At 36.2% G+C, this 72,089-nt stretch overlaps 2 protein-coding genes and 1 long non-coding RNA gene across 8 annotated transcripts; 1 reads left to right on the top strand and 2 right to left on the bottom strand.

The window, feature by feature from the left end:
- Positions 1 to 18,073: 18,073 nt before the first annotated feature.
- Positions 18,074 to 22,119, bottom strand: LOC121241090 (UBP1-associated protein 2B-like). Of its 3 annotated transcripts, XR_005935656.1 has the most exons (3): positions 20,522 to 22,119; positions 19,634 to 19,710; positions 18,074 to 18,387 (listed from the first exon to the last, which is right to left on the bottom strand). XR_005935656.1 is itself a non-coding variant. In XM_041138700.1 (2 exons), the coding sequence occupies exon 1, from the start codon at positions 21,974 to 21,976 to the stop codon at positions 20,522 to 20,524; it is 1,455 nt and encodes a 484-aa protein (XP_040994634.1). In that variant the 5' UTR covers positions 21,977 to 22,119; the 3' UTR covers positions 18,074 to 18,387; positions 20,511 to 20,521. The 3 variants fall into 3 exon arrangements, 2 of the variants coding, with proteins under 2 accessions (XP_040994634.1, XP_040994632.1); XM_041138700.1 differs by lacking the exon at positions 19,634 to 19,710 and having other exon boundaries at positions 20,511 to 22,119; XM_041138698.1 differs by lacking the exon at positions 19,634 to 19,710.
- LOC121241091 lies at positions 18,692 to 54,696 on the top strand. The gene is made up of 2 exons (XR_005935657.1): positions 18,692 to 18,752; positions 54,423 to 54,696. It is a non-coding gene; the product is annotated as an uncharacterized LOC121241091 (long non-coding RNA).
- Positions 53,925 to 58,190, bottom strand: LOC121241088 (UBP1-associated protein 2B-like). Of its 4 annotated transcripts, none has more exons than XM_041138697.1 (3): positions 56,605 to 58,190; positions 55,183 to 55,220; positions 53,925 to 54,188 (listed from the first exon to the last, which is right to left on the bottom strand). In XM_041138697.1, exon 1 carries the CDS (start codon positions 58,101 to 58,103, stop codon positions 56,616 to 56,618), a length of 1,488 nt encoding a protein of 495 aa, XP_040994631.1. In that variant the 5' UTR covers positions 58,104 to 58,190; the 3' UTR covers positions 53,925 to 54,188; positions 55,183 to 55,220; positions 56,605 to 56,615. The 4 variants fall into 4 exon arrangements, with proteins under 4 accessions (XP_040994631.1, XP_040994630.1, XP_040994629.1 ...); XM_041138696.1 differs by having other exon boundaries at positions 56,616 to 58,190; XM_041138695.1 differs by lacking the exon at positions 55,183 to 55,220.
- Positions 58,191 to 72,089: the final 13,899 nt, after the last annotated feature.

Here is a 72,089-nt window from a genome sequence, read left to right as displayed (position 1 = left end):
TAACTTACAACTCGATAGATTATTTATGAATTATTGATAAATGCCTCATTCATGTTTCAATTATCACTTTAAGCATAAAATATCATGTTATATGATACATTGAGTGTATATTTACATGAAAAGTGATATTTCTATCATTTTAGCATAATACACTTATAAATGTCATTTTTACTTGAAAAGCTTGCTCTATATGCATGTGTCATAAAACACATTTTTCAAGCATATGTCATAAAACACATTTTTCAAGCATAACATGAAAAATGAATTTTTTTCACAATCCCAAAGGCTAGGATGGAATTATCCTAGTGAAACTCCTCTGTCCACTCTGGAGTAAGTAAAAATAGAGTGGTAACCCTTGGGTTGACAAAAAACGATCAACGGGTTCCGAATGGGTTCTTTTTAAAGAACACCAGAGCGAAGTCATATGTTATGACACATAATCTGGTGAGTGCATATGTTATGATGTTATGATGATGTTATTTTATATTATCAATGCATTGCGAATGATGTTTATAAACAATGACGTAGTGCCAACATGAGTTGTGCTACGGTCACCGGCAGGTGCTCATGGTGCATATGGAGAACCATGTTTCTACTAAACGTATGTTAATGATGGCTTTAATAAACAATGAAATGTTATGATTTTTGAAAGAAATGAAGTATGAAATGTTCTCTTTTGAAATGTCATGCTTTTGAAATGAGAAAATGAAAATGTTCTCTGAAAGTGAAAGTACATCAAGGTTTTTCTAAAAATGTTGAGGAATCTGGATGGGAGACATATACACATTTTTTTGCATTTCATGCAATTCATATTTATCATTCTTCATACTGTGCAAGTTGGTTGTTTAACTAACTGAGATTTTGAGTAAACCTCACCCTTGTAGGACCACTATCATTCCTTCTGAAATGATAAAAGTTATAACAGGACCGGTAGAGGATGAACATGATGGATCGCTGAATGCAGATGGTTGAAGAGGAGCCGGACCTTAAACGAAGACTAAAAATAATTTTCATGCTCATAAGCATTGACCCTTCATACTTCAAAGCGTATGAAATAATTGATCTAACCAAGGAACTTGGATTAAGTATTTTGTATTAAGGAAATGTTATCCTTAAGTTTGAACTTATGATGGTTACTAATGCTATAGGGATGTTTTTAGCCCATTCTAGCATGAGTTATAACTAATCACACTTATTTCCCTGCGATTATTGCATACTACTAGTTACACTTATAGGATGCATTGCATATTAACTGTCATGTATGGGGGTATTTAACCTTGTGTTACATGTCCCGACACTCTAACTCTTTGTTCCATCCCAAGTGGAGGTTGGAGAAGTCACACCTATGTCACATAAAGTGAAGAATAGTGAGGGGCAAGGACTACCTACTGCTGCTGTGTGGTATGGAGGGTGATGATCTGGATTTTCCCTCTCACATCAAGGCACTATTGGGTGCAGCCCAGGGCAGTGGATGGCCTTCCACGTGGGCGAGCAAACTTCTTCAAGAATTTTTGCCAATATAGCCAAATTCATGCGTCTTAATCAAGTGGGCTTCAATTTGGAGTTTAGAGAGGGTTGGTTAGGATTTGGGACGCAATCAATCTCAAATCCAATTTTTCTTGGCCTAATCAAAATTTCAAGATTTAAAGGGTTGGATAATGATGTCATAATATGAATTTAAGGAATTAATAGGATGTGAAAGTGATTTAATCAAGTGATTAAACACAATGCTAGAAATTAGATCAAATAGGGTTTGAAGACGAACTTTAAGATTTGGGGAAATCATTTAGGGTTTCAGTTTCAACCAAGCTTTTGGGATTTCAATTGGATTCTAACCATTTAGGATTTCACTAGAGTTGAAACCCTCTTTGGTTTGGCACAATCGGTTGATCAGATGGAAAACAGGGTTTTGCTTTGGCATGATCTCACACCTTGATTCTATCACAATTCATCTCATTGTTCCTCTTTGTACCAAGTTTCCAATACTATTCACCAAGTGTGGCTAAGATCCTGCCAAGTGTCTAAATAAAACTTCTCTAACCTAATTTCGACATTCCACACTGAGATCTTGAAAACACTACACTAGATGCTACTATAAATGTTACTATTCACTCCGGGAAAGTAAAACATAAACGTTTTACTGTAAAATCTTAAATATTCATATAAACCTAACTATGCAATTCATTTATTGAAATTCAATCTCGAAGTGCCTCGAAATAAGCAAAACACATTTTCGAACAAACGTTTTGTCTGAAAACTAAAAGTGAGATCATTGAGCCATAAAATCCTAAATAAACAACGAAGTTAATGGTGTAGACCATAACTCAATTTGACACTTCTAACTACATCAAATAAATAAAATCGTAATTCTAGCACCATAGTGAATGATAACTCTAGCTATGCTGACAAACTAAAACCTATGCGATTGATCGAATCGTGAAAACTTACAGTGCTTTCACGAGGTCCCTAAAGCCTATAAAAATTCCACCATTGAATTTCTAGAGGGCTGTTACAACATGACCCATCTAATCAGGTGTAGTACCTCAACTGCACGGGATCTCCTCTACTCGGGATTGAACTGCAAGGGCTCTCCTTTGCTTGAGCTCATCTGCACAAGATCTCCTCTACTCGAGACTCATCTACGTAGGCATCACTTGCTCGAGTCAATTTCTCAGATGCACGAGACCCATCTAATTAGGTGTAGTACCTCGGTTGCACGGGACTCATCGAGCCACACATTACACAGTCACCCACATGGCCAAAGTTATACTGCGTTGCACGAGTTTGAGAGAGAGAGAGAGAGGAAAAAGAAGGTGAAGAAATTGCAATTAACTGCAGCCAATTTTCGATCAAGCAAAAATTGACTATAATAACTAAAAACTCCCCTGTTTGTCTCTCCCAAAATTTGTGAGTGATAAAAGGGAAATAATGATGTGTTAAGTACTCTTATTACACTTGATTAAATATGTTTTATTTGCAAAAAAGAGTATTTAATAAATAATGCATAACAGTTGGACTACTAACATGTAAAGACTAATTACACAGTAAAAATAGACTTGGGCTCAGTTTTACTTAACTTAGACTTACAAGGGCTTAATTCTCATATGTGTATTGTATGTTGAGGCCCACGTCTGCAATAAGGCTTACTTGAGTCATAACATAGCAATGGAAGATTGAGGCCCACACCTGCTAACAGGAGAAGAAGGGAAGATTCTAGATGGAAGGTTACGAAAAGCAAAAGAGAAAAAAAGAAAGAGAAAGAGAAAGAGAAAGGAAAAAGAAAACGGTTACGGGAGCAACGGAGAAGGGAGAAGGGAGAATCAGTGGCACAAAGAGAGAAATAGGAGCTGGAAATGGGTATAAAGAAGAGGAGAAATGCCAGAGAGAGGTTGTCAGTTAGCATACAATTTATTTCCCTGATTTTATATTCCAGAAGTTTTCGAAAGTTTCTAGGGTTTTTCATTTTGTTGAGATTTGATGTTGATGATGGTAAACTTAGGCTAAATCTGTAGGCTGGGTTGCAGTAAAACTTTCATTTGCTCCTTATGTTGGCTAATTTCTATGGACCTTGATTTATATACTTCACTATATCTGAAATCACGTTTCTGTGAATGGGTTTATGTTGGATTCTCTCGTTTTTATTCCTGTTTTGTTGTTGACACTAGGCACAACAGAACCTTGATCAATTGAGGTGTCTCTCAGCCAAGTCATAAAGTAAAAACTGGTTGATGATTAGTGATAAGTTCTTTTAAAGCCTTGGTACATGATCTCTGAGTTTATGCTCTTCAAATTGCATTTTGTTAATACCTTGATTGGATTAATAAGTCCATTTAATTCTCTGTATACAATTGGGTGAAGTTAAAATTTCAGTTGTTTGTCATAAGTCGATTAGTTTATTTTCTTGAGATTTGAATTACTCTGGTTTAGTCCATTTCCTTTCCAAAATTTTCAGAACCAAGGCACTCTAAAAATCAACCATACATATCAATGGCAACAGATCCTTCTTTGTGAATATAACATTTCTAGGTTTATTTTCATAAAAAACTCTTTTCTCACTTGATAAATCATCCAAACTCTTTTCAAATCTGAACCCTTGCAATTTCATACAATCAATTGGCTAGAAATCCTCATGTCCCTGTGGAGATGACCTTGGGTGCTGCCTCATATTACAACTAGTCCACTTCTGCACTTGGGAGTAATAGTTTGGAAGCCATTAGTGTAAATTTATTTCTACTGACAAAACTGATTCCTGTGATGTGGACCACCAGCCATGTAGCCTAGCACGGGCGCGAGCCAGACGTCCCAATATAACTTCATTGGGACAAATTGTTTGACACTAATGCACATGTGGACACGGTCACCTCACTTGACGGGCAACTTCCCAACAGTTAACAACTAGTGTTTTAAGCATGTGTCACAGATGTGGAACGTGCACCATGCATGAACCATGCATGGTACACATAGTGGAGAACAAGGAACAACCCTATCCCTAGCACACGTTGCATAGCACATGCAACATGCTCCACCAACTTGCTCGCCCAAGTTTGCTCAATTGATTTCAGTCAAGTAATAATCAACTATAACAACCTTTACTCTCTGAACAAGTTTCCTAGCATCGCAAGCACCCAAATCTTCTTCATCATTGAAACATGACAAGCCGCAGTCCTTAATAGTGGCACATCTCCAACATTCACTGTGCTCCAGCAGAGCAATTCAGCATGGACAAGTGCCTCATACCAACAAAGCCGAGTCCCTAGACTCGGCGCAACACAAAGGTCGAACACAAATCCCTAGATTTGTCGACTCCCTCGCCAGCAAAGCCGAGTCCTTAAACGCATTGCGACACAACAATCAAACACAAGTCCCTAGATTTGTCGACCCTTTGTGCAAGCAAAGCCAAGTTTTTGGACTCGCCGCGATACATTGGTTAGGGCCAGGGCCTTCTGATCACGGCCCCATCGACAACCAGTCGGACATAAGTCCCCTGACTTGCCGACTTTCGTGCTACAAGCCGAGTCTTTGGACTTGCTACGATGCATTGGCTAGGGCCAGGGCCTTCCGAGCTATCCCAATCGACAACCAGTCGAACACAAGTCCCTTGGCTTTTTGAATTTCATGATACAAGCCGAGCCTCTAAACTTGCCACGATGCATTGGTTAGGCTAGAGCCCCAGGGCTCACCCACACGACTAGTCGGACACAAGTCCTTAGAATTGCCGACATTCGTGCCATCAAGCCAAGTTTCACACTCGAGCCATAACTGTTTCCAACGAGTTACCTCCCGGAAGGAGCCTTCGGAGTTAACAGGCCTCCGAGCTCCACAACCGCTTTGCATGGGTTACCTTCGAGAACGAGTCGACGGGCTTAGTAACCGCCTAAGGTGGACCTAGGCGACAAACCCTTTGACCGTTTTGCGTAACTCGTGGGTTACTTCACACAAACTCCAACACTAACGTTAAATCGAAAACAAAACATTAAGCGAACATACACTTCTCAATAACGAGAAACATCCGAGCTACACGCTTGCATCACACGTGGTCGAGTCCACCTCCCACCACGTCTGAGCTTCGCGCTCACATCATTTAGTCGAGTACACCTCCCGCCACATTCGAACTCCACGCTCGCATCTCACGTTGTCGAGTCCACCTCCCGCCACATCTGAGCTTCGCACTCGCATCATACACGGTCGAGTATACCTCCTGTCACATCTGAGCTTCGCACTCGCATCTCAAGCTATTGAGTCCACCTCCAACCACGCCCGATCTTCGTGCTCATATCATATGCAGTCGAGTATATCTCCTGCCACATCTGAGCTCCGCGCTCACATCATATGCAATCGAATATACCTCCTGCCACATCCGAGCTCCATGCTCGCATCACACACGATCAAGTCCACCTCCCGCCACGTCCAAGCTCCACACTCACATCATACGTGGTCGAGTATACCTCCCGCCACATCTGCACTTGCACCGTAGGCAGCCACACACACCTTCCGCTTAAATTCACCACCGTAGGTATTTATTGCTTAACACAAGCAGAATGCAGAACAAAGAACCTGTTTATGAAATTTGTTTTCTTATTGACGACCTCTGTTGCCTATTTTATCTTAAGGATTCTCAAGGTCTTTGTTGGAACAAGTCGCCCTTAAGAATCGCGGGCATCTGTGGAGGATAAAATACCTGGGCTTGTTGAAAGCTAGACCCAGCCCACCAAGCCACACTAGAGGACAAAATGGAAAGGAAGGAAGTAGGAAGCAAGAAGTGACCCTAGGTGTAGGAGGTGTAAGAGGGTGTCAGAAGGAAGTGAGAACATGAAGGGATACTCAGACACGCCAAGGGTCAAACCTCACCTCTACTGACAGACACGCAAAAGGACAAGTCACATCATGACAGGCAGGCATGCGCAAGGGGGGGTGAGATAAAAGCAAAGAACCAGATGACCAAGGAAGATCTCTTCTTCATTTTCTTCAACCTCTCAAGGAAGACATCGTCTCTAGCAAAAAGATCTCCAGCTTTCTTTGTACAGTGAGAAATGAGAGGTCGTGAGAGACTGTAAATAAGTATATTATAGTAGGTTTTCCCTCCCCAAACACCCGTGGACATAGGCAACATGCCGAATCACGTAAATCTATGTCCCTTTCTCTTATTTTCTCTCCACTTGTTTTCCATTCACGGCCATGTACGTATGTATCAACACCGTACAGCCACACCAGAATACTACCTGGGCTCCAAACAACACCAATCAAGGCCAAGTCAACCAATGGGCCAAGAATGACTCTTTCTCTCCTTCCGGCCTATTATTCGATTCCTGTATCAACAAAAGTATATTCTCTAAGTCAATGAGGTGCATCTTCTATGCAACGCAAAGCATCTTTAGCTAGCAGGTTTGCTGGGGTTGCTGGGCAGCTTCTATTAGATGACCATAACTACTCCGATTGATCTTGTTGGTCCTCATGGTCCAAACAACTTGTTGAGCAATATCCCCTCCAACAAATTCTTGGAGCCCCAACTCTCAGCCTCAGGCATAAATATGGGTGAAAAAAAAAATTGATTTGATCCAGTACTGATTCCATTTTTCTTAAAACTGGTCAAAATCGATCCAGTTTCGGTTTTCCTTTTTCTGGCACCAAACCAAACCGAACGAGATCAGTTCATATGTATATATTTTTTATATTTTTTATATTATATAAAATATTTGTTATATGATTGTTTATACTATATATAATTTTTATGTATAATACATATATTTTTTATATATAATACATATAATTATATTTAAAATAATTTTACATTATATGCTAAATTGCTAATTAATATAACATTAAATTTTAAAACCCTATTATTCATGTATAATAATAATCTAATAATATAAAATTAATATAACATTTAATATAATATAAAATTAATTTTATAAATCTTAATATAACGCTTAATATAAAATTATCATTAAAAGTTTTAATTTAATAACATAAAATCAATATAACATAAAATTTTAATCTTAAACATGGACATTGGATCATATGTTATTAATATGAACTATATACATGTAATATCCCGCTCCTTCCTTTTTACGTATGCTTCTTCTTTCTGACGTACATTCCTTCTTTTTGACGTAAGCAAATTCCAATGATGGGATTAAGCAACAGTCTGTCCGCCCCTTCTCTCTCTAAAGACTACAAGCCTTGTCATGCGTGCCAAACCTCGATGGCGTATTCCTAAAGATATTATGTGACTTCTAAGGCACGCTCAGTATTTTAAATGTACTAAAAATATTTATAAGGAGTTTTTCCAGTGTTATTGAGCTAAGTTTGATTTTAAATATGACAATTATAATATTCTTGAAGACCTCCAAAAATATTATATATTATAATCGTCGGAAATAATTTTAATATTATTATTAAAATGATTTCAGTTATTTAAAATATTATGGGATTTAAATTATGTTGAAAGTTTTAATTAATTAAATGGTTTTATCCTTTTAAATATATTCAATAAGACTTCATCATTTATTAATGATGAAGAATATTATTTTATAAACTAAAGATAGTTTAAATAATATTTTACATTAATTCCTCTAAGTGCTTTTAATTAATTTAATGTTTACATATTTTTAAATCAGTGTTTTAATCTCTCATCGTTAAATCATTTTGAGGATCCCAAGATGAAGGGACTGGGTTAAATACCCAAACCCCTCTTCCTTCTCCCTCACTTTTCCCCCAACTCTCTCTCTTTCCTCCCTCACTCAGCTCGCTTACGCAGTACGTTGTTCCTCTCCAAACCGTGTCTTCCACTGCCCAGCCCTGCGCTGCCGTGTGCCGGTGAGTCTCACCTCCACCACCATCGACCTCCTCTCACGCCGGCGACCCCCCACCGGCAAATCCAACTCCCATCTTGAGGCCACCTTCCCTGTCGCACGCACGAAGAGACCCACGCACAGCCTCACTGTTCGCAACACCTAGCGCCATCATATGCGGCCACCACACTGCCACCGTCAGCCTCCCCTCTCACCGATGAACTCCTTCCATGGAACCCCAAGCCACAAGAAGCCCCTCTCCCCCTCCGTCGCACGCACGCACGAAACCTATTTATGGGTTTCGCACAGCTTTAAGACCATCGACTGCCCTAGCGCCGCCGTGTGCCAGTTCTAGCTCCACCAAGTGCCTCCCTGGCCACCATGGCTCCTCCCCGAGCTCCTCCAAGCCAGCCAAACTCTCCAACCCTCTCTCTTTCCCACGGCTTCTCTCCACTTCACGGCTTCGATCCGCTGCCATAAGCCACCGTAAGCCACCCCAGCACCACCATGAGTTCCACCGCACCTCCCTCAGCTCTTCCATGGCCAGCCATGACCAGCCAAGCCTTCCCCTTCCAATTCCATGCTTTGAGACACACGGGTTTCCAAGGGAAACCCACGGCTCCGCCGTGTTCCGCCCCTCACCGCCACCTTAAGGCCACCATGAGACCACCCTCAGCCTCTCTTAGCCTCCCTTGGTCTAACCCTAAGCTCGAACCACCACTTTATGTGGTGGGTAGCCACTGCACATGATGAACAGCCACTACGGGTGGCTGACCGCCACTGTACACGGCTAGATCTGCCGTGTTACGCTCCTTGCCACAATCACAAGGCCACCACGAGCCCTTCCAAGACCACACTTAGCTATCCAAACGCCCAAACAGTCACTGTACGTGGGTTAGCCGCCACGTACGACCCTTCCAGCATCATCAACCGTGAAGATCAACGTGCAACGCACGGGTTATCCCATCGATGGTATAACCCTCTATCCCTCATTACTTATGTTAGATGTTGATTAGTTGATTAGGTTGTGGACTGTGCTGTTGGTAATTGTAGATTTCATTGTATTGAGATGTGTTGTGTAGTGAAGTGTTGGGCATATCTGTGTAGTGCGCTATGAAGTGTGGAGCGTAGTTGGAAATTGTGTTGTGCAGTGTCGTGGACTGTGCAGTGTAGTGTGGTTGTGGAGTATGTGTTGTATTGGTAATGAAGCATGTGGAATGGGAACAGTATACGCTGTGTACTCTGTGTGTGTGGCGTAGTGTAGGATAAGGAAAGTATATGTAAAAATATACCCTCCTGGCATAATGTGGAATGAGAGTAATACACGCTAAGTGTACTCTGTTTGTGGCGTAGTGTGGGATAAGGAGAGTATATGTAGAATAGCCCTAGCATATTGTGGAATTGGAAGAGTACACACGGAGTGTACTCCATGTGGTGGAGTGATGCACATATGGCGGGTATGCCATAATGGTGATGTGGCGCAGTGCGTGTGAAGGGAGTACACATGGAGTGTACTCCATGTGGTGGAGTGATGCACCATACGGCGAGTATGCCATAATGGTGATGTGGCGTAGTGTGTGTGAAGGGAGTACACACGAAGTGTACTCCATGTGGTGGAGTGATACACCGTATGGCTGGTATGTCATAGTGGTGATGTGGTGTAGTGTGTATGAAGGGACTACACGTGAAGTGTACTCCATTTAGTGGAGCAATGCACCATATGGCGGGTATGCCATAGTGGTGATGTGGGGTAGTATGTGTGAAGGGAGTAAATGTAGAGTGTACTCCACGAGGCAGCGAAACTCCGTATGGCTTGTCGTAGAGATAAGGATGGTTGTGTGATTGATGGGCGTGGAACGTGATGAGCAGTATCGGGAACAGTGGAACAGTGTCCCGAAGTAGTTATAGCATAGCCTGTAGTCAGAGGTGACAAGTGTCACCGTGTAGCCTGTAGTATGCGTGAAGTAGTAGAACAAGTGTAAGAGTATGCATCAGAAGCATGACTGGACAACGTCACGAAGTGACGTGGTTACTGACAGTCATGCTTATGATGGGTGAGGAGTTAGTGTAGAAATGATGTAGCAGGATTGTGACGAGATGTCACAATGTAATAGGAGTACGTGAGGAACCGTACTCGTGATGAGTTAAGGGTTGATGTAAGAATGACGTAGCGGGATGTTAGGTTACATGACAAGGTCATGGTGTAGCTTGGGTTTAATCTCGAGCTATATGACGTAGCATAAGGCGTAGTGGTGAATGGGGTCTTGTCAAGTTAAGTGTTGGGATGAATTGTCAAAAGGGACGGGTAGCATAAAGAGTCATGCTAGCCAAGCTAAGAGAAGGTTGGTATCGGAGTATGGTGCTTGTTTACACAAGCAAGTGATCAACGTGTCATATGTTGATCTTAAGTGATAAAGGGGTAAGATACATGTGTAATCTGGTGAGACACATGTGCCGGACGGATTCACCATGTGTAATGGATAATCTGTCCTTAACAGAGTTACACGGTGCTTAAGCCTTAGAGTTGGCTTAGAGCCGTGTGGCTTATATGGATGGAAATGAAGATTTAGTGTGGACGAAGGTGCATGGAGGTAGTAATGGATATATTATCTAGGACTGGGATGCGTGATTCCATCGGTCGGAATCATGCGTCGAATGTAGTTAATAAGAATTGTAAGATGAATGTCTTAGTGTCTTAATCATAAGGTGAATTATGGGTTCACTTTAGTGGATGAGCACTCGAGACAAGACCTTGAGTTGGAATATGTGGTGACCGTAAGTGGTCCCCGAAGGGTTTAACATAGTAAAGGGCACGTAAGAGCACGAGATAGAAGAAGAGTGTTCCAAGTGATGTGTAGTTCTATTTCTAGTTTAAGTTGCTTATGCATTAGATAGAGAATGACATTAAAGTTATGTATATGCATGTAGGTTGCCATCTGACCTGCACATGAATGGACTCCATGATATGCAAGTAGCATGGAGTCTAGGTAAGTGTTACGTTCATACTTTTTTAGAGTCTTCTAAAATATAAAGAAACGAAAATGAAACGTTTTCCCTCACGATGCTTTACGAAAAGATACGAAAGACGTTTTACGAAAGAAAATGCTAAGTGTTCAAAGGTATACATATGTACGGCCCTCCTTGGCAACCACTTTTTACCCAACGAAAGTATGAATTGTACGCATGTGAATGGATAACTATACAATGTATCTATTGTATATATTTTCTAAGAAAATCCATGAACTGCACCAAAGACATGAAAACGGACGCTTTTATGGATCCTACAAACCAACGCTTTCATGTGTGCCATGAGGTGATGCTCGTGGATGCCATGAAAGACGACATTTAAGGTGACGTTTATAGATGCCATGAAAGCTGACGTTTAAGCTCATGTATGTTTTAAAATGAAGTTTTCCATGGACGAACTGTTGAATGAAGCATAGAACTGAAACGAACTGAAAAATGAAAGACGATTTTCAGGCTTTCGCCCCAAACGATGTTTTTCTCATGAAATGATATTTTCTCGTGAAAATGAATGTTTTCTCATGAAATGACTGTTAAATGAAAGAAAAGAAAAGAACGAAAGCTCCAGTTCTTTAAAGCTGACATGAATGAATGAATGAAAAGTAAAGAAAGACATGAAAGCATGAAATATATGAAGGCACATAACGGCCACATGAATGAATCCAAAGGGTACCAATGAATGGGCAGATTGCAATGCCGGGTAAATAGTACTGGAAGTGCACCTAGTGCTACCCCTAACTAAAAAGGGATTCCCAATCCGTGGCCACGGGCGGAGTCCTGGTCCAAAGGGAGACTGCTAACCCCAATACGCGGGGCGTAACAGTGTGTACTGGCCTATGAAGTGATAAGAAATAATGTGAATTGATGAATGCACGAACGCACGAACACACAAACTTTTAAGAAATGAAGGCATTGACGGGGGACACGTTTTACAAAAAGAAAGTCCCTTTTCAAAAGAAAAACCCGTCCAATAATGTTTTCAAATGAACGCACATATGCACGCACGCATGTACGTATAGTATATATGAATGATGAATGCATGGATGAAAACCTATGTTGTTATATTTTAACTGTATGAAGTAATGCTTACGAGTCATTGACTCATTTTAGTTTTTATGCATGTCCCTCCCCCCTCATAGGAACTGAATGATCAGGACGGACACAACCCATGGGGAAGAGCACAGAACTCTAGGCATGAGTTTTAATCGTACGAGAGACCCTTTTATTGTAAGATTAATGTTTTTCGCTGTAAACCTATTTTATTCTAAAAGTACATATTATGTCATAAACGTAAAGTCTTGCACCCTGGATATGCAAGTAAAAAGGTTTTAAATCAAACGATAATTCCCGTCGTTATTTATAAAAATATTTTATAAAAAGTCCCACCACAAGGACGGGCATTACAAGACATATTAAGGATAAATACATTTTATAGCATAATAAATTATAATATTTTTTTTTTTTTATAAATACATTTCTGTACATTTGATCAAATACACTCATATAAAAAATGTATGTACCATCATATTATCACTAACATACATAGTCAAATACACTATATGATACTATTATTTATATATATATATATACACACACACTAATAGTAATAGCAATCCACTATATATGAAATAACTATAGAAATCAATATAATATTAGTAGTTATACTAATATTGTATCACTTAATATACTATAATATATTAATATATTATCACTATATTATTATATACTATAACATATATAGTATAGTATATATAATATACTGGAAAAACTAGACCGAACCGAACTGAAATCGATAAAACTATAAGTATCGGTTTAAGAGTGTAATCGGTGCTGTATCGGTTCTTCAAATCTCAAAACCAGTGAATACCGATTCGGTTATAAAATAAGTCCAAAACCGAATCAAACCAGATCGATTACACCCCTAGACATAAAAATAATTGTGCCAAGCGCTGCCTTTGCTTCTGCCACCACTGCTATGCAATATGCAAGTACCTTCCTCATTGTAGCTATGACTTCCCCTTTCCAGTCCCTATCCTCCTCTTCTTTGGTCTGTTGCCACATCCCAATTGGCTTTATAATAAATCTACGTTAGGTGCCATCCACTTCTGTCCATCATCCAGGTTTTGTCTGTGATCATCTGACCTTTGTCCATTGGCATCTTGGAATTCTCCAAGTGAACCTTCTGCGTTCTTTCTCAGTAGTACATTTGGTTCCATGAGCTCGCCACCAAACACCACATGAGAGTTTCTTCGCAGCCGTATCTTCCTTGCCTCCATTACCATTGTTTCATATTTTTCTACATCCAGCTCTGGCTGCAGCATTTCCAATACCAGGTTGATATTTTCACACCGACTATTTTGTTTTGTATTTTCCTGCAAGTTGAGCCCCATACAACTTTGGTTGCCGCGTAACGTGTTCCACTGTTTCCGATTCTAGTCTGCAGACTGGGCATGTGTCATCCTTATGATTGGCTTTTTAGTAGCATTATTAGCCACTTTCTATAGAAATGTTCTCACCGCGCTAGCCTCTAGGACCTGTATGTATAGAGAACGCTCAGAATGATGTAGGTGGACTGAATAGTTTAATTGAAACAAAGGTGTTTATCTACTTTATTTGTGCTATTTATTTACAAAATCTTAAGCAAATTTATATTACAAGAAAATTTATTGTTAAACTAATCTGTTTGGATGATTCAATGGTTAAAATTTACTTTAGAACTTATAACTCTTTAAATAAACTACTATTAAAAGTCTAGTTTTTTCCAAAAAAGACTTCTAAAAAAGGATTTATGAGATTTTGTAGAAGTCATTTGACCTATTATAAATAGGTTTGAATTTGAGATGTCTTTATTAGGATTTGAAAACACAAGGTCCATTGAAAAAATAATTATATTTCGAAAACTTTACACGACACACCACCATCCACGTAACATAATTTAATTTAAAAAATAAAATTTAAAATTTAAATCTTATAAATCAAATTATGTCATATGAATAGTATTTAGTGTAGAAATTTTCAAATTACAAAGAGAATAATATTAAATTTTTTTTTTTTTTTAATTTTGGGAAAGTTCTCTCAAGTTTAAAAATTATAAAAAAAAAATTGAGGTAAAACACATCTTAACATTTGAAATTGTTTTGGTATAAATATAAGTGAGTAAACTTCTGACTAAAATTATTAAGATTGCCAAACTCAATAACGGTAGGCTTCGACCGCTGGATCTTAGGAAGAGAATTTAAGATTTGATCTTTAAAATCCAAATCTCTTACTTAGATCATAAGCTAAAACAAATTTATAATTTCATCAAATCGAATGTAAATCATTTCTTAGAAATTACGGGCTGAAAAAAACCCTAGCCGAAAGCTCTCTCTCTTTTTTCTCTCCAAAGAAGTGCCCCAACAAAAACCCAACCCTGGGGAGGGTGGTGCTTCGACTCTTCGCTCCCTCCTCCCATTTGGTTAGATAAGAGATTATGTACCCCTTTATTTTTCTAATTTTTGTTTGTTTTTACCCTCCAAAGTATGGCGAAACGCCGATCTGCTATTTTCCGAAACCCAGCAACCACCACACGCCTCTCCGCAGGATTCCCAAGTTATCGATCCTTCGAACAGTCGAAAGCTTTCGTCAAACGGAGCGGCATGTGAATCACACGCGCGGATCATAACAGTGTGTGAGATCCACCCGCCACCACACCAAGAAGATTCTATTGTCGCCACACAAAGTGTTTCTAGAAGCAGGGATCTCAGTTTCTTCAGACTCGATTGACTGCCACACTCTTAGCGTGAACCAGGGACACGCCACCACAATCTCTTTGTTTCTTGTTTTTACTTTCCTTCAAGTTGAAAATTCAAATCTACAATTGCAATCCATCATTTTCACATATATTTTAATATTTATTGTTATTTCCTTTTGTTTAGCTAAAAATAAAAAAGAAAGACATTTTGTTCATAGAGTGAAAGTCCCCTCCTCTGAAGATGAGATTTGAAATCTCTACTTTAAGCAGAATATGATCTCTCAAACGGTTTGTTTGTAAAGAGTTATAAAAGTTAAGACCATACCAGCTACAAATGAATTTGTGTACTGGTAGAGCGCCAACAGTAAGTAATTGACTTATAATCTAGAATTATTCCTGTATGTATCAGGTCACAGCTATAACTTTACTTTAATGAATGAATGAAATCTATTTCCTATCAAAACAAAAAAAAAAAAAATTCCTTGAAATTACAACACCAAAGACGTAGGCAATTTAGGTGAAATGGAGGGAAACTAAAATGCATCAAAACTAAAAAATTTAAAATCAATAGAGTTGTAATTTTAAAATCCAAATCCATTTGTTTTTTTATCCATACGCAATATAAATAATAAATAATAAAGCAACTAACGGCATTAATTCTCTGTAACATGCCCTAATAGTAAATGAGAACAACAAAGGGTTAATTGAACTAAAAAAGGATCCGTCTTTATGTCATTCCGCAAAAAGTATTCTGGATTTACGTTTCACAAATCCAACCCATTTATAGTTGTTAAATCTATGAATACGGTAACTAACTAATCCCATCAAGTTGTTGCATGTGATACGGTATAATTGTTCAGTTTTCTGCAATTTGATGACCTTTACTGGCATGCTTAATGCAGAGTGATAAAAATGCATGTACCAATACTGGCATTTCAATTCCTCGCCAGTCATAGTCGTCACTACATTAAAAACCAACAAGAGACATGTAAAAACATTTGAGGCAAAACGTGTTAAGAAAGGCCACAAAATTAAAAAGATAATGTTAAGACGAAAATAAAAAGGGAATAAAAATATCAAACAATTAAAAAGAACCACGTTACCAAATAATATTATATAACCACTAATAAATGCGAGTCTTCCAAACAAACAAGTTACCAAACCTTTCAAGACATGTTTAAATGCTACCCTTCCATACGCTAGAAATATAAGAGGCGGAAGACACAAAGAAGCAAAAGAGCAAATCTCTTCCAAAAAACACGATGTCCCAAAAAAAAGGCATGGAACATAATAATCCTACTTTCAGATGGGTATTTAACGTTTGAGAAACCCACCCAGCAGATCTCCGATGGACCAAAAAAGTGTAGGATAAGGCAACAACAATATATCATTGCCTAAAAATCCACAATATCAAGTAAACTATTCAAAAGCATAAAAACTACGAGAGTTACGACACGGCCATCAAAAAATTACATAACTTATTAATTTGTCTCGTGTTCCCTAGGACTTAGAAAGTAAAATGAATTCTATTTTAATACGCCAATAATCTATTTCGAAAAGTTCCACAGCAGAAAGATGTTTGTTGATACCCAGGGAAATTCCCAACTAAAAGAGACCCGGGTATCTGATCCCAAAAATCAACAGCCATTCCAGAAGAATACACACAGGCACAGGCACAGGCTAATCGTGACCTCCTAGTGCAACAGCTGGATTTTGCTTCTCACCAAGGAAGATCATGGATGTTGGCTAATCCATCAGTAGGTTGCTACAATCAGAACATCAATGCTACAGATGCACACCTCCATCAAGTCCTTGCAAAGTTTCAATGCTTGTACAAGCCAATCCATCCCTCTCAAATCAGAGAAGAGTTTCATATTCCCGGAATGCTATGCATATGTAATGGCCAAAAGAAAGTATTTCCATATGTAAGATGATGTTACAGGAAACAGTACTGCTCATCTACCCAATGGCAGGCATGAAAACATGTAGGACTTCTTTTTGGTCTGGAGGGGCAAAATATCTAAGAGATCTTGGAAACAAGAAAGATATCTCTAGAACATCCTAAAAAGAATGGGATAAACTCATTAGGATGTAGCAAATTCAATGGGTCTTAACCCACCTCACTCTGCTCCCCATTTTTTATGGGATAGAGCTCAGATAAATTAAATGTGTTTATTTTTGGCTCAAACCTCATTCCAAGTTTTCTAGAAACTCTTTCAATGCAAATGAAGTTGAGCAATTAAGAAAATGGTCACTGACCTTGTAAAATTCACTTGATTGCAATTTAAAATAGTTGTAAATTATCAAGTGGTAAAGGTTTGGGGCATGCTCCCCCCACATCTAACAAATCTGCTTGAGTGCAAACAATCTCTAGGGGCCATCAGACTAGGGTATTTTTCCCTTGAATTACCCAAAGTGCACTTGCGGGTAAATCGTTGTCAAGGTCTAAGCACCTCCGAGATGAGTTGGGATGTTGTTCCCGTACACCCAATGCCAGTCAAAAAAACAATTATCAAGGTAATAAAGCACCAATGATTCCAATGATCATTCCATGAGAGATTAAAAAGAAAAAAAAAAAAAAAAACACTAACATAAAGCACATGATAAGAAAATATGAGATAGTTGTCGAAGTCTTGCAACTATAGCTACTTCCACTGCACATAAAGGAGAAAAGAAAACACAAAATTTACTGAAATCTTGATTACCTTATCTCAATCCAAATTGCATTTCCTGGCTTCACAATACCCAATATAATCATATAGAGCAGTGGCATCAAACCACTTGAGAGAAAACGCTTTCCAAAACAAACACGAATTGCAAAATATGATAATTCATGCAAATAAGACATGGATGCAATCTTAAAACATCAGAAAACCTCACATTAAGAAAAATAAGAATATCAAAACATGTCTTCCAAACCATGATTCATCAAGTAACCAAAAAGATGTTTCCATGCTTATTATGATGTCAAAGAGAAAAGTAACCACAAATGCTTGAATTTGTCAATCCAAGGAAACAATAATTAGGGAAAAAAGTGTTTAGTAACAAACTTAAAATCATGAAGACACGATGTTCTCTGCCTCAAGAGTTATAACAGTACCCCAACACATTTTAGGAAGCAAGATATTGGAACAAATAATATTACATTGTTTTGAAAATATGTGAAGGGGAGAAAAGTACTAAAATAGAAAGAAAATACAAGTTTAAGATTCTGGTCTTTTAGTAGGCAAATAATATCTTTCCAGCACAAATTTAAAGATGTCGTTTGCAAGAGTGCCAGGAACTTCAGAAGAATCACCAGAGTCCAAAACAAAATATTTGATGCATCTATGAGGGGATCTGCACAATGAATACATAACGCATAAAAAGACTAAATTCAAAACCAACTATTTACAGTGGAAGAGGACATAAAAAATAAACACTGAAAAAATTATAGAAGTTGCTCATAAGACATTCTTGTGTTATCCCTTATTCTATTCAATTAAAATTTAATTTTGCAGCAAAATGAAGCATTGAAATAAAATGATTTAGATGTCATTATGGAATAATGGATTGATAATAGTTAGAATGCAATCTTGGGAATGGAGTTAAAATTTAGAAACGGCCATTGCTAAATAAAAATTGATGTACAGCTATGCGAGGTAAAACTAAACAAAAAATTTATATTACATCTCGAATCAATTTTCCAATTCAAAGCAAATAAGGTGAGAAATCCAAAAGAGTTAGATAAGGTCAGAATGACAGGTTAAAAAAAATCTGGTTTTCTATATATGCTAAGGACTGATATGGGACCTAGATCTTGATCAGTATCTTTAGTGAGGTATGAATCATATAGACAACAATGAAAATGTGAAAAGACCGAGCAGATGCACTTGCAGAGTTATTACAAGTCGTGTTTCAATGCAAATGTAAAGTAGCTGTAACTGCAGGACACCAAATCTACATGCTGGTCAGTAAATAAGAAAAGATGAAGAGATCAATAGTCAGAAGAAACGATGGGTCAATAAACTTCTGCAATGTCAAAATCACTTTTACCCCACAAAATAACCTCAAGTGAGAGACCGAGGCACGGATAAACCTCAACCACACCCGAATAAGCAAATAACAATAATCTGAACACAAGATACAGGTAAGTATAAGACAAGACCGTAAAGCATGAATAAAAGGAACAAGGCTAAGACATCCAATGGGCTCAGAATGATTATCATCCCATAAACATTAGGAAAGGCCACATAGACAATGAACACTACCTTGCAGAAGAGAGCTGCCACACATTCCATCCTTAACCTACACAACTACGGTCCCCTACACAACTACGGTCCACATATTGAACCAACAAGATGACAAGGGTTAAGAGGACCATGCCTCAAACCAATACAATTGATTTATGCACATGGATGACTGTATACAAGAACCATCATAAGTACTACATATAAATGAAAGGTTATCAGTATCACCTACAAAGGTCTGAGTTACAAATACCAACAACATTCTAGTTTGCTATGCAATATTCAAAGACCTATCCCAACGTTTAGCTACCTTTCCATTCTTGACCAATGTGACTTACAAGTTATAAAAGATTTACCAGGTTTGTACAAGTTTCTAGGTTGAATCAAATAAACACCTCTCATATATCCCCTCTCCACATATCCTCATCCTTCCCAGTACACAATTCAGGGGGAAAAAATAAATGTCTAGAGGACAAAATTGTGCATTCTCAGGAGCAATTTTTTCTCAAGCCTCCACCTTCTCCCTCAAAAATCTAAGCCAGTAACAGTCAATGTTATATCCTTAAGGTAAACAGAAGGGCAACATGAACTTGTAGCATGAAATTAAATCAAGTACGATAGGCTATTACAGTCATGAGACCATGAGTGTAATAATTAACATTACTAAATATAGACATTAAATCTAACATCCCAACATCCTAAGTAAAGATCTTATAGAGCCTAGCAACCGTAGCCAATGAATTTTGGAAGGCACAATTTACAGAGCACCAGAAAACATTAAGACAGACTTAGCATATTTAGAAAATCATTTATACAAGTAAAACTAGATAACATCCAAACTGTTCAGGGGGCACAGTTTTCATGTGCATTTTATAAATTAGTCCAAAAACTAATAACTGATTGAATGCAATTAGAAGCATTTTAAAAATCACAACAAACGCACTTTATTACAATACATCTAAGTTTTAACGGTCCCAAAATTACTCTGTTTTAAGGAAATTAAAACAACTTATCCCAGTAGTTATTTGCAGGATAAAAAGTTGTTGAAACGTACCCCCACAACGTTATATTTCTTTATTTCTCAACTACATAACATATTACCAGATTAACAGCTTACGCTGGTATATTCTCTTTCTTCACAATCACAAAACCGAAATCCACAAGATACTGTCAACTTAAATAGATCGTAAACAAGTAGTACAGGTAAACGAGAGAGAGATTCTACCAATGTACCTGATACTCACCTAATGACCCATGTATGGTGGACCGCTGCCCGGGTGAGGCCTAACAGCACTGCTCTGCCCCATTTGTGGATTCTGATATCCACCCTGCATCAGTGGCTGGTTCCCATAGCCCCCTCCAGCCTGATTCCCATATCCTGCTGGTGGCCCCGCCTGGTTCACAGGGGCGCCACCAAGACCACCAAGCAGATTACCGAGCCCCAAACCAGCTCCCTGGGTAGCAAGCAATGTAGACAAGGCCTGACCCAGAACCGGGTTCAGTCCCTGTGTTGGATTGAACCCTATCGCGGGGCCTGACGGTGCCATCAAATGCCCATGGCCAGGCCCACTCGCACCGGCCGAGGAATACTTATTCTTCTCCTTTCTAGAATGGTAATGCGAGTGCTGATGATGAGGAAAGGGTGGTTGTTGGTGATAATGTTTTTGTTTAGGACCATCTATAGCCTTCTGGCAATGCAATGTATGCCCCTCAAAGTTCTTATGGGGCTCTTCCAAAGCCTTCTTCGCACTATCTGTGGTCTTGTACACGAAAAGAGCGAAACCCTTAGGCTTCCCAGTCTGCTTATCAAGCCCCAATGGGCCGTCCTCAATCTCCCCATACTGCTTAAAGAAGTCGAGCAGCTTATTAGTATCGACCTCGGCCGATACATTGCTCACAAAAATCTTACGCTGGGTGTACTCCGAGACCGGAGGGGTTACAGGCGGTGGGGTTGGGACGGGTCCTGAGGAGGCAAGCTGGCAGGAGGTGGTGCGATTACCAATCTGCTTCTGAGGCTGCCGGAGGGCCTTGCGGGCTCCGCTGCGGTGCTTAAAAAGGATAAATGCGTAGCCCTTGGATTTGCCGGAGACGCGGTCTGTGACGGCCTTGCAATCCTCGATCTCACCGTAACTGCCAAAGACAGAGATTAGGTTTTCAGCCGTGGTGTCCCAGCCGAGGCCGTGGACGAAGATCTTGCGGTGGGCCGGATCGGCGTCAGCCAGCTCGCGCACGCCCTCGATCAAGTCCGGGTGCTTGTCCACTGCCTTTTTAATGAGGGTTAGAAGTTGATCCTTCGAGAAGGTTTCGAGAAGGTTCTCCACAGGTTCCTCGTCATCGTCTTCGTCGTCCTCCTCCTCTTCGTCTTTTACCTCGGTTCCATTTGCTGTTACGGGTTGGGCTTCTTTTAAGGCATCCAGGTTTTCGTGCTCTTCTTGCTCTCCTCCCAATTCTTTTCCTCCTACTTCTTTTTGTTCCTCTTCCCGGGGCTCCTCGTGTTCCTCTTCTTTGGAATCTTCCACAGCCATGTCCTCTTGTTGCTCCTGGGGCGCGTCTCCTCCCTGGATTTGCTCTGGCTCGGATTGGAGTTGTTCCTCTTCTACAGGGACAGTTGCCTCCTGTGACTGTTCTTCTTGTGGCTCGGCTTCGGGGACTTTGGTGGGCTCGGGGTCAGAGGGTCGCAGCTTGCGCTTCTTGGCCATGGCGGAGAAATTTGGGGATTTCTTTCTTAATTTAGGGTTTGAGATGGGAGGGGACAGTGGAGCGTGTTCACTCTATCATCACTGAGTAATAGACCCCTGTGTGGATTTTAAAGGGTCGGATCGGACTGAAATCTTTAAGGCTGTCTTTTTTTGTTTTTAGGTGGATTGCGTTGAATTATTTATAAATAATTATATGTTGCGATGGAAGGAGTGGATTTTATAAATTTTATTTAAAATGAATTTAGATGTATTTAAATATTAATATAAATTTAAATATATTTATAATAAGTTGAAAAAGATATGAATTCTATAAATAATTGAAAAGTTATTGTAATGTTTAAATAATTAATTTTTTAAATTTTTTACTCATAAATAACATAAATCAAATATAAATTTTCTCAATATATGTAAAAAATTAAGAAAAAATTTAATTGTAAGCTATTATACGTACTAATACGCGTATCTATTCAATATGATTGGTCAGAAAGTAAATTTTATTGAAAACAGTGATAATTTAAATTTAGTATATTAAGACAATAACAACATTAATACACAAATTGATATGCAAACTTGCTTGTACATGACAAAACTCAAAAATTAATTTTCTCCTACTTTTTGTATGCAAGTTTTTTCTTACTCCAAATTTATAAAAACAAAATAAAATACTTATCAATAAAAATATAATAGTATCATGCCCACACTTTATTCCATTATTTATTTACATATTATTTAAGTAGTAGTAAAAAAATTGTAGACTCAGCGGGAGAAAAATTAAAAAAACTCACTTATCTGTGCAATATAGTTATTTCACTCATCATTTTTAGTAATAAATAAAAACTATCATGATGCAAATTTTCCAATACAAAAATTAAAAAAAATAAAAAAAAAACCTACATTCCCACATTTTTTAATGCCCAAATTATTTTAATTTGAAATTCTGATAAATAGTAAGAGCACTAGTACAAATAAATTCGTAAAAATCAATATTCGATGTTGTACTTCAAGTTTAATTACGATGCAACAGCAGATGCATTTTCAATAAAAAATAGTATCTCTACATTAATTATCCATATATGTAAATAAAGTGTCCCCAATTTAAAATCTATTGTTCGATGCTAACATGAACAAAAACATTGCTACATCGTGTTAAAAATTAGGTGTTCCTTTGTTGCCCAGTGCTATGCACCCACATAGGAAAATAGCATCCTTGATTGCAATTATCGCTTATGCCGATGCAATCGACATGTCAAGAACATGAAATTGTTTACTAGTGCTATGATCAGCATTCATATATCGGTAGTAATTGGGATCGCAATATGACACAAATAGCTCATCATCAAGTATAACCGTGCGAATGAAACCATGTATCATACAACATGAAACAAAAAGATATCATTGCCGAGTTGGAAGGTATGGGGGCATTAAATTTAAAATTTGAAAACATCTCTTCAACAAACCAAAAGTTTGTTCAATGACATTCCGAATAGATGAATGCCGATAATTAAAAAGATCGTTATATTTTTGGAATGTACGATTGTCATAACTTTCAGATCTGTGGTACCTCACCCTTGGATACGACGACGTAAATCTTTCAGTGCAAGAAAATTTAGAATCTACTAAATAATAATAACATGAGAATTTAGTAGAACATTAATCTTTTATAAAGATGCTATACAGAAATTACCGCAAATTTGGCAGGTACAAATTAAATAATGTGTGCAAATTATCATTTGAGGCCATGAAAAAAATTTTCCCGAACATCTTGACGCATCGATTAAAACGCTAGTATCATGGGTTCTAACCCCCACCTGGTGTATACGAATGTGAATTTCATATCAAAATCACAGAAACACAAGATATTTTTGGCAACCCGATGATATCGATTTAGATATGCATTAGTTATTAAAGCCGGCACAAATGCGTCAATCATGACCCTATCCATTGCACAAAGACATTTCTACATATTTTTGTTAAATTTACATAAACTTCAAAATCGTGTATTGATAACATTACGACATTTGTAAATTACACTTTCTACTCATTAACCTACAAAAGTAGCTGGTGTAAAAAGAATTTATCTTGAAACATAGATAATGTTTGGGATTTCTTTGAATATAAGGTATCATCCCAGCCATCTGAGTTGGTGGAATCACCTGGCGCGATAGTCGACATAGTGCCCGCACTACTGCATAGACATGTCAATTTATGGTTTCAATTAAATGTTGAAATTGGTCAGTCACATTTTGTTGAACCACACCATGTCTGACCTTGTAGCAAAACATTCATAACGCTTCCTTAACAGAGACTGCTCGTGATGAATCATGCAAGCTGACATTTCTGTTAGAAGATATCTAAATTTGAACCGAGAGTACAATCAATGAATTAAACGAGCCCTGAAGTTTCGTTTGAAGGACTAGATGAGATGAAAGGTGAATAATAATTAAATAGTTTGTAAATAATAGTAGAATAGTTTAAATTAATATATTTTATGAAATTTTAGAAAATGAGAGAGAAAAGTTTAACAAAAATATTATGAAGTTAAAAAATTGTTAGAATATAATTTTTTTATATTCAGAAAAAATTAAATTACTTTTTATATTTTATTTGAAAATTTGAAAAAGTTGTAATGATTAGATTAAAAAATTGAAAATTTGAAATTAAAAAAATATTTATATTTGTAATATTTAGATATTGAGATGAGATAACATTAGATAAGATAATATGGAATAAGATGAGACTTACAATCCAAACGGGGCCTTGTTAGAGAGAAATTGTGTTCGTAGTCCCCGAATAACTCCCCGTGTACGCCCTACGTGGACAAGCCATTATGTATGAAGCGAATCGTTTCATCTAACTGAGGCTAAGCGAGAGTGCCCCTTGCCCTTGAGTCCACTTCCTCTTGAGTTCGTGCCCTTCCTTTCGAGTGGGCTTCCGTCTCCTTCCTCCCGAGTGGATGTCCGTCCCCTTCTTCCTGTGTGGTCGTCCGTCCCCTTCCTCATGAGCCCCAACGAGTCTCTTCCTCTTTAGTGACATCTCTAGGCTCAGGTTCCCTCCCACGCTTCTTTTCTTTGGAGGATGCGATCCATTGCGGGACTGGGAGATGAGGTAACATGAGGAGCTAAAGAAATCCGGAAAATAAGTCTACTTAGCGAATTATCTGAATATCGTCCATGGATTTCCAGGCTTCATCGAGACGCTCGAATCATCTTTATTTTTATCAGAAGTCAAGGATTTCATGCAAAAGCAAATGGCCATATTGGCATAATGGAATTTATTTTTATTTTTTTAGTAAGTTTTGATCTCTCTGTTTCAGAGTAGTTGATAGAAACTAGTCCTATAGCACTCGTGCTTTTGCGTTAGAGTAATCTATTATTATATATAAAAGCCAAGTTTGGCTTTTCCAACATGTCATGCATCCCGTGTCTTTCGGTTTTAAATTATACACTTTCAGTTTTTTGGTATTTGTCATTGCGCCCGAAATGGAAGGTTTATTTCTACATGGCTCTCGCTCAGGTTTATTTTTGGTATTAAACCATTTCACCAAGCCGTCGCACTGTGCAGCGAAGCAAGCATCTCGGCAAGCTGCACGTTTAACACCCAAACCAGTAAGGCAACCACCGTAAACGACAGGAATCAAGCCCAAAGCCCCACCGCACTATAACCACCACCACTACCTTTAGTTGGAAACCCGAAACCAGCCGTGAACCCACAAGAGGAGTCACCGTTGCACCATTACCACGATCAAACCGAGAGCCTCTGTTTTAGGAGGCCAAAAACAAAACTATTATGTTAATCAAGATTGGAAGGTAATCCAAAGCATGGAAAATAATAGTAAAAGCAACATTAAGTGAGGCGACACGCTCTGTTTTAGGAAACCAAAACAGGGCATTATAGGAACGTCACAATTGCACCGGTTCTCAGAACTTTTCAAGGATAAAAACTCAATGCGCGGACCAAAAGAAAGTTCATGGTGAGTGGGATATAGTGGAGAAATTTAACGCGAGTGGGATATATATATATATATATATAACGGTAGTAAACCTGTAGACTGTGTTTTATGAACTTGGACACTCTGCATATATATATATTATATTATATATGGGTCGTGGACACACACTCACGCGCACAAAAATATATATAAGCTGCTCATTCAAGGTTCATGCCGCATATATATAATATACATTATATATATACCTAGTCACGGTCTCCGCATATATATTGATGAGTAGTTATCTTGGTTGTGTTTAACGCGAGTGGGATATATATATATATATAAATAACGGTCGTAAGCGGGTTATAGGAAATAAGCCTGGACACTCCGCATTGGGTGGGGAATTAGGCACTATTTCCAGTGCAGAAAATCCTTTGCTTCTGTAGGTAAAAAACAGAGCCTTCAACTTGCCGTGGTTTCTGGGTAAAAGGCGAGTTACAATTGAAAGGGTGCAACGAGAGCGTTGCACCAAGTGGGCACCGTGAAATATTAAGGGAAGAGGCAACCGTTATAAAAAATAAAGTGCTATTGAAGAGGCAACCGTTACATGAAGAGGCAACCGTTGTAAAAAAAATATACCGAAGAGGCAACCAGAGTAATTGAAGCGGCAAATATGAAGCAGTTCTCTTTCTTTCACTCTTTTAATCATAGATATTTTGGAAAGTTACATTTCTTTGTTTCACTTTCTTGTCCTCTCGCTCTCTCTCAAATCAATGCCATTTCGACCACGACGCCAAGCCACTGTATATTTCTGCATTAAACTGTGTTTCAGTTGTGGAGGTGACGTGACTTCATCTCCAGAATTTTGGTTTCAGATCCTGTAAGGGTTAGTGATTTATTATTTTCTAGAATGATATTTTTGTTTTCATGCAAATGTATTGGTATTTCTTATTCTAAAAACAAGTTGATAGATGTGTTTATGTGTAGAATCACTCTTTCTGAATTAGTTCCAATACTGTGTCATTTCTTTATTATTATTATTTTTAAATCAATGCAAGTTTGGTCTTAGAAAGTCTTCAATTGATAGGCAAACATACATACATACATATATATATATATATATATAGTGCACAAACAGAAACTAAAACACGAGATTTCACACAACCTTCAAGTTGTTCGATTGAATAGTAAGTAAATATGGGGCCAAAAATTTTCTGCTGTACTTAATTGGTATGAAAACTGACGAGGAATCCATGAACTCGAACTCATTTTGGCGGTTCTCATGATCACGTTCACCATAATCGTCTGCATGATACTGATCCCACAACTTTTAATTTATTATTATTTTTGGTTGGTATGCTTTAATTGCTCTGCAATTTTTTTTTTCCAAGTGTTGAAAGGAATTTCATACATACATACAATATTATATATATATATATATATATATATATATACACACACACATATATATTATAAACAGATAGACATATCGATTTGATTAATGCAATCGGCCTAATCTATCATAAATATACGGCCTCATTGTTGTCAAAGAATGCATCTTTCTACTATGACTTGATGAGTACAACTTAAAATATGGACAAAAAAATTGCACAATTCAACGAATATTTGATCCCGAATTTATAGAATCAAAGTCAATTGAAAATGTAACAATAAATTATACGATTTGGTATTTAATCATATTTTCTATCAGATTTTATATTATAATGGTTTTAGTTCTCATTGTTCAATCATAAATCTCAGGCTACATGATCATCCAAGAGGAGAAAAATCTAGAAAAAATATTAATTGAATAATCGTGTCTCATATTAATTCTATCTATTTTACATTGTTTTAAATTGAACAACCATATATATATATATATACACACATATGTATATTGCATTTTTAATATTGTAAATTGACCATAAAATATTTATTGGTAAAGTGAACTGTTTTATATATGCTAGCTAATTAATAAAATGTATATATATTTGATATACATTTTATTAATAGTGTGGTAGTGATTATGTATATTAATGAACTATTTAGAGTTATAAAATTCAGCATAAAACATAGAGGAATAGAATCATAAAACACAGGCTGCATCCAAGAGGAGAAAAATACAGAAAAAATAGTAGATTGATATAATATTTTAAAATATAATTTTTATAGATGTAAAATATAAATATACAATTGTGTCTCATACTAATTGTATCTATTTTATATTGTTTTTAATTGAACAATAATATATATATATATATATATAGATATATATTACATTTCTAATATTGTAAATTGACCATAAAATATTTATTGGTAAAGTGAAGAACTCTTTTATATATGCATGCTCCATTTTATATATATTTGTTATATATTTTTTTTAATAGTTATGATAGTGATTATATATAATGAACTATTTACAGTTACAATCCGCGCATTGCGCTGGTTATAGGCTCGTGCTAAATAATTTTGGGTTGTACAATAATCGTGTATTACCTTTGAAAAATGAGGTCTATCATTAAAAAAAATAGATTTTTCATGTAGATCTCATATTTATTCATTTTTTCAATAGGAGTATTGGCGCTTACACAATCTATAACTGTAAATATCATTTATGTTTTAAAAATAATTTTTATAGATTTATGTTTGCCAATACAACTATTTTCAAGTATTCTCATATATTTTAAAAATTTTTCATATTTTCTTCCCAAATATAAATCAAATACAAAATACTTTTCATTTCTAAATCTTTAACTATTTCATCTCATTATTAACTAATCATTATAACTTTTTAAAATCTACTGTCTTAATTGTGCATTAGACACGCACGCCCACGATGTCAGATAAATGAAATGGTTTGTTTCACGCATTGGTGTTCTAACGCATCAAGAGATTTTGGGCGTTTTGGGCGGGAGAGGGACGAGAAACATGAGCGGGAAAGGGAATGGGTTCTGTTTTTCTTTGCGCTGATGAAGAAAACGAAACGGGTTGTTGTTATGGAGTCTTCTCCATCTGCTGTGTAGAAGAGGACCCAAGGACCATATTCACGCATCTGAGTCTTTTTCAAGACTCTGAAGAGCTACAAAAGGTAATTTCATTTGTGTTTCCACGGATTTGAGATTTCTTTTGTGGGTTTCATCAAATCTGACATTTTGTTTGATTTTAGGGTGGGTTCAATTCATAATTTCCTAGAGTTTCCTTGGTTTGAAGAATTTTAGGTCTCTTTTGGATAGATGAGATGAAATGAAAAATTTGTGAATAATAGTAAGATAATTTGTGAATAGGAGTGAAATAGTTTGAGTTAAAATTTTTATTGAGATTTAGAAAAGGAGAGAAAAAAATGAGAACAAAAATATTATAAAGTTAAAATATTGTTAATATATAATTTTTTAATATAATTTTTATTTTAAAATTTAAAAAAGTTTGAATTGTTTTTTGTGTTTTATACGAAAGTTTAGAAAAGTTATAATAATTAAATAAAAAAAGTATGAAAGAGAAATTGAAAAGTGTTATGTTTGAGAGCATCCTCATTGGCTTGGCCAAAGTCGAATGATAGCTAAACTTTATCTAATATGTGCCAAAAAATACTACATTGGATTAGGTATTTCTATAAAATTTTAAACTTCAACTACAATGATTCTCCAAATTTGTAGGTGAACAGTAGGTTAGCCTAATATTAAAATATTCAATTCTCACTCATCTCACAAAATATGTAGGTATTTTTTGTAATTAAGAAATTTGGTTCGATTTATTATTATTAAATATAAAATGTGATAAAAATAAATTAATTAGTTAATATTAATTAGAATATTAATTATTAAGTTAATTATAATGATAAGTTAATGATAATATAATTATTATTAAATATTAAATTCGTAGAATTATAAAATGTGATACAAATAAATTAAATAATAAAATTTTATTATTATATAGAGAGTAAATGGCTAATCCAATGTAGAGATTGAATTTAAATATAATTGATAAATGTAAAAAAGTGTGATATTAGTTAAATTTTGAAGATGAATTTGGCCAAACCAATAATGATACTCTGAGTAGTGTTTAGATATTGAGATGAGATATGATGAAATGACATGAGATGTGATGAGATGTGCTCAACTGCCTATCCAAATGGGGCTTAGGTATTTGGTTGCTTAGAAAAGTAGTATATGCTGGACAAATTAGTATTTTTGATACCTTGTATGATTTTCTTGTCTTTAGTTTCAGGAAAGGGAAGATCTAGCATAAGAAACGCCAAAAACCTTGAATTTCCTCGCTTTTTTTCCTCTTGGTTTATTTTTATTTTTTTTCTTACTTCACCCTCTAGTGGGTTGCTAGAAAAAACTGATACCAAAGGAAATGAAATTGAGGTTTGAAATATGATTTATTTCTAATAATGAATGACCATTGATGATGTCTAATACAATTAGAGCGATTCTATTCAGCAACCCTATACCACATATCTGCTGAAGAAAAAAAATAAAAAATAAAAACAGGTGTGTGGTGTATGATTGTTTAGTAGAATCTTTCATATAATTAATGGAAATTCTCTTTTGGAATGGTTAGAGGAGGGTGCGTTTATATTTTCCGTTGTGATCCAACCTTTCCCATCATGCAAATTGACCACTGGGGCAAAAACTGAAGGTATTTAGTAATGTCATGAGTTCATCTCTATTTAAGTTTTTGTCACCCTGTATTCTGTGTTTATTAAAAAATTTCCCTGTATTTATTTGCATTTTGCTCTTTTCAATATTATTTATTGTGTTTTTTGTTTTGTTTTGTTCATGTAACACTACCAAAACATGTAAAGGGACCAAGGAGACATTAAGATTTTGGCAATTATGGCTAAAGAATTAGGCTGCTTGAATATATAGGCTTTTAGGAGAAATGATCTTTTGGGTAATTAAGGCTAAGATTTAGCCAAATGATTCCCATTACTTAAATTAGGATTTTTGGAGATTCTTGGATCAATAGACTTGGAGATAAACCTATAGTATGTTTTAATATAGCTTGCTAGAAATATAATGGTAAAATTTCTATAGGATTTAAGAACCTTGTGAACCTCATAAGTTTTCATGAATCGATCAATCGTGTAGATTTTAGTCTGTCAGTATAGTCAGTATTACCACTTACTATGGTGCCACAAGCGCAATTTTATTTATTTAAGATAGTTAGAAGTGTAAGAATGCGATATAGTCTATGCCATTAGATTCGTTTGATTATTTATGATTTTATGGCGTAATAAACCTATTTTTAGTTTTCAGATGAAACACTTATTTGAAAACACGCATTGTTTATTTTGAAGAACTTCAGAGTTGAATTTTGCTAAACAAATTGCATAGTTAGTTAGTGTGTATATTTAAGATTTTACAATGTAAATTTTATTTACTTTTTTTAGAGTGAATAGCAATCTTGATAGTAGTCCAAATTAAGTTAGAGAAGTTTTATTTGGACATATGGTAAGATTTTAGCCACACTTGGTAAATAGCATTGGACACTTGACACCAAAAGGAATCATGAGATGAAAATGCGAAGTAAATCAATGTGTAAAATCATGCCACCTAAGCAAAACCCTAATCCTTTCAACCATCCAATTTGTGTTAAACCAAAGAGGATTTCAAACTTAATGAAACTCTAAACACTTAAAATCCAATTGAAACCCCAAAAACTTGGTTGAAACTGAAACGCTAACCGGTTTCCCCAAACCTTAAAGTTTAGATCTGAACCGTAAACTAAACATATTTCTAGCACTGTATTTAGTCACTTGATTAAATCACTTCCATATGCTATTAATCCCTCAAATTCATCTTATTACATCATTATTTAATCCTTTAAATCTTGAAAATTTGATTAGGCCAAGAAAAATTAGATTTGAGCTTGATAACATCTCAAACCCTAACCAAACTCTCTTTAAACCCCAAAATGAAGCCCACTTATTTAAGGGCCGTTAGGCCAACGAATTTTGGTCACATTAACAAAACTTTTTGAGGAATTTTCTACCCTCTCAAGGCTGACCATGCACTGCTTAAGACAGCCCTCAAATAGTCCTTGATTGGAAAGATAAGGCCACCTCACCACCACCTCCTACACACCATCATTCAAGTGTCATTTCACTTCACTCTTCCATATGTGTAAGAGGCGTGCATGTCATTATATCACTCATTTCATCCCTTTTATTTCCGTTCTTGGAGAGAACACTTAAGAGTTTTCTCTCGGGCAATTTTATGAATTTGCTTGTCTCTAGTTTTCGAAGCCCTTGTATGTATTATCTCACAAATCATGAAAGTTGTTCCTCTTTTAGTCTAGTTTCTATGAGTATTTATTTTGTTCAATTTCATGGTCATTTGGTTGGTAAAAAATTATTTTAACCATAGAAATGTCAATCTGGACGATAAATTGGATAGTGTGTTGTATTTGGAGTTTTTGACCAAGGTAATGGAGAGATATTGGTCCGAAATTTTATGAAGTGTTGTCAACATGTTTATATGAATTTTTTTTAAGATTTGCTGATGACCCTAAGCCTTTTAATCTACATCTTAGGATGTTAGTTTGAATAGTGTTGGCATTAGTTTCAAAGATATGAAGTTTAAGTTTAATGCTTGGATCTACTTTAGGACACATTTTTAAACTATATGATGTTGTTGGTTTGAAGACTTCATCATGGTATGTCTCAGATCAAGTGTTTGATCAAATCAAATTTGAGAAAAACTTATGTTTTTGACTAAGTGTTGGAGCTGAGTACTTTAAGTGAGATTTTGTGATTTTTCTTAACTTTTATGTGTTGATTCAAAACATGTTAATTCTTAGGAATGTGTTATGAAAATGTTAGAAGAAATTTTTAAGTTCTTGGAGATGTTTTGAAAAAGGTCAAAACCTTGAAACTCAAGGGTTTGTGTTTTGGTTAAAAGTTTGGATCTTTTGCTTAATAAGTTTTGTGTTTATGTGAAGTAGATTTTTGTGGTATGTTTTAAACATGTTTTTAAGCTTAGGATATGAGGATCATTGTTGCAATATTTTAATTTGATCATGAGTTTTGAAGTTGGCTGAAATTGCAACAAAATCAAGAGATATGGCCTTTGGAAGTTTCGGCCTTAGAAACAATTGGCGATGATCATTTTGAAATTAAGTATCACCCTAGTAAAGCTAACGTAGTAGCATATGTGTTAAGTCATAAAATGCAAGCTAAATATTCTTCAGCTTCCACCCCCGAAATAGGATCTTTCGTATACAGCATGAGAAGATTGCTCTAATTAGGAGCCTTTAAAAGGATGCAATCTTAGCTGCAATGTAATAAATCATGCCCATAGATTGGGAAGAGGTAAAGAGCGTCAGATGGAAGATAGCAAGTAGTTAGACATTACATGAAAGATTGAAAAAGGGGAAGGGCCAAAGGTATTTAGGATCGGTTAAGACAATATGTTATATTTCAAGAATTGAAAAGTAATTCTAGTTGATCCTAAGATTAAAGACAGGATTATAAAAGAAGCACATCAGACTCCGTACACAACACATCCTGGAAGTACACAAATGTAAAATGATTTAAAACAAAACTTTTGGTGGGAAGGCATGAAGAAACATATAGCTGAATTTGTAAATAAATGTTTTGTGTGTAGAGTGGTAAAAGCAGAACATCAGAAGCCAGCTAGTGAGTTACAACCATTATCAATTCCCAAGTGAAAGTGAGAAGATATTTCTATAAATTTTGTGACTGGATTGGCAAGAACCTCAACTGGGAATAACTCTATTTGGGTCATTATTGATCTTAACAAAAAATGCTCACTTTTTGCCTGTTAGGAACAAAATTCTATGGAAAGGTAACTAGATCGTTTGTAGCAGAGATAGTCCATTTACTTAGAGTTCCTAAAATGGGCATGAAATTGAAATTTAGTAGTGGTTATCATCCTCAAACCAATGGATAAACTAAGTGGACTATACAAACTCTAGAAGATATGTTGAGAGCATGTGTTTTGCAAGAAAATGGAGATTGGGAAAAACAGTTACCATTAATAGAATTTGCTTATAACAATAATTATCAAGCCACTATTGGAATGGCACCTTATGAAGCATTGTATGGAAGAAAATGCATATCTCCTTCGTATTAGAATGAAATAGGAAAAATGAAGATATATGACCTAGATATACTACAAGATATGAAAGAGCATATTCTATTAATAAAGGAAAAGATGAAAGCAACCCAAGACAGACAAAAAGTTATGTTGAGCATAAAAGGAGAAAATTGAAATTCAATGTAGGTGACTGGGTTTACATCAAAGTATCACCTATGAAAGGAGCTATTTACTTTGGAAAGAAAGGTAAGCTGAGCCCAATATATGTAGGACCATACAAGGTAGTAGAAAAAGTGGGTTCAGTTGCTTACCGGCTAAATCTTCTGACGAATTCCAAGGAATCCATGATGTACTTAATATATCTTCTCTCAAGAAAAGTTTTGGTAATTAGTTTCTAGCAATTAATAGCTCAGAAAATATTTCACTATAATCGAATTTGTCATATGAGGAAGTTCCTATCTAGATCCTAGATTGGAAAGGAAAAAGAACTAAGAAATCGAAAGATTTCATTAGTAATGGTTTTATGGCAAAATCATGATATACAAGAGGCTACTTGGGGAAAGGAAGATGATATGAAAATAAAATATCCTTATCTGTTTGGGCTATAGTATGTTTGTTGTATAACTTCTATGAATTGTATGCATGTGTTTATTTTGTTTAGCAGATAAAAATTGTGGAAATCAATGGGATATCCTTAAAAACTCATATTGTTAATATATGGATTCTATTTTTTCTCTATTTCTTTTTTAGTTAACATGGCTCGAACTAAGAACATTGCACACAAACTCGCTTTATCTCCTAGACGCATAAGGCTACTTCGGGAAGAACATAGGAGGAGAGAGAAACAAGAAGAATTGGATGGTTTGGTTGCCTCTTATTGGCAGCAAAAGGAGAAGTTAGAATATCATAGAACACATGTGTTACGACATGACGGGCATGGAAACATAAGGATGAGGAAAGCATTACCCCCTGAGGAACAACAACCATCCCCAGATCCACTCATTTGGGTCGATGCAACAAGAGCCCGTTGGCAACGTTGTTGTGAAGAAGAAAGCCAAAGGCCCAAAACTTTAAACCAAACCACTGATCCTAAACATTAACAACTACAATACGACTACAACGCACTACTAATATTTCATGTGATGAGCCAGAATCGAGTTGTGTAGCTGAAGAATGACTAGTACCTAGCGAGTGTTGTTGGTACCTAGAATCTCCTCACCCAAAACATCAAGATCATCCAACGTCTCATCATCTCACCTCTACCATTTCCAAGAAGAAGGAATACCTGAGCACGAAAAATAGTATATAATGGAATTAAGAGATTTAGAGGAGTAGATAAATATGTATTATGACCCACTTGGAGAAGAACTCATGTACTTTACCCAAGACGAAGTTTCTAAAGATGACAAGGTTGATTCACCCCAGCTGACTCCCCAACCAATGTAGAACCTTAGCTTTTCTAGTAAGATCTATCCTTATAAGCATATATATATATATATGTATTGATCTATTGTAACACGCAGGCCGAGCACTAAGCCCAAACTAATCGTACGTTTGATAATTTTTTTAGTTTTTTAATTTTATCTTTATTTTGGGTTAATACATAGGAAAAACCCACTTGAGATTTAACGAGTAGTTTTAAAGTAGGCCACGGGCCCCAAAATTTATTTCGAAAATATATGAATTTTTATTGGGCTTGATCATTAGGTTAAAGTTATTTAAGGGACCAAGTGGGATATTTCTATTTTGGAATTGGCCCGAAAAATTTACAAGATGAGATTTAGTTAGTTTAGAATTTGAGTTGAGGCCCATTAATATTTATTAATACTCAATTGAGAAAAGTTACAAACAAACTAAAGAGATTTTTGGATTGATCTAATTGGCCTAATTTATTAACTCATACAATATCCAAGACGTGGGCCAAAGATTTTGAAATGGAACCAAGAAGCCCAAGCTCGTGGGAACCAAGGATCGGACTCCATGCCATGCACGTCTCCACGCTCATGCACTCATGCACGTCTCTCCCATTTCTTTCTCTAGGGTTCTAGTAGTTTCCTATATATATATATATATATATATATATATATATACATGCTACACACTTCACACACACACCCTTCACATAAATTATCTTTAACCTAAGCTAGAGTTGATGCCGCTTGAGTTGCAGTGAAGCAACACTTCCATGTAACTATCGCTAGCCCGCTACCGAGCTCTGCACAAAAACTGCAACCACCAAGCCACTGTCCAACTTTAGTGCACCACCCACGGCTAATAGAAGATGAGCATTACCACGGGTAGCACCATGGGAGACGTCGAGCACACATATTGCACGGCTAGAAACCTTTATCGAGAGCCAAAAACACCGAAAAACCACTCGAATCCAGCTGTCCTGCCATTGCCCAAGTCTGAACTCTGGCCCAGTTGCACCGCGACCTCTGCCTTGCACCATCGTAGACCCAAGCCACCCCAGCACGACCCAACACCACCCCACAAGCCTCCATGCATGACCTACACCTCAACACTTCTCCTCTGTTTCCCTCACCAAAAATAGAGTGTGCGTTCCACACCGTGAGAAACAAACTAGCCACCCCACGCCGCCAGCCTCCTCCATGTCATTGCCACCTACACAGAGAGCATCGTCGGGAGCTGCACGCCACCCAATTCCCTCATTCTCCTCGTGGTTTTTGATTGCTTTGTTTGCTATCTCTTGGTTGTTGGTTTGAATATGCTAATATAATCTTGAGTAAATCTAAAGAAGGAAATATATGTTTCAGATTTGTGATTAAATTGCCATGAAATGTTCCTATAAGTTTTGGCTTTCACTTAATTGAGGTTGATGGTTTATGCAATATGATGTTTCAGTTTGAACATGCTTTGGAAGTTTCAGACCTTGGTAAAAAACCTATGATTTCATGTTTGTTTCACTATGTCTTGATTTCTATATTATGTACTTGAACTTTGGAACATGTTTAAGTGATGAATCTTCATGTTTTTGTACCTATGAGTTTTGGCCTAATCAGGTTCTCATGATTCCATGTATGTGTTTTGATATCTCACATGGTTTATGTTATCATGCTATGAAATGAAAATGTTATGCTTGGTTATTTCATGCATGGCATTCCATATATCATATGCCAAGTATAAGTATGCATGTTTAAGTCTCATGTCACATGCATTTGGGGAAAAGTGTTTTCAAAGAAAATATTTTTAGAGAAAATGTTTTATCACGACCCTAAGTGCTAGGGCGGGAGAATGTCCTAGTGGAACTCCTCTGTCCACTCTTGAGTGCTTAAGAATTGAGTGGTAACCCCTAGGTCGACGAAGAACAATCGACATGCCTCAAATGGATTCTTTAAAGGATACCGGAGCGAGGAAGCACCTAACGCTAGTGGGTGCATAAGGCATGTAATCCGACGAAGTAATATCGAATGGATTCTTTTTAAAGGATATCAAAGCGAGGAAGCACTTAACGCTAGTGGGTGCATAAGGCATGTAACCCGACGAAGTAATGTCGAGTTAATATGATTCTTTGTTTATGACGTATTCATCACGGTGTATGGATCGTTAATTGTGCAGTAACTAGTAGGAATACGCTGTGTAATGAGGGAAGCCGTGTTGTGTCCACCCTCTGAATAAGGATAAGAGCTCATAAGATAAAGATCACTTGATGAAAATCTCATGATATGATAAGGATCACTCGGTGTAAATCTTGTGATATGTTCTAATAAGGCAAGTTCTGAATAAGTTCACGTGAATAAGAAAAGTTAAGAAGTTTTCATGAAAAGTTTAAGTCTCTGTTACAAGTCTTTTGAAAAGGGTTAAGTGCATAAGTCAAGTTCTGGTTAAGGCATAAGTCAAGTACATGTCCATGCACGCATATCATGATATACCTTTTGTATGCTTGTGTTAACTGTGGTATATTGTGTGATTACTTGTTGAGATTTTTCGAAATCTTATTGTGATAGTTGCCACTACCATTCCCCAATCGGAATGGTAGAAGTTGTGACAATTTTAGTAAAAGACGACTATGACCAAGAGGAAGAGAACGACACATCTTTCTCCAGAGAGGATTGTGCCTAAGATGGCCATAAATCGGCCCGAGCCCTCCATCTGGGAGCGACTCGAGGGCATTGATTGAGAGATCACGGATATACTTGAATTCATCGCAGAGTTCAAGCGGTGTAAAAATCGGGATAAGGATAAGCCTTTGGAAAAACGTGCGAAGCCCGAATCTTTTTGAAGAGTACAGGAGCTTAAGTATTTTGTGAAGAAAAGAAAAAAGAAAAAAAGAAGAAGACAACAACAATTATGGCTAATTTTTGTGGAATTATATTGACTTTGGTGTAGATTCTGTGCTTTGGAAATTTTAAATTATACTTCATGTTTTTTGGGATATTATGCCTTTATGGCTTATGTTTATGTTTTGGATAATAGTTTGGGTTATGATATTAGCTTATGGTGCCATATGTTTTGCAAATTGCTTATTGCATTGCCTAGTTTATCTAACTTTTATTAATTTTTCCGCTACTATGCTATTGCATACTACTAGTGTATTTAGGTGCATAGCATATTACCTGTCATGTACGAGGGGTGTATAGCCTTGTGTTACATGTCCCATTGTCTCAGTCACCGTCCAATCCCAAACGGGGGCTGGGGGTTGCCACAGAGTATGGTATTAGAGCAATTACGTCTCTGGGTAAACCCACACGTTGTCCTAGGAATGCATGGTACCTTTAACTAGGCTTGAGATCTGTAGTCTTAGGCTTGGATCTTATAGCTTTAGGCTTGAATTTAGAGGAAGAAGGAGCTACGCCCGTAAGATCGTGAGTTCAAGGGAAGAAAGGTTATTCTCCTTGAGGAAAGGACTAACCCACGCTGGTGTTGTGCATTTTCAGGAAGAAGAAAATTATGGTCCGAAACTGGCGTGAGAATACATCTCCGAGAGGTAGGGATCAAGAGATTGGGAATCCTCCAATGGAAGGGAGAAAAGCTATAGTTGAAACTATTCGCCAGATGACTGAAGTGGTGTACGTACTCAGATGGAACAAGGACAGAACGCAAGACAAGTACAGCCTAGAAGAGAACAAGGATGTACTTACGAGAAGTTCATGGTGTATAGATACCCGAATTTTGTTGGAACAGAGGGACCTTTGAAGGCTAACAAGTGGCTTATGGATTTAGAAAGAACTTTCAAAATTAGTGGATGTTCTGAGGAGCAGGAGGTCTAGTACGCGAGTCATATGCTTTAGGGAGAAGTTGGAATTTGGTGGCAAACCAACGACAACTTTTGGCCCAAGAATTGGGAAATCTGACCGAACTCACTTGGGAACGATTCAAGATAGAGTTTGACAACAGTTTCTTTCCAGAGACAGCTAAGCAGCAAAAAATTTTGGAATTTGCAAGTTTGACATAAGGGAATATGATGGTCGATCAATACACTGCTCGTTTTATGGAAATGGGAAGGTTCACATCTCATCTGATCAATACTGAGAAGATGCAAGCAAGGAAGTTCCAGGATGGTTTGCAACCTCGTATCCAAAACCAAGTAGCATGTCTACAGATAGGAAATTTTCAAGAATTGGTCAATGTGGTTTTGATAGCAGAGGTGGAGCAATGAAGATTAATTGCACAAGCTCAAGCAGATAGGAAAATGAGATTTCCTTACTCGTCAGGAAGTAATACGGGGAAGCAAAAGGCCCCAGTAACCCCAAGCAAAGGACATGACGTGGTAGTTGGGAAGGCAACACCCATCACTCCACCACCTTGTCGCCAATGAGGGAAAAGGCACAGTGGAGAATGTCGAAGGGCCTCAAGAGCGTGTTTCATATGTGGTCAAACCGGCCATATGATCTAGGATTGTTTGCAGATTATGCCTGGAGGAGTGTCGACGCCAAACGCTAAACCCAAGACTGTAGCAAAAGCCACGGTTTATGCTATTACGCTAGGAGAGGTAGATCTAGAAGCTGATGAGACAGCAGACACGAGAGTGATTACTAGTAACATTTCCAACTTTGCCTTCTTCATAGGTAGCTTGTGTCTGAGAATCTTGAGTAATTATAGTTACCTCTTTAGGTAAAGTTAGATGGAAGCAGTACGTGGTATGTGCTTTGTTTGATTCCGGAGCGTCTAGGTCTTTTATCTCTAATAGATGCGTACGATGTTGTGAGCTTAAGGCTGAGTCAATGTCTCGAAAAGTTTTAGTAGCTATCCTTAACGGGAAGGTAATCAGTTGTACAAGTATAGTTAAGAATTGCCCGTTGGAAATCGCGGATTTGGTCTTGACCCCAGATTCGATTGTTTTTCACATGATGGAATTTGATCTAATCTTAGGAATGGTCTAGTCATCTAGGCATTACACCCAGATAGACTGTCGGAGGCAGGAGGTAGTGTTCAATCTACCTAGACGTGAAAGGATTTGTTATATGGGTGAGGCTGTTCGGCTTGATCTGTTTACTGTAACGGCTGAACAAGTTAAGAAGAGTTTGGTGAACGGGGACAATGTCTATCTAGTAATGATAAGGGAAGTAACGGTAGGATCTAAGGGAATCCAAGGAATCACTGTGATTGAGGATTTTCCTAAGGTTTTTGCTGATGAACTACTCGGATTACCTCCAGATCGGGAGACGAAATTTGTAATCGAGCTTGAACCAGCCACAGCCCCAGTGCATAAGGCACCCTATCAAATGGTTCCAACAGAATTAAAAGAACTTAAAGTGCAAATTGAAGAGCTCCTAGCAAAGGATTTTGTTCGACCTAGCTCATCACCATGGGGAGCACCGGTCTTGTTCGTTAAGAAGAAGGATGAGACTCTTCTAATGTGCATTGATTATAGGGATTTGAATAAGGTGACTGTCAAGAATAAATATCACTTGCCAAGGATAGACGATCTGTTGGATCAATTGCAAGGAGTTGTGGTTTTCTCGAAGATTGATCTACGATCCGGATATCATCAACTCAAAATCAGGGAGGAAGATATCTCTAAGACTGCTTTTCGAACTCGTTATGGATACTTCAAGTTTCTAGTCATGCCTTTTGAGCTGACGAATGCCCTTGCCGCTTTTGTGGAATTGATGAATCAGATTTTTCGACAATATTTAGATAGTTTCGTAGTGGTATTCTTAGACGACATATTAATTTACTCTCATAATGAGGAAGAGCATAAGAAGCATTTGAGGATTGTACTGGAAACATTGCAGGAATATCAGTTGTACGCCAAACTTAGTAAGTGCGAGTTCTGGCTCCGTGAAGTGAAATTTTTGAGACATGTGATTTCTAGTAAAGGAGTGGCAGTGGATCCTGCCAAGATTGATGTTGTAGCGGAATGGCAAAGGCCAACTAATGCCCATGAAGTACATAGTTTCCTCGGTTTGGCAGGATATTACCAAAGGTTTGAGGATTTCTACCAAATTACCTAACCCATCAAGGTGGCAAGCCTCTAATATGCCATGTGTCATTCATCCATTGGCCTATTGGCACTGTTCCTAAAATTAATAAAGCACTAAAATTTTCCTAATAATTTTAACTAAACCAAAGGTGTAAGCTCTTTTTCTAACTCAAGCTCCAAAATTTTTCATTTCTCTTGAGTATTCCAACTTCTACTTAGCTAGGGTTATGGCTATTAGAGTCAAGGCCTAAGGTGTTTATAAGTGGGGTGTTACAGGGTGGTTCTTCACCTTAATAATGACTATGCATAGATGAGATTTGTTTAGAGGGTGATTCATAGCCATGCCTATGTACTTGAGATTTATTATGAGGGTGATTCCTTGTCATAACTATGAATACATATGTTTATGCTCGAAGGAAGATTCCTCGCCATACACCCACATATACATACATACATACATACATACATATATATATATATACTGTGATTGTATGTCATGAATATGAATTTATTGTGATTGCCATGATTAATTCCGGTTTAGATATGAATTGTATTCAGGGAGGAATAATACCAATAAGTATTATGAAAAATCTATTGAAAGATTATTCTTTGCTAATAGATCTCAGATGAAGATCAAGTATGAGCTCAATACTGCTCATGTTTGTCAGAATAATGTTTGTTTTAAAATTCATTCAATTCTTGTTAAAAATATGATTGACAAAGTCATATTAGGAATTCATTTCATTTCTTCTTTATACCCATTTATTTCGAAAAATAATGGCATTACTACTGACCCTTTTGGTGAGAAAGTAAAGTTTAAATTTACTTCAAAATTTAATATTGATACTGATAAAAATTTGAAATTTTTACTCTCTACAAAAACAAAACATTTAAATTTCCTGAAACAGGAAATCAAATATAAAAAGTTTGCTGAGCAATTTTCTGGTTATTTATTAAAGTCAAAGATCAGTAATTTTAACAAAAAACTGATTGATGATGTTTGTTCTGATCTTTCAAATGCATTCTGGCATAGGAAAATACATGTTGTTGCTTTACTTTATATTAAATATTTTTCTAAGAAAAATATTCCCACCAAAGCTCAACCTATTTAAAAATAATGAGACTTTAGAATTTTGCAAAACTGAAGTACATGATTTGTTTGCTAAAAATATTATTAGATATAGTAAGTCTCATTGGTCTTATGCTGCTTTTTTATGTCCAGAAAAATGTAAAAATTGAGAAATGGACACCCCACCTAGATACTAATTACAAACCTTTGAACAAAATCTTAGAGTGAATTATGTAATACCCAAGTCCTACTACGTAGATCCTTACGTCATTTTATTAATTCTTTAATTTAAATATTTTGAGATAAAGATTTTTATTACTTTTAATTATTTTATTTTAAGATGAGTATGCTTTATTTTTTAACATATGATTTATTAAAATAAATTAAGGGTATTATTTTAAGACTTTGAAATATTTTCTCTTAAACCCTTTAATTTTATTTATTTAAGAAATATCTCAATTATTCTCTACTATTAGATTGGTAGGTGAAAAGCATCCTTGAGGTGGATCGATCTCCACCATCCATCTCCCAAGCTTATGTGATAAGTTTTGAACAAAGCAACTAAATCCATTTTCACCCGTAGGCTTCTAAGGCAAGCCATTAAGCTTATTTCACCCGTAAGCTTCTTGTACAAGCCACTAAATTTCTTTTTTCTTCTTGCACACGTCGGTTCTAAGGCAAACAAAGAGAAAATTTCCTCAAGCCCTCACCCATACGTCTATGTCCCATTCTCTCCCACTCCATATTCTTCTTCCAATCTCAAGCCAAGCATCTATCATTCCTCTTTCTCAAGAGGAAAATAGTAAGGTAAGAGTACCCTTAATCCTTCCCCTTTGTGTATTTCAAACTTGACCATGGTTAATCAAGTGGGTTTTCTTTTGATATTTTTGATGTTTCGGTTTTGGGGTTAAAACAGTTCTATCATTTTGGCTCTTCACCCACACGGTTATACCACTATTTGGTCCTCTATTTTGCCTCTTGAAATGAGCCAATAGCTTAAGGTAAAAATTTTAATTTGACTTATTTGTTTTTAATGTGATTTTGGAAGCCAATTAAGTTGTTGTAACTTGTGTTTTGATGTAGTTAATTTTCTATGTTGCAAATAAATATGTATACCCTTTTTTGGTCTAAATCGAATGATATTATAGTTGTTTTGCTATGTATTTTCCTATATTTCGAAAATACTATGTTATTATTAAATTTGGTTTAATCTTAGGTGATAATTAAAGTGATGTTAAATTATATATGTTGGTATCATATGCCTTGAGTTGAGGTTTGGTTGGTATTCTATTTTTAGGATCTAGAGGTTCGGCTTAGAGGTTTTGCTTGGATTTTGTAATTTTATATCTTGCTTTTAAAAGGTATTAAGTGAGTAAATCATAAACTTAAGTGTTTAAAGGTTTTAAAGTTTCTTAACGGTGCTATACTTTATGTTATTTTAATTTTAATGGGAGGTTTTATCTAAACTAATTAATATATTGTTTGTGTGTAAGTTATAGCTTAGTTAGTTTAGATATAAGGGATTAATTGTGCATGATGTATTAGGATATGTAAAGCTGTCCAAGTATTTCCTAAGTCCATGTCATGCCCTATTTTGATGTAAAAACAACCCATTTGTGTTCTCTCATTTGGTTAAATTCTACCGAACTCAAGAGTCAAAAATATTAACAAGCTAATCTTGTTATAATAAGGGACCACAAGTTGATTTAAAGGGCACATTTTCTAAACTTGTTTAGCCTACTTGAGATGCTTAAATCTATTTTAAAGACCATTGTTGCGAATTTCCAGATTTTATCTCCTAACCCAAAGTAAGAAACCAAAGAAGCCTTGCTTGAAGCTTATGAATTCTTAACTACTTTTCATGTAAGCTTTTAAAATAGTCTTTTTATAGACAGCTAGCATGTCTTAATACTTAAATTATTTCTCTTATAAGTTGAGGTGATGAGTAGTCATTTGGGTTAATGCTAAGCATAGAAGAGACGTTAGATTGTAATATCGTGACTTTTTCTTGTAAAGGGAAGGCTAAAGAATATTGTATTGAGTATTAACACGTTTATGCTATTTATTAGATTATGACCTATATTAACGTTGGAAGTATTGATGTTCTTCTAAAGAAAGAGTAAATATATATAGTGTATACAAGCCCTTTCTTGATAGTCCTTATTAAGTACCCTATTGATTATAATTGTGTGTATGTGTATCAGGTAATGCATGCACGTAGGTTCTAAGTCATGAGATTTCCATACATGCTCTCTCAATAAACTTATTTATTATTCCTATATGTAGTATAGCATGAAAATGTATCTTATTCATAAAAATGCATGTGCATCGGAGTAAGAAAAATGATGAAAATGTTTTGATTGCAAAGAAAAGGAAATGAATGTCTTATGCCTTATGCTTCAAGTGATACTTTAAATGAGTTTTAAAATGTATTTATGAACTCATGCTTTAAATGACGCGAAGAAAATGTTTTAAAATGTCCCTATGAATTGACGTTAAATATCCCTATGAACTGATATTTTATGGATGCCATGAAAAATGATGTTTAAGCTCATACTTTTAAATGATGTTCTTCTATGAATGAACTGTTAAATGAAAAGGACTAAAAAGAAAGGACTGACATGAATGAAAGAAAGAAATGACTGAATGAATGAATGTCTTTATTGTATGAAAATACGTAACAGCCATATGAATGAAAAGTGTATCAAAGGAATGGGCAGAATGCAATGCCGGGTAAATAGTACTAGTAGTGCACCCAGTGTTGCCCATTGACTGAAAGGGATTCCCAATCTATGGCCATGGGCGGAATACAAGTCCAAAGAAAGACCGTTAACCCCAACACACGTGGCGTAATAGTGTGTACCGGCCGAAGAAAGTGAAACATGAAAGCATGGTTATTTCTTAAAATGTTTATACATAAAAGCATAGTTATTTCTTAAAATGTTTATGTATGAAAGTATGGTTTATTCCTTAAACTGTTATGCATGAAAGCATTGTCAAGAATTAGCTAAATATTTATGTATATGTATTTTCAAAAGAAAAGAATAGATGCCTAGTATGTTCACTGCATGTTGTACTACTTACAGAGTATTTGACTCACTTTTGTTTTAAATGTTTTAAACGTCTAGGTAATGATGAGGCTGGGGAGCAAGGCATTACTGCAGAGGGAGAGGCAGAATGTGATACCCCATATGATATGGATAAGAGTAGGTGGTGTATGATATCCCACATTGCTTGGGAATGAGAAGTTCTTGCTCTTTATAAGTGATGGGAACCAAGGTGGGCCTAGTCTTAAAGATCCTTTGCAACTTTTAGATGGGTCAATTACAAAATCAAGAGCCAAGAAGATCAAGGAGGTAATGCAAGGATTGATGCAATCCACTTGAGACGAGTTTAGCAAGAGTCCAACATTCAAGATGGGCTTGAAGGATGAAGATCCAATATTGATTCATTTGATAAGCTATGGAAGAAGGCAATGACAAGACTTAAAGGCTTTGGGCTCTTGAAGGGTTTCAACTTGTTTAATTCATTTAAATGACTTATTTTATTAGTTTAGAATTATTGGGTTTAATTATGAGAAGGACTTAAGGAGGGTCTATTCAAGGACATGTTGGAAAATTTATTATTTTGTTGAACTAAGGTTTTAAGAAGTACTGTAGCAAACTAGGGTTTCAAAAGTACTGTAGCCTAGTTACTATAGCGCCATACTGTAGCCGTGATACTATTCACTCAGGGGTATTTTTAGAAGTTGGGGCTTTGTTTTGGCTAGGGTTTTAATTAGATTTTGGTTTAAATACTCTTTATTGCCTCATTTTAAGAAGTTTATGAAATTTGATAAATTTATTCATTGTAAATTGAGATTTACTCCTCTTGTTCTTAATTGAACTTTTGAACTTATCAAAGGTAAATCACAACCTTTGTGGCGTTCCTCCTTTGTAATCTGGGTTCTTGAGACGGGGTTTTCAACCGGTCTAGATTTTAATATAATCTAGGTTCTTGAAACAAGTTCTCTTCGGGTCTAGATTCTCCATCTATTGACTTGATTTTGACTTTCTTGGGGAGTTTTCAAATTGATTGTGGGTTCAAGGGATTCTAGTCCCCCGGGTTCATACCAATAAGGTTCTAATGGGCTCCAATTGTATCATTGACTAGTCTTTTTGGAGTATAGACCATATGATTTGGGTATTCTATTAGGACGTTACAAATGGTATTAAGCCTATCCCAACCAGAAATATGGAGACTTGAGCCGTGCCACCTACAATAGATAGGCCCGACAAGGACATCAGGAATTTAAGGGACGTCAGGAATTTAAGGGGGGGTAGATTGTGATACCCCATATGATATAGATAAGGGTAGGTGGTGTATGGGATTCCACATTGTTTGGAAAAGAGAAGTTCTTGTTCTTTATAAGGTTTTAATGGGGCTCCAATTGTATAATTGACTAGTCCTTTTAGAGTATATGCCATGTGGTTTGGGCCTTCTATTGGGACATTACATAGAAGCTTAGGACCTTCCCTAACTAGAATAGTTACGTTTATGGATGATGAGTTATGTTTTTGTGAACTTATGGACTCTGAGAGTCTTTTATGGATGAATATTCGAATAGAATGTTTATAAGGTGTTCCCTTTATTAGATCAGAAATTTAGAATACACGTGTGTCATGTCCATGTCGATCGCATATTATTAGAAAAAAGAAAATGAAAAAAAAAGGACAGGTATGTACGTCGCTATCCCACCCTTCTTGTGACAGATTAGGTATCTTATCCCCAATAAGAATGATTTGATTCATAGGCTTAGTCGCATTGTAGTGTTCTCCAATTTTGATTTGAAATCATGATTTTGGCAAATTTAGATTAGTGAATCAGATAGATATAAAATTATCTTTACTACCCCATTTAGACATCATGAGTGGAATGTAATGTCTTTTGGACTCAGAAATGTCCTTAGTGAATTTCAAAATATTATGAATGATATTTTTAATCCATTCACCAATTTCTTTGTTGTTTACATTGATTATGTTCTTATTTACTCAAAGTCTATTGACGAATACTAGAAACATTTGAATTCGTTTCTATATATTATTAGACAAAATGATCTTGTTGTCGTTGCTAAGAGAATCAAATTGTTTCAAACCAAAATTAGATTTCTTGGTTATGATATTTCTGAAAGCAAAATTTGACCTATTAGCCGTGCTATTGAATTTGCTGACAAATTCCCTGATGTTATTCTTAATAAAATCCAGTTACAAAGATTTTTTTATTCTTTCAACTATGTTGTAGAATTCTACAATGATATGAGAAAACAATATCGTCCACTCTTTGAGCGACTACATTCCAACCCTTGCCCTTGGATTGAAATTCATACTAATTTTATTAAATAGATCAAGACACATGTTAAAACTCTTCCTTGTCTTGTTATTCCTACTTCTGTTTTTTTCAAAATTGTTGAAACAGATGACTCAACATACTTTTGCCAGATGGCAAACTACTTTAAGTATATTTGATTTTGATATTGAATATATTAAAGGATATCAAAATTCTATTCCTGATTTTCTTACTCGTGAATTCTTGCAGCAATCATGAGCAAGAAAAAATACAAGGAGAAGAAGATTGTCACTCCTCCCCCAATTCCTGACATAAAGCTCATTAAAAATGAGCCTGCTACTCCCTTTAATATTGCTAATAGGTTTACTACTCTTGGTAGAATCCCTACTATTAAACCTGCTTCATTTTCTACTGTACTGCTCTTACTACACCCTATGATCCATATGGTAAACCTATTACCTCCACCCTATATTTTCCTACATCAAAAACCAATTATATCAAGAAGCTTTTTACTCAGAATTTGTTTTTTGTAGAACCAAATAGGTTTATGTATACAGATCCTTTTAAAACTGCTTCTAGTAATTTCACCTCTAGTTTTCACTGGATTCTCGAGAATCCTGCAAAAAACCTTCAATACTACTTTGCTATCTTTTTCCAAGCAGAATCCCTTATTATTAAACCCATCTATGATAAGATTGATAAAACCAAATTAATCTATCACAATGCCTACATCTTGAACATTGTTACTGAAGAAAAATGGGGAACCCATCCAGATTCTACAAAAAAACTCCCTCATTCTGATATTGTTTACTGTTACTTCGACTACATCGATGCCTGGTTCAAGTTTATGTTGTTCCAGACTCCAGAGATGACACACTCTTGGTTTCTTAATTTTGACAAGAAATTCAAGACTAATTTCCATCTTTGGTTCCTGATATGGTAGCACCAATTTGACCATATTCCTGAAGTCTTTACTGATAACCTTCAAAAGTTCATTAAGTGTCTTACCACTATTTTCAAAATTGATCATTATAATCAGAAATTCCCCTACTTCCTCCATTTTTACAAAAAATACAAGATTCATTGGATCTTAAAATGGAGTTAAGAGCGGAATGGAGATATACTAGTCCGTTATTGGTTCGTCAAATGATGGGACAGATATCCCCACACACAGGATGTCATTGATAATGTCGTCAGAGATTTTCCTCAAACTACTCCAGATCTCAAAAGTATTGAGGAATTCCTTGCTGTTAAACAATGTTTCCTACCCGGATACCCAATTACTCAGGCCACTACCTCTACTAAATAGATTATTAAACATGCTACTTCCTCCACTACATCTAATAAATCAAATAAATCTTCTAAGTCTAAGAAGAAGTCTGTTCTCCAAAGACTCAACAAAAAAAATTTGATTTATTTATTGAAGAAGTCCCTTCAGGATGACAATCACAATTCTGATGATGAGTTTGAGGCATCCTCTAAAGCCTTTGTTGATAATACTGATCCTTATGATAACATATTTGGACATGATCCAAAAACCATCCCAAGGCTATCCAGTGATTGATCCAGAAATGATGAAGTTATTGACGTTGGTACAACACTGAGATTTTACTGTTCACTACTACTGAAAACTCACTGATTCCCGCCGATGTTTCTTATAAAAACAGCGATTCCTTCTGATTTAACTTTTGTTTTTTAGTAACTTTCCTGCAGTCAAATGAATAGTAAAAGAAGTCAATTTTATTGTTCACTACTGTTCATTGTACTTGTATTTACTATTCACTAATGTTCACTACTGTTGAAATAATTGTAAATGCACCTCCTTGATCTATAAAAAGGGAACCTAGCTTCAGAAGAGGATCATCTTCCTTTTCTCCCATTTCTTCCATCTCTCTTTGATAGCATTTGTTCATCATCCAACTTCTTGGTACATTTTGTAAGTTATTTTGAATAAATGATTATTTCTACTTACAAAATCATCTTCTCTTTATACTTATTATCTCCATCTGATTCTAGCTATCTGGTTCTGCTTTTATTTTGTAAGTTATTTTGATTAAACGACTATTTCTACTTATAATCATATTCTCTTTATACTTATTATCTCCATCTGATTCCAGTTATCTAGTCCTGCTTTTATTATTTTAATTAATTCCAGTTATCTGATCTTCTTTTCATTTCTTTTGTTAATTCTCCTGCACTATCACTCCAATTATCTGGTTTACTCCAAGTACCCGGTTTACTTATTTTCAGATATAGTGCAGGAAGCTTCATATGGAAAAAGATTAATTAGTTGGCGTTATTTTGGGTTTGACACAATCACCAAATTGAAGGTTTTTTCCTTATGGAAATTATTTTAAATCAATTATTGGAATTTGTTGATGATGGATGAAATATGAGCTTGTCGGGTGATCGTAATTCATATCAATTATGGAATGTACAGTAAATCAATTATCGGTGACATTTGACTCCACTATTCACTATTTATTCATTGTAGCTCATTATTTATGAAAAATATTAATATGTCGCTTGAGTTTACCTCTCAACTTGACCGCTTATGTATTTATTTATTTTTTTACTTAAAAATTAAGAAAGTAACTTATAGTGTATTTGTATATTTTTTTTATTCTTTAAAAATATTTAAATATGTTTAAAAAATATAAAAATAAAAAGACAAATTTATAATAAAAGACATGCCCAATAATCATTGCTGGACAGCATCCTAATACTACTCTTTATTGACTGCTGGGCAGCATCCTATTACTACTCTTTATTTATATATACTCATTGTTTATATGTTCACACAACTTGCATTGGTTCATTTTATAATGTCGTGGATTTTTAGAATCATCTCCAAACACATCACTTAACAATGGAGAAACTATATTGTCACGGGGTTGGCTGTGCCCTACGGATTCTTTTAAAAAATCTAAGCATTTTTTAACTTTTCTAGCTATATCGTTTTCAAAAACAATATTATAAGGATTAGCCTGAGCTTGCATGACTGACGGCACATGGCTAATTTTTTATTGATGTCAAAATTTCTATTGATGGTGACGAAAGACGCCATTAAAACTATAAAACAATAAGTAAATGAAAATTTCTTTTTAAATGTAAAATGTCGATAACCACTTCATTAATTTTTAAATATATAGAATTTTTAATTTGAGAATCCCTTAAGATCTCTTTGGGAATTTATTAATTTTCCTTAGAAACTTTTAAAGATGAATTTTATAAAAGTTTTTTTAAAAGTGATCCAGATATGTTAAAATATCTTTTGATTTACATATTTTCAATGGGGTGAAAAATTTATTAAGAACATGAACGAGAAGAAATCTTTACTAGAGATATATTCTTGTGAAATGTAATGCAAATATAAAGAAATACTTTGCAACATGCAAGTTGTATACGAAAACAACAAATGGTTATTTACTGGACTTGTTACAGTAGTCCAGCAAAAGTGATCCTAGTAGTCCAACATGACTGACCAAATGATGTCTTATCAGACTAAGAATAATTCAATTTGACATCCCACACACCATGCCTCTTTTAAATTTTTTTTGTTTCTGTGATATATGGATGATAAGTAAAATTTAAACAAAAAATTAAAATATGCATAGTATGTAATGTGGAGTAAGGAGTAACATAACCCGTCGGACTAAAGTCGAAATGAGTTGTATTAATTATAACTTAAAAGACATTCAACATGTTGAAAGCCCTAAATGTCCATGGAAGGGGCACAATTTTATTGGTTGCATTCCGTACCAAATACCACATAGACATGCCTTCGTTAAAAAAGTAAACGTCACGTTAGAAAAATAAAAATAAAAAAATATTCTTGATTAATAAAATCTAATTTTTTTTTATAAAGACTCGTCCGAAACTACGTTAGACTTTACCTAACATTACTACTCAAATTTAGTCCCTTCATCCATCTGACAGCACGATCAAACAATGACAAATAAAGTGCATGTGTCAACATAAGTATCCCTATTCCTCGTCAGTCACTCCATTAAAATTTAATTAGAAAAAAAATAAAAAATAAAAAAAAAAAACTTTCAGAAGGCAAAAACTATTTAAGAAAGCCCAAAAGATAATAATAAAATATTGACGATACGACCAAAACGTTATAAAAATAACAAAGACATAAAAATGCGATGGAATGGCAAAACTTATTAACAGTCAACAGAACACAACAAACTAAAAAATTTGCCCAAAAAAAAAAAAAACTTTTTAAACATTAAAACAGTCAAAACAAAATAAATAAATAAAAATAATAAACAAATGAAAAGAACAAGTAACAAATATTATGAAACAAGTAATAATTGTGAACCTTCAGAACGGTAAGTTCCCATAGACTATTCAACATACAAGGCGGGAGACAAAAGAACAAGCAAAACAGAAAATACCTTTCCAAGGGGGAAAAATAAAAGAGAGAACAAAAACAACTGCATGGAACTAAAATCCTACCTTGCGATGGGGATTTATCATTGAGAAACCCACCCAGCAGACTCCGATGGACCAGAGAAGTGAATGCCCTAAAATCCGCAACACCAAGTAAAAACCATTCGAAAGCATTAAAACTACCAGGGCATGACACCACCACACCAGGAAATTTACGTGACTGATCAGCTTATACTAATTAATTTATTTCACTTCTTCCCTGGGACTACAAAAGTAAAATGAGTCCCACTTTTAATATGGGAACAATCTGTTTCAAGAAGTTCTACATCACAAGATGCTCTGACTCAAGTTCTACCTGGGTATCTGTTTTCAAAATTCAACAGCCAATTCCAGAAGAATACACTCAAAAGCAACACGCTAATCTTGACCACCACCTAGAGCAACAGCAGGATTTTGCTACTCACCTCGGTAGTAGATCATAGAAGTTGGCTAATCCATCAGTAGAATGCTTAGAGTCAGAACATCAATGCTACAGACCCATCCCCTCCACTAACTTCTTGCCAAGGTTCAATGCCTTGTACAAGCCAAGCCATCCCTCTCAGATCAGAACAGAGTTTCATATATCCAGAATGCTATGCATATGTAATGGCCGACAGAAAGTATTTGCCATATGACTTGTAAAATGATATCACAGGGAAAAATACTGCTCATTCACCCTATGGCAGCTATGAGAACTTTCAGGACTTTCTTTTTGGTCCGAAGGTGGGCAAAAACTTGATCTTGGATACCCGAATGGTATCTCTTGAACATCATAAAAAAGAATGGGATAAATTCATTAAGATGCAGCAAATTCAATGGGTCATAACCCACCTCACTCTCAACCCCATTTTTTATGGGAGCACAAAAACAATGAGCAAGAATTCATTGATCGTAGGGTGATGAATCCATCATAATGTGATTATAATTTTTGCTCAAACCGCATTCCCAAGTTATCTAGACTCTTAAACTCGAATGAGGTTGGATAATTAAAAAAGAATGGTCACTGACCTTTGTAAAATTCATTTAATTTCAATTTAAGGTATTTGAAAATTATCAAGGTAGTAAAGCACCAATGATACAATTGATCATTGTCTGAGAGATGAAGGAAAAAAAAAACAAAAACAAAAGGCGAACATAAAGCACATGAGGGGAAAATAATAGATTAGGGTCGAATGCTTGCAACTGGAGCTACTTCCACTGCACAGAAAAGGAGAAAAGAGAACATAAAATTTACTGAAATGTTGATTACCTGATATAAATCCAAATTGCACTTCCTGGCTTCACAATACCCAATACAATCACATACAGAGCAGTCGCATCGAACCATTTTCAAGAAAACATCTTCAAAAGAATAAAACACGACTTGCAATATATGATGACCCACAAAAAAGACAAGGATGGAATCATAAAAGCTTAAAAAAACCTCAAATTAAAGACAAAAATATCAAAGAACGTCTTCCAAACCACGTAGGATTCATCAAGTAACCAAAAGATGTTTCCACACTTTTTATTATGGAAGCAATCATAAATTCTTAAGAAAACTTCAAACTAAGAAAAATAAAAATATCAAAGAATGTCTTCCAAACCACATAGGATTCATCAAGTAACCAAAAGATGTTTATGATGTCAAGAGGAAAGTAACCACAAATGCAAAAAGTTGTCAATACAAGGAAACGATAATGGGGAAAAAAAACATTGTTTAGTGACAAACTTAAAATCATGGAGACGGGATGTTCTCTGCCTCAAAGTTATGCCAGTATCCCAACACTTTTTAAGAAGATATCGGAACCAATCGTACTACATTTTTTTTGAAAATACGTGAAGTGGTGGAAAGTACTAAAATTGAAAGAAAATACAAGTTTGAGATTCTGGTCTTTATAGTAGGCAAATAATAACTTTTCAGCACAAATTTAAAGACGTCGTTTGCAAGAGTGCCTTGAACTTCAGAAGAATCACCAGAGTCCAAAACTAAATATTTGATGCATCTAGGAGGGGATCTGCACAATGAATACATAAAGCATAAAAACACTAAATTCAAAAACCAACTATTTACAGTGGCAGATGACATAAAATGAAGTACCACAATGACATGATTTAGAATCCATTAATGAACAATGGTTTGATAATAGCTGAAATGCAATCGTGGGAACAGAGTGATAAAATGAAATGGAGTTAAAGGTGATACCACACAAATCAAACAGAAAAGTTATGTAACATCAAGAATCAAATAGGTGAGAAATAAAAAAGAGTTAGATAAGGTGAGAAATACTGGAAAATAAATAAATAAATAAAGCTGGTTTTCTAGATATGCTAAGGACTGATATGGGACCTCAATCTTGAGCCATATCTCTAGTGAGGTATAAATCTAGAGAACAATGAAGAAATCTCATCAATGTGAAAAGACTAAATAGATCAACTTGCAGAGTTAATGCAAGTCATGTTTCAATGCAAGCGTAAAGTAGCGTTAACTGCAGGACACAAATCTCCATACTGGTTGGAAAACAAGAAAAGATCAATAGTCAAGAAATGATGGGTCAATAGGCCTCTGCAATGTTAAATAATTTTTACCCCCACAAAATGACCTGAAGTGGAAGATCCCTCGCAGATAAAGTCAACCATACCAGAATAAGGAATAATCAGAACACAAGATACAACTAAATTTATGACAAGACCTTAAAGCATGAATAAAATGAGCAAGGCCTTAAGACATCCAAAGGACTCAGAATGCTAGCATTTATTTGTGCATAATCAAAACTAAACAAACTAAATAGTAAGTAACCAACTAAAATGACTTGACATATCGCTAACTAATAATCACAATACAAACATTAATTAGGGTGAGAAACAGAACCAAATACCATAAATAAAAATCAGGCTAGTCAGGCACCTTCGGTCTAACTAGCACCTGATTGCTCCATAAGGGACCATATCACTTATTATTAGGCTTATCATCCCATAAACCACATGGACAATGAACAAGTGCTCACATACCTTGCAGAAGAGAAGCTATAGCACATTCCATCCTTACCCTATACAATCACAGCCCACATATTAAATCAACATGAAGACATGGGTTAACCATTAAGAGGGCCATACCTGAACCTATATGATTGAGTTATCCACATGTATGACTATATGTATACAAGAAACCACTATAGGTATTAAGCATTAAGTATCATGTTCAAAAGTATAAGTTCTCTCTCTCTGCATGTGTGACTAGGTAACCATGCAGTGTATAATTACAAGTTATAAAAGCGAGATATAGTGTTTCTAATACTATACGATAACCATATATATTCAATATGCACACTGACTGTGATATGCTTCACATATGATCTTAATTGGCCCATCTAGATATGCATCTTTCTAGTATACATCCGGTGTACTTTGAAAAAAAAAAAGGATTTTACATGCCAAAAGAAGTCATGTTCTCCTGGAGTGTGAATGACTAAAAAAAATCCATACAAAAGCCTAAGACTCTTACACTGTTGAATTGAGTTTATAAAATCTAGACTACTTGTCAAAAAAAGAAAGATAAACCAAACCAAAAACAAAACAAAAGCTGACACATTAAGGCGGAGGAAACAAATGTCTGGAGGACAAAATTTTGCTTTCTAGGGACCAATTTTTCCTAGAGCCTCCACCACCTCCCCCAAAAATCTCAGCTAGTAAAAGCTGAAGTCATATTCTTGAGGAAACAGAAGGGCAACATATATAAATGCATTGTCCGATGGGTACATTCCCCAAACTAAACAGAACCAACGCTGAGATCAAATATGGTCTAGTTGGCCTAGCGTAGCAATGCAAGGAACCTTTCTAACTCATTTATAGCATAAATTAAAGCAAGTATCACAGGGTATTACATTCATGTGGGGGCCATGACTATACTAATTGACATTACTAAAAGTAAAGATTGAATCCAACATCCTAATTAAAGATATCAAAGGAACCTAGCAAGCACATCCAATAAATTTTGACAGGCAAAAGGCACAATTTACAAAGCTCCAGAAATCATCAAAACTTACTTATTATATTTAGAAAGTCATAAATACATGAAGAAGTGGATAACATCCAAAGATTCCAAACTGTTGGAAGGGGGCATAATTTTCATGTGCGTTTTAGAATTTCTAAAATGCAATTAAAAATGATTTCAAAAATATCAACAAGCTCATTTTATTAAAATACATCTAACGTTCCCAACCAAGTAGTTATTTTGGAGGAAAAAAGTTGTTAAACCAGCCCCACAACTTTACGTTTCCATATATGTCATCAACATACCAGATTACCAGCTTAAGCTGTTATAATCTCTATTTTCACAACCACAAAACCGAAATCCACAATATATTGTCAACTTAAATAGATAACAAAAATCAAGTAGCACAGGTGAAGGAGAAGATATTCTACCCAATATACCTGACACTCACCTAATGACCCATGTATGGTGGACCGCTGCCTGGATGAGGTCTAACAGCACCGCTCTGGCCCAGTTGTGGGTTCTGATATCCACCCTGCATCAGCGGCTGGTTCCCATAGCTCCCTCCAGGCTGATTCCCATATCCTGCCGGTGGTCCTGCCTGGTTCACAGGGGCGCCACCGAGACCACCAAGCAGATTACCAAGCCCCAAACCAGCTCCCTGGGTGGCAAGCAATGTAGTCAAGGCCTGACCAAGCACCGGGTTCAGACCCTGTGTCGGATTGAAGCCTACCGCGGGGCCTGACGGTGCCATCAAATGTCCATGGCCAGGCCCACTCCCCCCGGGCGCGGAATACTTATTCTTCTCCTTTCTCGAATGGTAATGCGATTGGTGATGATGAGGAAAGGGTGCTTGTTGGTGATAATGCTTTGGCTTTGGACCATCAATAGCCTTCTGACAATGCAAAGTAAGCCCCTCAAAGGTCTTGTGCGGCTCTTCCAAAGCCTTCTTCGCACTATCTGTGTTCTTGTACACGAAAAGCGCAAAACCCTTAGGCTTCCCAGTCTGCTTATCGAGCCCCAATGGACCGTCCTCAATCTCCCCATATTGCCTAAAGAATTCCAGTAGCTTATTAGGATCGACCTCGGCCGATACATTGCTCACAAAAATCTTCCGCTGGGTGTACTCCGAGACCGGAGGGGTCACAGGCGGTGGGGCTGGGACGGGTCCGGAGGAGGCCAGTTGGCATGAGGTGGTGCGATTGCCAATCTGCTTCTGAGGCTGTCGGAGGGCCTTGCGGGCCCCGCTGCGGTGCTTGAAAAGGATAAATGCGTAGCCCTTGGATTTGCCGGAGACGCGGTCTGTTACGGCCTTGCAATCCTCGATCTCACCGTACCTACCAAAGACGGAGATTAGGTTTTCGGCCGTGGTGTCCCAGCCGAGTCCGTGGACAAAGATCTTGCGGTGGGCCGGATCGGCGTCAGCCAGCTCGCGCACACTTTCGATCAAGTCCGGATGCTTGTTCACTGCCTTTTTGACGAGGGTTAGAAGTTGTTCCTTCGAGAAGGGCTCCAGAAGGTTCTCCACGGGTTCCTCGTCATCGTCTTCTTCTTCTTCCTCCTCAACTTCCTCCTCCTCCTCCTCCTCCTCCTCCTCTTCTTCCTTTACCTCGGTTCCATTTTCTGTTACGGGTTGGGCTTCTTTGGAGGCATCTAGGTTTTCGTGCTCTTCTTGCTCTCCTACCTCATCTTTAACTCGTACTTCTTGTTGTTCATGTTCCCAGGGCTCCTCATGTTCCTCTTCTTTGGAATCATCAACAGCCATGTCCTCTTGTTGCTCCTGGGGAGCGTGTCCATCCTGGTTTGGCTCTGGCTTGGGCTGGAGTTGTTCCTCTTCAACTGGTACAGGTACCTCTTGTGACTGTCCTTCTTGCGGTTCGGCTTCGGGGGCTTTGGTGGGCTCGGGGTCAGAAGATCGCAGCTTTCGCTTCTTGGCCATGGCGGAGAAATTAGGGGTTTTCCTACTTAAAATCTAGGGTTTGAGAAGGGAGGGGACAGACTGGAGTGTTCACCCTATCGCTAACCCTCGTGTGGATTTTAAAGGGTCGGACCGGGCTGGATTCCTCTACTGCCCATTTCATTATATTGGGCTTGAGACCTTTGAAGCTGCACTACAAAATACATATACGTTATTACGTTATAGCACTAGCATTCATTTTTCTAATCTTTAAAATCACATTTTTTAAAAATTAATTTTGTATATCAAGAAAAACTTCTACGTTAAATTATATATTTTTGAATTAAATAATAATAAAATATTAATTTTTTGTTAAAATTATTAATTTTATATATTTTATAATTAGTACCATGTACTCAAAAATATCAATTCCATATATTTAAATATTATCAATTTCATATATCAAAATGATCAATTTTATCAATAAATATTAATATATATTAAAAAATGCTTTGTATCATTAACTTAATACAAATTTTATATATCAAAATTATCTTAATTAAAATTTCATAAAGTTGATTTCAATAGGAATGAGAGAAAAAAAAAACAATAAAATAATGTTTGAAGAGTGAATACTATTTCTTTAAATTTGAAGAAATACTATTTATAGCTATGTAAAATTTTGAAGATGCAAAATTTAATGTAGATCAATTTAAAGAGATATTATGTAAATATAAAGATGAATATGAAGATACATAAGCCAATATCAATGCTCTTACATGCATATGAAGTAAACCTCATTTGATTACGTAGTCGAGATGAGATGAATTTAGATGTTTTATTAAAAATTAAACAAAATATTATTATAATATAATTTTTTGATATTATTTTTATTTTAAGATTTAAAAAAATTGAATTATTTATTATATTTTATATAAGAATTTGATAAAATTGTAATAATTATATGAGATGAGATAAAATGAGATAATTTGATTTTGTATAACCAAACCAATCCTAAATGATTTTTCTTGTAATTGTGTGCTAACAGTTTTGCCCTTGGAATTAATTAACGCCTCATTTATTTTTATAATTCATTTCATCTAATCTAATAATTATAATTTTTTTAAATTTTCACACAAATAAAATAAATAATTTAACTTTTTTAAATATTAAAATAAAAATAATATTTAAAAAATATTTTATATTAATATTTTATTTAATTTTTAACTTTAATCTTAATTTATCATGAAAAACAAGCTAGGCTTAATATTATCCGTCGTAGATTGGTCTCAGATTCTCAAGTGGAGTAATTTTTTAGATGGTTTTGTTGTCTTTCCGTGATATTTTTATCTTTACATTGTGAAAATACTATTTTGTGCCTGATAAATCAATTGATCTTTCCGGATCTGTGAAAGGCCTTATTTCATCTCAATTCTCTTCGCGTGGCAGTCATCTTGTAGGGTGAGAGACCAGCGATGGTAATACATGGCACTGTCCGTGAATTCGACACAGTTTACAATACAAAACAAGTGAATTTAAATTTTATATAAGCTGCGGTTTGATAGTAAGATAGATTTGACGAGATGAGATGAGATGAGATGAGATGTGATGTGAATTAAAAGTTAAATAAAATATTATTATAATATTATTTTTTAATATTATTATTATTTTAAAATTTAAAAAAATTAAATTATTTATTATATTTTATGTATAAATTTAAAAAAATTATAATAATAAAATAAAATAAAATAAGATAAAACATTCTCACAATCCAAACAAAAAAAAAGAGTTTGAGTTAAAAGAATTGATCCGATAAAATATGATTAATAAACAAATTAATTGTGAATTAACTCACAAAATCTGGCATCAATCAGTATAACACAAATAAATTCTATTTTCAAATTCTGTAAATGTTTAGTTTTAAATGTCTTTATATCTTGAACTATTAAACTATTTTTTAATATATAATTTTATTTTATGAAAATATTAATTTTCTTATATCTGGTTGGTTTGGATATTCATCGTACAATATTTTATCATGAATTCAATTGTAATTATGAATATTTTATATAATTATCCTTATATTATATATAAAATTATATTAATTCTATTAAAAAATAAATATACAGAGAAACTCAATCCTATGAAATGGGTTGAAAATAGTTAAATAAATTGTGTCTAGATTAATCCAATAAAAATTTATTAATTAAACAAATTATATGGATTGTATCGTATCAATTGCTATTTATATGAATTGTGTTAGAACTTGATTAATCTAACACAATTTAATGAGTCATATTCATATTAATCTACATAATTTAATAGTCATAACTTTTTTTTTTTTTTTGAATTGGGAATAAGATTTCGAATTTCAGACTTCTATTTTGAAATATAAAGGATATATCAATCAATCCACATATATTTAATTTTAATAGTCATAACTTGATACGACACATAACAACCTTCAAGCATAACTTGCCACCCCTAGAATGCTCTAACGGAGAGAGTAGACCAACAATAACCGCTTTAACATTTCAGTCTTTTTCTCCCTTCCCCATCAGACGGTGCATGCAGAGAGTGAGTACATGTATGTTTTACAAAATTAGTTTATAATCTATTCTTTTTTTTTTCTTTTTTAATTTTATAACAAGACAAGCTTTATTCATCGAAAAGAAAAAAACTACAAAGCATCATACTCAATGATATGTGAAACCACTTCAGTAGTTTATAATCTATTCTTTTTTTTTCTTTTTTAATTTTATAACAAGACAAGCTTTATTCATCGAAAAGAAAAAAACTACAAAGCATCATACTCAATGATATGTGAAACCACTTCAGGAATATAATCTATTCTTTTAATTTCACGTGTTTTTAATTTTTTTAAGTTATTTTTTTATTTGTTCTGTGTTTTAATTTTTAATTTTGTTAATATATAAAACCTGTATCTTTATTTTATTTTATAAGCAATGATATAAGTTTACGGGATATACACGGGTTAAAGTACATGAACTCGTATTGCCACGTCATCTAATGTACAAATAAACTCAATTGAAAAATTCTATTAATCATCATTATATCACATATTTATTTTTATTTTTATTTTTTTAATAAATATATGGTATATAGATGATGAGTAGAAGAAGACATCATAACTTACCATTTTAACGCTCTAATTATTTTACAATGAGTTTAAAATCTCAAAGGCAATAATTTTAGAAGCAAGTTCTTAAAAATCTTAATAATAATAATTTTAAAACAAGTTGGAGACACCATTCTTACCACTACTATTAGAGATAATTGGAACAATCATTAAGAAAATTAATTCGACCATTGCTCAACTGCCACCGGTTGCTACCTAGAGTGATGGCTAGAGGCCGCGGAAAAAAATCACCGAAGCTAGATTTGATGCCAATTTGGGTGGATCTAAAACTCAGAAGGGTCGTTAATACGACGTGTTTCGCACACAAGTTACTAGGTTCAATAACCTGCAACACAAGCAAGTTGATAGCTTGGAGTTATAAGTAATCTTCGATGTCTAAATCAGAATTCCTCTTTCATTTTGGGAGAATTTCAATAAAACAAGTGAGCATAAGCCAATTCTGACCTGAGGTTTGGCTTTGATATTGCTAGCCCAAGTGGTCCCCCGTATCTTGTGTAAGATGCCTTTCATACAGGACGATACTCTGCTGCTTTTGACAGGACGTTGCCCTCTCAGGTCACATCCTTGCGACTGGTTGGTGGAAGCAAACTCTGTTGAACACTTTTGTTAGTGATAGGGGTCACGTCGCAAGCACTATTGGTGATAGGTTGCTTTATTGCAACCCCTACTCGTGCGTGTGTCAGCCTTTTGACGGCACGGCCCTATCATTGCTCATATGTGCAGGGTGATGTTAGGAGTGTTGGCGCCCCGTCACCTTGCATTTGTCGCTCTGCTGCCTAGGCTCTGGGCTTCTCCTCCCCTGCTAAGCCTTTATCCTTTGCGCAGCCCATGGGCAGTGCACAGAAAGGGGTTCGATGTGTGATAACCTTTAGTGTGGTCTCAACCCAGCTGAGAGAGAAACATACATATACCTCTCAATTGGGCCCAACCTAGTAGGGGATTTCACATCCTCTCCAGTTACCCCACAAATTCCCACTGTACATGTACAATAGGACTTTTGTAATCATTTCTATAACATCTCGCTTTTTCTTTCTAACGTAAGCAAATTCTGAGGACAAAAATTATGTAACAGTCTGCCCCTTCTCTCTAGCGACTGCAAGCCTCGTTATGTATGCCAAACCTCAATGGCATGTTTCTAAAGATAATATGTGATTTCTAAAGTACGTCTAGTGTTTTAAATGTACTGAAAATATTTATATGAGGTATTTTCAGTGTTATCAAACTAAACTTGATTTTAAATAAAACAATTATAATATTTTTGAAGAGCTCCAAAGATATTATAATTGTAAGATATTATAATTGTAAGAAATCATTTTAATATCATTTATTAAAATAATTTCAGCTATTTAAAATATTATAAGATTTAAATTATGTTGAAAACTCTAATTAATTAAATGGTTTTATTATTTTAAAGATATTAAATAAGACTTCATCATTTTATTAATGATGAAGGAATATTATTTTATAAACTAAAGTTTAGTTTAAATAATATTTTATCTGAATTCCTTTCAGTACTTTTAATTAAGTTAATGTTTATGTATTTTAAATCAGTATTTTAATTTTCCACTGTTAGATCGTCTTGTAGATCCCAAGATGAATGGCCTGGATTAAATACCCAAACCCCTTTCTTTCTCTCTCACTTTTCCCCTCCCTCTCTCTCTTCCCTCTCCCCCAGCTTACGCCGCACGCCTCTCTCCCCCTAGCCGAATTCCTCTTCCTCCAGCCCAGCGCCGCCGCACACCGCCCGGTCTCACCACCACCACCACCGGCATCCTCTTAGCCTGGCGACCAGGCCAGCCACCACCGACCTCCTCCACGCACAACTCTCTCTCTGTTCTCATGGTAAGCCAACCGAAATGAGTAAAACTCATTTCTCTCCCCGTGCGCCGCCGTACACGGCCAACGAGCACCAACATGAGCTTCTGCTTCCGCTTCCCTCCCCTTTCCTCCTCCCTTGACCCGAAGCCCATATAGTCCTCCCTCACACACACAGGTTTATCACCCTTGTGTCGCCGTAGGCGGCTACCCAGGCCACCACACCACCACTAGAGCCTCCTCTGGCCATCGACGACCGTCTCTAGCCACCCTATGTCCAGCCGAGCGGGGATTCTCTCTCACTCTCTCACGAACGCTCCCTCACCTCACGGCTTAGATCCGCCGCCATGCCGCCTCCACCTCGCCACCATAGCTCCACCAGCAACCTCCTAAGCTCTGCCATGGCTAGCCACGACTAGCCAAGCTCCCCCTCTATTTTCCATACTTTGAGACCCACGGCTTAAACTCCTCCACGAGCCGTCGTGTCTCCGACATGTGCCACCTCGGCACCACTGCGAGACCACCACTCCAGGACCATGACCCAACCCGACCTTCCTACACTTAGACCCGTACCTCTAGCCACCTCCAAACACCCAAACAGCCATTGTATGTGGGTTAGCTGCCACGTACGACCCTTCCGATGTCATCGACTATGACGATCAGCGAGTAACGCAAGGGTTATTCCATCGATGATATAACCCTTTATCCCTTGTTATTTATGTTATTTGTTAGTTGATTAGGTTGTGAACTGTGCTGTTAGTATTGTGGAGTTCGCTGTATTATGATGTGCTGTGTAGTGAAGTGTTGGGCGTAGTTGGGAAGTGTGTTGTGTAGTATGGTTATGGAGTATGTGCTGTATTGGTGACGTGAGATGTGGAATGGGAAGAGTGCATGTGGAGTGTATTCTATGTGGCATAGCGTGAGTAAAGGGAATACACGTGGAGTGTACTTCATGTGATGGAGTGATGCACCATATGGCAGGTATGCCGTAGTGGTGATGTGGCATAGCGTGTGTGAAGGGAGTACACGTGGAGTGTACTCCATGAGGTGCAGCGATAAGCCGTGTGGCGTGTCACAAAGATAATGATGGTTGTGTGGTTGATGGGCGTAGAGCGTGGTGAGTAGTATCGAGAACTATGGCTGGGAATATGTGTGAAGTGACAGAACAAGTGTAAGAGTGCGCAGCGGAAGCATGACTGAGGAATGTCACAAAATGATATGGTTACAAGCAGTCGTGCTTATGATGGGTGAGGACTTAGTGTAGGAATGACGTAGTAAGAACGTGACGAGATGTCACGATGTGACAGGAATAAGTGAGAGTCTGTACTCGTGATGAGTTAAGAGTTGACACAGAAATGACGTAGCGAGATGTCAGGTGACGTGACAGGGTCACGGTGTAGCTTGAGAGTAGTCTCGAGCTATACGATGTGACATAAGGCGTAGTTGTGAACAGAGTCTTGTCGTGTTAAGTGTTGGGATGAACTGTTAAAAGGGACGGATAGCATAAAGAGTCGTGCTAGTCGAGTTAAGAGAAGGTTGGTATCGGAGTATGGCGCTTGTCCTTACGAGCATGTGATCAACATGTTATATGTTGGTCTTAGGTGATAAAGGAGTAAGATACATGTGTAATCTGGTGAGACACATGTACCGAACGGATTCATCGTATGTAATGGGTAATGTATCCTAAGCATGGTTACACGGTGCGTAAGCCTCAAAGTTGGCTTAGAGCTGTGTGTCATGTATAGATGAGAATGAAGATTTAGTGTGAGCTAAGATGCATTGAGGCAGTGATGGGTGTATTTTCTAGGATTGAGATGCGTGATTCCGTCGGTCGGAATCATGCATCGGAATGTGGTCAATAGGAAGAGTAAGACGAAGGTCTTAGTGTCTTAATCCTAAGGTAAATTATGGATTCACCTTAGGGGATAAGCAATCGAAGTAGATCGTCGAGTTTGGAAGAGGTAGTGACCGTAAGTAGATCCCGAAGGTTTTAGCATAGTAAAGGGCATGTAAGAGCACGAGATAGAATGAGAGTGTTCCAAATGATGTGTAGCTCTATTTCTAGTTTAAATTGCTTATGCATTAGATAGAGAATGAAGTTAAGATTATGTGTATGCATGTAGGTTACCATTAGATACGCACATGAATGGACTGCATGATATAAAAGAACCATGGAGTCCAGGTAAGTATTGCATTCATACTCTTCTAGAACTTTTTAAAATATAAGGAATGAAAACAAAATGCTTTTCCTTACGATGCCTTACGAAACGATACGAAAGATGTTTTACGAAAACATGCTAAGTATTCAAAGGTATAAGTATGTACAATCCTTTTTTGGCAACCCTTTTTTTTATGTACCCAAAGTATTAATGTGCGCATGTGAATTGATGACTATACGTAGTATCTATTGTATGTATTTTCTATGAAAGAAATGTCAAGGCTTATGCTTGATGCTTTAATTAATGCTTTAAACGATGCGAAGAAAGTATGTTGTTTTAAAAGATCCCTATGAAATGATGCTTTTATAGATGTCATGAACTGATGTTTTACGGATACCATGAAAGATGATGTTTAAGCCCATACTTTTAAACGATGTTTTTCCATGAATGAACTGAAAAGATAGAGCTGAAATGAATTGAAAAATGACTGAATGGACTGAACTGAAAGAAATGATTAAACGTTTAATGTATGAAAATACGTAATGGCCATATGAATAAATGAAAAGGGTACCAAAGGACTGGGCAGATTGCAATGCCGGGTAAGTAGTGCTGATAGTGCACCCAGTGCTGCCCCCTAATTGAAAAGGGATTCCCCACCCATGGCCACGGGCGGAGTCTGAGTCTAAAGGAAGACCGCTAACCCCAACACACAGGGCATAACAGTGTGTACTGACCAATGAAAGTGATAAGAAAGAATGTATGAACGCATGAATGCATCAAATTCTTTAAGAAATGAAGGCACTGGAGGGAGAAACATTTTAGAAAAGAAAGCCCCTTTTAAATAAAAACTTTGTCCAGTGAGTTTTCAAATGAACGTACGTATGCATGTATGCATGTACGTATAGTATGTATGGAATGATGAATGCATGAATGAAAACCTATATTATTATATTTAACTGTATAAAGTAATGCCTACGAGTCATCGATTTATTTTAGTTTTTATGCATACCCTTCCCCCCACAGGAACCGAATGAGAAGCACGCGTCAGGACGGACACGGTACATGGTGAAGAGCACGGAAGTCTAGGCATGAGGGTTTAATTGTATGAGAAGCCTTTTTATCTTAAAAATTAATGTTTTCCGTTGTAAACCTCTTTTACTCTCAAAACATATTTTATTTTATAACGTAGAGTCTCGCATCCTGGGTATGGAAGTAAAATGTTTTAAATCGAACAGTAATTCCTGTCGTCCTTTTTAAAATCATTTTATAAAAAATTCACACCACAAGGACAGGCGTTACAATTTCATTCTTTGGCAAGTTGTGATGTTTGGTGCAGGAGGCGGCTTGTCACGTGTGACTGCTCTCCTTCCGACGTTAGAGGTTGCATCTAAAGGCGTGGTTCCACTTTTGCTTGTGAAGCAAAAGTTGCGGCACTTGTCACTCGTTGTTTCGCTTCCCTATGATGCCTGCTACTTTCCCCATCTGAGAAACTCTACTATTGTAGTCCTTTACTTAAACTCAAGCCCCATTTCATTTTCCACTTTCCTACTTCACAGTTTTCTAGTGCACTCCCCGCTTCTTTGAGCCCATTGTCTGTTTCCTTTCTTGACTTTTTTCCAGTCCTCTTCTTCATCACCTGCCTTCAAGCCCTATCAATGATGCCCAAAAATACTTCGCATTTCACTTCCCAGGGTGCTCGCATCCCATTCAAAGGGATCTTCAAGAGTTCTCGGGGCCAAGATCTCCCTGAGGCTCGCGATGAGTCCCAACACTTCAATGGCAACGATGGGTATCTCTGGGCCTCGACAGTTACTCCGAACTTGAGGTTGTTCAGGAATTCCTTTAGAACACCTGGTGTTCACATAAAAATATATCGTAAGTGTACAAAATCGTAACAAATAGTAAAGTGTTTTAAAGAAAATGGTTATCGAACTCACAGTGAATAATTATGTTATTGAGTACTGAAATTGACTAAATTAATTACTATTTAGAAAACCAAAATTTGAAAAATGGTTTATCTAAATTAAATTGAAGAAAATAATATTAAAATTAAGATCTTAAAAATAATAATAATGGATCTAGAACGTTTGACATCACCTAGTAAATCTCACATAATTTATTCTTCTTTATTATAGAATTCCAATTATCCCAAGTGCATTATAAAAATTCCTTAACTATTCAATATTTTTTCTTGAACAATACTAAAAATATCTCCAACTAATAACTTCATATCTCTATGTGAATTTAACTAATTAAGATTCATTAAGTTTTTTAGATTTTTCTTGAAAATCACACTAGTCGCGGTAAAACATCTCTGCATTTGCTCAACTAATGGTGTTTAATCCTAGAGTTTTAGTCACAAATTACCTCTCGGTCTCATTGCAATCTAAAAGATCAAACAATAGTTAGCTCTATTGAATGGATTAGCTCTTTGATTATGTTTGGATTAATTATTTATTTATATTGATTTAATTCCTTGCTGCAATATAGCTTCCTGAATATATTGTCCTCGTTGAATTTTCTCAATAGTGATAATAATTTACGTATTTTAAAAGTGGTGAATGATTTTTCAAAGGGTTACATTTGGGTTAATCTTGGTTTATAAATCTATACATTCCGATTGAAAATTTTGGGAATTGAATTCCTAATTGAGTTATTCAATAAATTAAGAATAATTAAAATACCAGATTTGCGAAAAGGATTCCCGACGCTTTACTGTTCATCAAATTTGAGCACTTTTTCCGTTAGTCATTTTGCTTCACTTTAATTTGCATTTAAAATTATTTTTTGTTCTCCATTAATCATTTAATATTTTTTTTTTAGTTTCTTTGTTTCTTCTACTATTCTTTTAATTTGTCTCTTTGTGGAATTGACAGCCCAAAGCTGTGCTACAACTATTGTGTTATTTTTTGGACGTAATCAAATTTTGTGCTAGTCCCTAGTAATTTTCATGCCAAAACAATGAAAGATACCAAAGAAAATTACACACAAATGCCACTAAGTTACACTTTCCAGATTCACATATCAAAGCAATCTTAGGAATTCACTAACCCTATCGCAAGCAATCCACAAAGTGTGTGTGTGTGTGTTCCAAATTATATCCATCTAACCAGAAACCCTGACACATGCAATATCAAGAACATCTCAAGCGAAATGTTCAACTCCAGAACTCATGGGTATAAAAGTGTATCGTGTAAGAATTCTCTCTATAGAGTTGACAATGGGTGTACACACACTCTCATGGGGAATTAGGCAATTATGTACAAGCAACAAGCAAACATTGATCTTATGATATGAACCCGCGGGAATGAAATCCCTTGAACCCACAATCAATTTGAAAACTCCCCAAGAAAGCCAAAAATCAAGTCAAGGATGGAGAATCTAGACCCGATGAGAACCCGTTTCAAGAACTTAGATTATATTAAAATCTAGACCCGTTGAAGAACCCGTCTCAAGAACCCAGATTACAAAGGAGGAACGCCACAAAGGTTGTGATTTACCTTTGATAAGTTCAAGAGTTCAATCAAGAACAAGAGGAGAAAACTCAACTCACAAATAAAATTCAATATTGTCTAATCTCTCAAATGAGGCTACAAAGAGTTTTTAAACCCAAACCTAATCAAAACCCTAGCCAAAATAAAGTCCCTTTTACCCAAAATTACCCTTGATGAACAGTACCGGCTACAGTACCCGAGACTACAGTAACCCCTACAATAAATTGATGAAACCCTAGTTCCTAAAATGTAACTTTCCAAATAAGCCATTGGCCAAAATACAAGGCCTTCCCAAAAACATAGTTCATAAGAAATAAGATATGTGAGCTAAGCATCTTCAAGCCCACTTATTTTAAACTAATAAAATAAATCATTTAACCAAATTAGAAGCCTCCAATAACAATAGGCCGTATCTCTAAGTCATGTCTTGCACAACTTGAATAAAGTGGATCAAAGCTGGTTCTCCTTCTTCAAGCTCATCTTGAGTGTTGGGCTCTTGCTAGCTTCATTCCAAGTGGATTGCACCAATCCGTGCATTGATTCATTGATCTTCTTGGCTCTTGATCTTGTAATTGGCCCATCTGGAATTTGCAAATGATCTTTAAGACTAGGCCCACCTTGGTTCCCATCATTCCCCTTCTCCTCAAAAGGATTCGACCTCAAATCTCTACTTGGATCAAAAGGAAAAATGTTAGTAACATTGAAAATAGCAAAAACATGATACTTACCTACTTTATATGTATTTTCATTAATTTTCTCAAGAAATTGAAAATGTTCATCCAAGCTACTCCTATCATCAACAAGCAAGGCCATTAAAGGTAATGGAGTAAGTGGATTAAAACTATAAACAATCTCAAATGGAGAATATGAAATAGTAGTATGCAAGGTTTTTTATATGCACACTCTAATAAGGGCAAATGATACTCCTGCAAATGTCCATGTAGCAATTCAATGAATGGCAAATGATACTCCCACAAACGTTCATGAAACACACCTAAATTTTTTCTTACACCACTCCAATTATATGCAAACTCAATGAATGGCAAGTAATACTTCCACAAATGTTCATGCAACACGTTAATGAATGACAAATGATATTTCCACAAATGTTCATGCAATACGTCAGTGAATGGCAAATGATACTCCCACAAACGTTCATGCAACATATTGAAAGTCTTCCTTACACCAAAGTTACCCAACAAACACCATGTCTATCACACACAAGCAACTTAAGCATAAAACTAGTTGGCACACAAAATCTATTCCCTCTAAACAAGTACCAATTTAATTTATAGAACTTACTAAACGATGCTTTTTCACATGTTCCATACACACTAGCAAAGTCATCATCATTAGCACGCAATTCCTTATTATATTCAAGTCTCAACAATTTTCCATCTAAAATGAAGATAAAGACGTACCTTCTTGCTAAAGTATCAACCACAAAATTTTCCATACCTTGTGTGTATTTGAATACATGACGAAAAGTCTCAACACAGTCCTCTCACTTAGCATGCATTATAGTCAACGACATACCTTGTCCCTTCAAGTGTGTAAAAAACTCATGTTCTTCAAGGAAAGGTCGGTTAGGAATTGTCGCACCTAGCACAAAATCAATGTAATGCTTTATCTCCCTAATAGGTGGAAATCCACAAAACACGCCGCTAGGAATCATGATCTCATATCCCTGCAACAAAGAAACAACAACATTAGGCAAAGAGTTGTTAAATTTGTTAGTATAAAAGTTTGCCTAAGCATAAAAACTCACTTTTGTCTCTCTGTTTCTCTTTGCTATCTCTTTTTCTTTTTCCTCTTGTGGCCTCACTCTTTTTTCTTGACTCTCAGCCACCTCTATATTTTCTTTTTCACTCTCTCTTTCTCTTGATGTTTCGGCCCCAGTCTCTCTTTTCATCTCACTATATTTTTCATTTTCACTCTCTTTTTTTTCTTTCACTCTCCTCCTTTTTTGAACTCTCGGCCTCACAATTGTTTTCCAACTCATTCTCTATTTTTCTTGAGGTTTCCGCCTCATCCTCATCTTTTCCCTTAGGTAGTTCGGTCTTCCCCTTTGTTACAGCTTGATCATTTTTGTCCCACTTTTGTTTCCAAGGAGTACTAGAAACGAAAGTATACCTTGATGTACCCTTTATTTTCAACTTCCTCTCCACCTTCATTGCCATGTGTACCATGTCCTCTACCTCCACATAATGTTGCAACTCAACCACATTGGCTATCTCCCTATTCAACCCACTCAAAAATTTTGTCATCGTGGCCTCCCGATCCTCCACTACATTAGCCCGAATCATAGCCACCTTCATCTCCTTATAGTAATCCTCTACACTCCTAGACCCCTGTGTAAGATTTTGTAATTTTTGGTGGAGGTCTCTATAGTAGTGGCTAGGTACAAATCTCCGCCTCATGATAGCTTTCAACTCTATCCAAGTTTCTACAGGCCTCTCAAGATTCCTCCTCCTATTGGTCACTAATTGATCCCACCAAATACTGGCATAATCAGTGAACTCAATTACCGCCAACTTCACCTTCTTCTCCTCAGAGTAATTATGACAATCAAACACCAACTCTATTCTTTTCTTCCACTCTAAATAAACTTCAGGGTCAGTTCTACCTTGAAATGATGGTATTTTCATTTTGATACTCCCAAGGTTCTTATCTACTCCATCTCGACCCCCCGGCTTTGCCCTAAGTCCCCTTCCACGCCTAACTCCTCTATGTCTACCCAATCCAACTTCATATGTTAAGTCTTCCTCAACCTCACCATCTCCCTCATTCTCATACTCATTTTCAACTCTATACTCACGTCGCCTCCTATCTCTCCCACATTGAAGATTTCTAATCGCTGCTTCTTGATGATCCATCCTATCTCTCACTTCACCCAACACAAAGTTCAACCGCTCAAACTGCTGTTGCATGGCTTGCAACATATAGGATGAGTTATCTGCTCTCCCCCTTGGTGATGCGTTACTCCGCTGAGACATTATAAGGTGCTGCACAAAAGAATGTTAGTGGCAAAAAGAAAACCTCACACACTCCCTTACGTGTTTACACTCGAATAATGGCACTTCACTCGTGTTTCACTCTTAATTGGCTTTTTCCCGATAAATATAGTCTCACACTCTCTTGCCTTTTACCTCAAGAGTTCTCCCGCTCAAGTTCTTTAAGAACTAGTTGAACTAAATCAAGACAATACAACCTTGTATTATTCCAACCAGTAATATAGATCCAAGAAACAAGAAACAAGGAAGGAATAAAACGACACGGGACTCAAGGAATTTATATGAGGGAAAGAGTAATTATAGAACAAGATACCAACTACAAATATGTATTCAACCCCTTTGAGGATAAAACTCAATCAACAAATGTTTTTCTTCGTCTTTGTTGT

The sequence above is a fragment of the Juglans microcarpa x Juglans regia genome, chromosome 7S, assembly GCF_004785595.1.
Source record: "Juglans microcarpa x Juglans regia isolate MS1-56 chromosome 7S, Jm3101_v1.0, whole genome shotgun sequence".
Classification (NCBI taxonomy): Eukaryota; Viridiplantae; Streptophyta; class Magnoliopsida; order Fagales; family Juglandaceae; genus Juglans; species Juglans microcarpa x Juglans regia.
The sequence above is the reverse complement of the archived record's forward strand: the minus strand, read 5'-3'. Positions and strand labels throughout refer to the sequence as shown.

Bases quoted from the DNA above. Each gene is read 5' to 3' on its own strand.
- LOC121241090 (XM_041138700.1), bottom strand. From the start codon at position 21,976: ATGGCCAAGAAGCGCAAGCTGCGACCCTCTGACCCCGAGCCCACCAAA.
- LOC121241088 (XM_041138697.1), bottom strand. From the start codon at position 58,103: ATGGCCAAGAAGCGAAAGCTGCGATCTTCTGACCCCGAGCCCACCAAA.